Here is a 60948-nt window from a genome sequence, read left to right on the forward strand (position 1 = left end):
CACCTATAATCTCACCATCATTGACATAGTTGTACTCTCTTGGATAAGATACTTCCCTTTCTTCAATGGTTGGATTCTCAAGAGGATCATGAGTTTCCTCATCTTTCGTTTCTTCCTTTGATGATGATTCTCCAACGTCATGTCTAACGCCATTTGTATTTATAATACCTACATCATCATTCAAACAAGAATCCTTCCTCGGAAGGAGATTATCATCGAAAACAACATGTATAGACTCTTCTACAACCAAAGTTATTTTATTAAATACTCGATAAGCTTTAGAATTTAAGGAATAACCCAGAAAAATTCCTTCATCACTTTTAGCATCAAATTTGCCAAGATTGTCTTTACCGTTGTTTAAAACAAAACACTTACATACAAAAGGATGAAAATAACTAATGTTAGGCTTTTTATTTTTGAAAAGTTCATATGAAGTTTTCTTTAAAATAGGCATAATCATTACTCGATTAATAACATAACAAGCGGTATTTGTGGCTTCCGCCCAAAAATACTTTGGCAAATTGTTTTCACAAAGCATGGTTCTAGCCATTTCTTCTAAAGTTCGATTTTTCCTCTCAACAACTCCATTTTGTTGAGGGGTTCTAGTTGCTGAAAAATTATGGCTAATACCATTAGAATTACAAAACTCAGTAAATCCAAGATTTTCAAACTCAGTTCCATGATCACTCCTAACACTAGTTATAGAGTAACCTTTTTCGTTTTGGATTACTTTTGAAAATGTGATGAAATTTTCTAATGCTTCATCTTTAGTACTTAAGAATAGAACCCAAGTGTATCTAGAATAGTCATCTACAAAGACAAATGCATATTATTTTCCACCCAAGCTAGTAGTCCTAGTTGGCCCAAAAAGATATATATGGATCAATTGTAATACTCTACTAGTTGACACATCATTAATGGATTTAAAAGAAACTCGCTTTTGTTTTCCTTTAGCACAAGCATCACAAATTTTATCATTATCAAATTTTAGTTTAGGCAGCCCTCGAACCAATTCTCCTTGAACTAATCGTTGCAAAACACTCATACTAGCATGTCCTAGTCTCATATTCCATAACAAATTATCATGCTCATCCATAGCAACTAGGCACAAAATATTCATATCAATAAAATCTAAATGCATCATGTATATATCCCTATTTTATGACCAACAAGCATAATCGAAAATAGATGCAATGTCAATCAATTTTGCAATCATTTAAAATAAAGAATTGTAACTTTTATCAAATTTATTTTCAAAAGATTATGCTTTTAACCCATTCACATATAAAACATTATGCAATGTTGATTATAGAGATTAAGAGCACATGCATAAAGTTTTTGAAAATGTTATGCATTAAAAATTTATAATATTTAAACAAAAATCTATGCATAAACATTAAGAAAAATTCCAGGTCAAAATTTTGCAAAACCAAAGTTCTTAAAAAATCGATATCAATTGTTAAAGAGATATCAATTACATTTTAAAAACAATTTTGACCAAAAAATAATATGATGAACTAGAGTTTATAAAACTTTACCAAAAATTATCATGTTCATTGTCGAAACCGTCCTTCGGTTGGACCCGGAATTGGGCTTCGACTTGAAATAATTCGGGTTAGACGAATTGGAGTCGCCACCGACCATTTTAAAACGAATTTAGGTAGGTCGGATACCATCTTACCTGATCTGCGTTGTACCCGAAATATGTTGAGCTCGGGAGTCGGTTACGGTCAAGGAAGGATTAGCACCCTTGAACCGCCCTTTCGGTACCAATTAATTCACCGATTGTCTTTAATAGCGAAAATAAAAAAAATTTAAATTAGAATTTAAATACTCGATCGAATTGTTTACCTTTGACCGATTTAAAGGACCAAGGGATCGCGGAAAGGATTTAACTATCCTGTAATTACACGGTAGTCCCTGGTATATATATATCCAAACCCGCCTATTTTCGTTTCATTCTCAACATTTCCTCCTCTCTCTCTCAGATTGAGAGAAAAGAAATTCTCTCTTCACTCTCTAAGGCTCTTTCGCCGGAGCTACCGTCGGCCACCACTACTCGCCGTCCCAGCCGCTGCTCGCGGCGGCCGAGAAGAACACTCAGCAAAACACTCCCCTCACCAACCTTAACAAAAATCCGAAGCCAAAATCCCCCAAAAAACCCACTGAACGGAGTAGATCTAGGTTTGAAGTTCCGATTTTTTACCCCTTTTCTTCGTTGACCCTTGGATTTCCGATGCTTCTCCTCCGGTGCCGTTCTTCGCTCCTATTGTTGAGAGAAAGGCCTCGGCTTTTCTCGTTTTTGTTGGTATTTGGGGCGATTTTTGTATGATATACTCGTGTTGATTTTTTTTCTCAGTTTACTGTGGGTACTGTCGTATTTTGGTTCTATGTGGTTTTGATTTACTGACTGTATATCTCTGTTGATCGATGATACTTGGTTGATGGTTCTCTGTGGTTGTCTCTTTGGTGTACTGTTCTCGTAATGGTACTGTGTTTGGTTTTGTTTTTTGGCAGTATGGGTTAATGGTTCGGTTTGTTCGACCGTGGTGGTCTATTTCACTGTGTTCTCAGTTTTTGGTTGTGATGCCTCGTGGGTTCTCTCTCGGTTCTGGGTTCTCCCCTGATCCCCCCATCGCCCGTGGGTTTTTATAACCCCCACTGGCCGTTGTGAGTCCCGACGATCTCGGGATCGTGGTTGTTGTGGCCGGTCATCCCGGGATGGGTCAGTCCCGGGGATCTCGGCCGGCCGTTGGCACTGTTGACCGTTTGGCTCCCTGACTGCTTGGTGACTGAAAACTGGGAACCCTAATCTCTCGCCGGGCTAGTTCAGGCCCAAACTTGGACTGGATTCTTGAACCTGGACCCTGCACAAAAAATAAATGAGAAATAAATAAATTAAAAGTAAAAAATAAATAATAATAATATATATATAAACGTTTTCAAAAACATATAATATATAAATTTTTAAAATGTTTTTTTAAAAAAACTATATATTATATATATTTTCAAAATGGTTTTTAAAAATTATATATTATATAAATGTTTTCATAACGTTTTCAAAAGTATATATTATATATATTTTAAAACGTTTTCAAAAACTATATATTATATAATTTTCAAAAAAATATATTTTCAAAATGGTTTTTAAAAATTATATATTATATAAGTGTTTTCATAACGTTTTCAAAAGTATATATTATATATATTTTAAAAACGTTTTCAAAAACTATATAATATATAATTTTCAAAAAATATTTTAAAAACTATATAATATACATATTTTCAAAAAATGTTTTAAACTATATATTATATATGTATTTTCAAAAACAATTTGCAAACTATATAATATATATGTGTATATATGTAAAAATAAAAAATGTGGATGGAAATTAGTGTCTACAGCTGCCCCTCTTTGTCCTTTTTCGTGGAACGAAAAATAGGACAAAGATAAAAAGACACAAATTTTCGTTCAGTGGGGTTGAAGAAAAACCCCCTGTCGGATTGAGCTGCGGATGATCCCTCCGTCGTGAAGTCAAGTCAATCTTGAAGTGATATGGAATTGAATCGGAATGCGACTTCTTGTTGCCCAATTGTAGTCAACCTCGGTCTTTTCCTCAGTTTAAGGACCTTGGTTAAAAATTCGGCTGGAAAATATTTCTTTGACTTCACCATCTGTTTTGACAAGCCCTCGAGCTGAATAAAATCGAACTCGAAAAGTCTTTGTTGACAAATAGCTTTTCTCGACTTAAGCTATGTTGCTGGAAAAAGATTTTTTATCACCGAGACACAGTTAACCCAGATCTTCTTCTGGACTTGAAAATCTCGATTACAGCCGGACAGTAGTGTGATTGAGGTGTTATCGAGCTGATTAGAATCGAACTCGACAGTTTTATTGACAGATAGCCCTTCTTGCATTGAGCTATTCTGTAAGCCTGATTTGCCTCTAAGTTGAATATAATCGAACTCGAAGGTCTTTAGCAGATAGCCCTTCTCAACTTAAGCTATGCTGCAAATGATGTGCCTTGGAGCTGAGCGGATTCGAACTCGAAGGTCTTTTGGTCACAGATAACCCTTCTAGCCTTGAGTTATGTTGTAAATGATGTGCCGTTGAGCTGAGCGTAGTCGAACTCAAAGGTCTTTTGTTGGCAGACAACCCTTCTAGACTTAAGTTGTATTGCAAATGATATGCCTTGGAGCTGAGCGAAGTCGAACTCAAAGGTCTTTTGTTGGCAGATAACCCTTCTCGACTTAAGTTATGCTGCAAATGATGTGCCCTCGAAGCTGAGTGTAATCGAACTTGGGGGTCTTTTGTTGGCAGACAACCCTTCTAGACTTAAGTTGTATTGCAAATGATATGCCTTGGAGCTGAGCGAAGTCGAACTCGAAGGTCTTTTGTTGGCAGATAACCCTTCTCGACTTAAGTTATGCTGCAAATGATGTGCCCTCGAAGCTGAGTGTAATCAAACTTGGGGGTCTTTGGCAGATAGCCCTTCTCGACTTAAGCTATGCTGCAAATGATGTGCCTTGGAGCTGAGCGTAGTCGAACTCGAAGGTCTTTGGTGACAGATAACCCTTCTCGACTTAAGTTATGCTGTAAATGTTATGCCCTTGAAGCTGAGTGTAATCGAACTTAAGGGTCTTTGGCAGATAGCCCTTCTCGACTTAAGCTATTCTGCAAATGATGTGCCTTGGAGCTGAGCGTAGTCGAACCCGAAGGTCTTAGTGGCAGGTAGCCCTTCTGGCCTTGAGCTAAGCTGCAAATAGTTTGTTTAAAAATGGCTTCCCTTTACGGGTCGAAAACGGTCATGATACTTCCGGTGGTTCCCCTAAGCTGGTCTGGGAAAACCTACTGATAAATTCTGACAGCCGGATATCTTCCGTCGTGGAATTGAAATCTGGCTTGAAAGTGTTAACTGAAAACATGTTGCTCCTGGTGAGTTTGAACCGAACTAGATTCGATCTGAATTGGTTCTCGAACCCATCTGACATTGGTTCTGAGATCTGTAGTTATGTAAAGTCGGTTGAGGTGTAACTTCTTGCTGCTGAGTTACACCATCGTTCTTTAAAGGTGCTTGCAAGTCGAGTAACCTTCATCCTGAAGTCGAAGCTTGACTCTGAAAGCTGCAAAATTATGTATGCTAAAATGATGAATGTGATGCACCTAAGTATGTCTAAGATGCATGCAATCATGAATGAATTATGTGTTATTTCTTGGATGGAGTCTCGTGCTTTGACTGTCAATCTGGTCCATGGAATCGATCGTGCCCCATTTGCTTCTCGAGCTTGGGCTTTACAGACATTTCACATCTGAGATTGTTCTGTTTGAAAACGTTTTTCTCCTTTTTCTTGTTTCAGGAGAGAGAAATGATAAAAATGTTGTAAAGTATTGTTCGCAATTGAATCAAATTGTAAACGTGAGTTCAAAAAATATCAAAGGAATCAAGAGCTCTTTTAATGCTTTCAGAGTTACAAATCTTTGACAAATGTTCAAATGGATGAGTTGGCTTTAGGTTGGCCTCCTTTCTAAGGTTTTGGTAACCCAAAATGTCATTTTTTTGAAATATCAAACCATGCTTTGGCATTTCATTTGGGTGCGGACAAAATGACGCAACTAGAATGACCAATTACTAGACATTTTATTTCGGTCCTCTGAAATATTCTATTTGTTCAAGCTTTGTAGGCTCCTCTAACAAAGGCAGTGCAAAAAATATCGATCTAAAAATGAAATTCTTGAGTGCTCATGTGTAGTTGACTATAACAGGTGTTCCTTAACTCCCTTAGTCCATCATTACCGAAAAGTTCTTGCTTAGATAAATTTGGTTTAGTTTACCATTGTCTGGCTAGCTGAATCCATAAAGCCGGGGCGTTTGACCAATTGCTTTAGAGGGACAACTTAATATTATAATCACTCTTATCAAGTTAACTGAAGGGTTCACCTCATCACAGAGTCTTCAGCCTGACAAGAGCAGTGGAGCAAACACTGAATTGCCAAGTGTCCGAGCAATGTCATGGTTTGAACGTAATCTACTCATAAGGCCAGGGCTTTCAAGTTCCCTCTATAACCAATTGCCTTAGCGGAATAGCTCAGTTTTTACGGATTTAATTTCCTAAGATTGTCAAGAAGAACCTGTTATAGCCTAGGTGTTTTTGAAATTCAAGGAATCTCATCTTTAGAGTTCAATTTTCAAGCAACTGACCTAAACTGGATTCACCTACTCGACTCTTTCATTTGTAAAGATCATCATCGTCATTGAACGTCTTAAATAACAAACATAGTAATTGTCATATGCAAATGATGCCCCATGTTGTCCGCACCTTATGAAAGGAAAAGGGTATATTGGTTAATTACAAGAGCGGGGTATGGTGTTTGAGGGTATATTCTGGATAAGGTCAAAGTCATTGTTATTAAATCATGTTACTTCGTCAAAGATTCATAACTTGAATCGTTTACAGAGTTTCTTAATTCAAATGATATGCAAAGAATTACAAATTTGCAAATATGATCCATTGCTTGACATCTTTTAAAGTAACATAAATTTGATTAAAATGTTCTTACAAAAACTTTGAGAAAAAAATGGAAGAAAAAAAAGTCAAACAGAATGCCTCAAATGATGAAATGACATTCCTCACTTGGATGCCCCCAAGTTGTTGAAGTCGATCCAGTTCTGGTTACGCATCTTTTGTACGACCCTCTTAAATGCGTAACAGTTCTCAATTGTGTGCCCTGGGACTCCGCCGTGATATTCACAATACGCATTCTCGTCATACCATTTGGGGTATGGGGGCTTCATGGGTTCTACTGGATATGGTGACACCACATGGGTGTCAAGAAGTTGCTGGTAAAGCTCTTTGTAGGTCATGGGAATAGGGTCGAAATGTTCCCTTTCCCTTCTGGACTCTTGTTTAGAAGTACCTAACGGTACAGCCGCAGTTGGTTTTGGGCTGGAGATTGTAACACCTTTGCTGGAGTGTTTGATGTTGTTAACCTCTCCATCCCTCTCCCTCATAGGAGGCTTCTTACTGGTTTCCCCATCCTTAATCTTGCCTTGCTTTATGGCCGACTCAATCATTTCTCCGGCCATAACCAAGTCTGAAAAGCTTCCTGATGTGATCGCCACCAAATGCCCGAAGTATGGAGCCTTCAGAGTCTGCACGAAAAGTTTCCGGGTTTCCTTTTCATCTAACGGTGGATGAACTTGCACAGCCAAGTCCCTCCATTTTTGTGCGTACTGCCTGAAACTCTCGTTATGCTTCTTTTCCATGTTTTGTAGCATAACTCGATCTGGCCTTATGTCATTGTTATGCTTGTATTGTTCCAGAAATGACTTGGCCAGGTCCTTCCAGGTCTTGATATTTGATCGGCTTAGCTGGTTGTACCACCGAATGGCTGAGCCCGACAGACTATCCTGAAAGCAGTGGATCAGGAGTTGGTCGTTTCCTCCATATCCTGTCATCTTTCGGCAGAACATGGTGATGTGAGCGGATGGGCAACTATTCCCGTCAAACTTCTCGAACTCCGGGGACTTAAATTTCGGGGGAAGAACCAAGTCCGGGACTAGACTAAGTTCCGTTGCATCGATTTCATGGTAGTCACGGTCTCCTTTGACTATATTCATTTGGTCCTCCAATTGTTTGATTTTTCCTCCATCTTCCTCGCTTTTTCCTCTTCATCCAAATCCGGTACATGGTAATAACCCGGATTGTTCTTAGGGTTAAATACAGATGACAAGGGCTTTGATTTTGCAGCAGATGAGTCCCCTCGAAGTTCTGGTAAGATTTCAGGTGAGATAACCACTTGTGGGGTAGGTTGTATAGTTACCCCTTCCGATGAACCTGCCCCAGGCGCACTGGTCTGTTGTAGGCCAATTAACTTGGCAACGATCTGATCAACCAAGGACTCTTGGTTCTTTGTGATTGTTTCTAGAGTATTTCGACTGTTCTGGTTTATTTTGTCTTCTAGCTCCTTTTGTAGTTTCAACATATTCTCCTCGATTTGTGTAATTCTGGCTTCCATCCTCCTCTTCTTCAAACGAGTGTTATGTGGATGGGGCGTGTCCAATACTTGAGGTGGTGTATCCAGTATTTACTCCTTTTGATGAGACATGTATATATTAGTTAATGTGAATGCAAAGAAAATAACAAAATGCAAAGAAAATAAGAAATGCAAAATGTCTAAATATGTGATGCATGAAATGTCCGAGGCATTGATCCAAAAAATGTGCCTGTTATTCTGAATAACCCTTATTGGTGACAAAAGTGTTACGTCTGAAGCGACAAAAAAACTCTTTTTGATGGTACAAATCTTGTACATCTTCTGACAAGTTAATTCGTCTTTTTGAATATCCTGTCGCACCATTCCGGCTCATTTGGCTAAAATGTGCAAATAATGAGATGCTTGCTCGAAGGACTGCATCTTCGACTTTCACTTTCTACCGAGCTTGTTTCTAACGAAAGTGTCATTGGAGCCCTTTATCCGAAGTTTATCGACTTGTTTCTAGAATTTGCCAATAATGGTCTGCGGCTTAGCTGGGGTTTCGCCACTTGTTGTCGTAGTTTTCAAAAGGAGCGTCTGGGTCAATGACCTTTTCCTCATATTGCCCCTGCAACTTTACCTTCGAGTATTCTTTGACCACGGTTGGACTTCTGAGTTTTTTATCTATTTGTATTATAACCCATTTGTCCATTAATGCAGATTATTCATGTTTTAACAAACACATTTTTTTGTGGATCAACACATCGTTTTAAATGATGCAAACAATGAACACAAAATAAAAGAGAACAAAAAATGAAAGGGTTAGTGAGGTAAATCAAAATAATAAAAAAAATGAAAAATCCTACCCCATATGATATCTACCCCTCATGCTTTAATTCCTACCCGGACATGATCTCTATTCCGCATGCTGATTTCAAACAAATCCTAACCGCATATTTGTCTAGTTCGCATGCTTCGAACAGAAAATAAAGCAGGGAACAAAGCATCCTAGGGTTTGGAATGAGGTCTTGGGGTGGGCTCTAATTCCCTGTACTCTCCCGGTTTAGGTTCTAAAAACGGTACTCGAGTTCTCCTTGCCGGTGCCCCCTTGGGCTTACCAGACCCTTAGTCCTAAACCCATCACAGGCTTGTGTGGACTAAGTTAAACTCGAGAGGACACATTCCCTTATGCCCATACGGAGAATAAATTCACACGAAGACATAAGGTATATGAATCCCGAAGGCTACTTGCTAGGCATATGCGGTGAATAAATTCACACGAATGCGTCGCTTTCACCCCCACTTAAAAGGGTTCGGAGCTCGGGTTTAGAGCTTAGAGATGACAATTTTGAAAAAAATCTGAAATCATTAAAAAACATCAGTACAACTATTTATTTGAAACAAAATAATCAAAGGTAAATAATTGGAATCGAATAGATAAATTAAAATTTAAATTTACAATTTTCGCATAAAAAGACAACGGAAAATTAATTCTGGCCTGACTCACTTACCTTGTCCCCAGCGGAGTCGCCAAGCTGTCGAAACCGTCCTTCGGTTGGACCCGGAATTGGGCTTCGACTTGAAATAATTTGGGTTAGACGAATTGGAGTCGCCACCGACCATTTTAAAACGAATTTAGGTAGGTCGGATACCATCTTACCTGATCTGCGTTGTACCCGAAATATGTTGGGCTCGGGAGTCGGTTACGGTCAAGGAAGGATTAGCACCCTTGAACCGCCCTTTCGGTACCAATTAATTCACCGATTGTCTTTAATAGCGAAAATAAAAAAAATTTAAATTAGAATTTAAATACTCGATCGAATTGTTTACCTTTGACCGATTTAAAGGACCAAGGGATCGCGGAAAGGATTTAACTATCCTGTAATTACACGGTAGTCCCTGGTATATATATATCCAAACCCGCCTATTTTCGTTTCATTCTCAACATTTCCTCCTCTCTCTCTCAGATTGAGAGAAAAGAAATTCTCTCTTCACTCTCTAAGGCTCTTTCGCCGGAGCTACCGTCGGCCACCACTACTCGCCGTCCCAGCCGCTGCTCGCGGCGGCCGAGAAGAACACACTCAGCAAAACACTCCCCTCACCAACCTTAACAAAAATCCGAAGCCAAAATCCCCCAAAAAACCCACTGAACGGAGTAGATCTAGGTTTGAAGTTCCGATTTTTTACCCCTTTTCTTCGTTGACCCTTGGATTTCCGATGCTTCTCCTCCGGTGCCGTTCTTCGCTCCTATTGTTGAGAGAAAGGCCTCGGCTTTTCTCGTTTTTGTTGGTATTTGGGGCGATTTTTGTATGATATACTCGTGTTGATTTTTTTTCTCAGTTTACTGTGGGTACTGTCGTATTTTGGTTCTATGTGGTTTTGATTTACTGACTGTATATCTCTGTTGATCGATGATACTTGGTTGATGGTTCTCTGTGGTTGTCTCTTTGGTGTACTGTTCTCGTAATGGTACTGTGTTTGGTTTTGTTTTTTGGCAGTATGGGTTAATGGTTCGGTTTGTTCGACCGTGGTGGTCTATTTCACTGTGTTCTCAGTTTTTGGTTGTGATGCCTCGTGGGTTCTCTCTCGGTTCTGGGTTCTCCCCCTGATCCCCCCATCGCCCGTGGGTTTTTATAACCCCCACTGGCCGTTGTGAGTCCCGACGATCTCGGGATCGTGGTTGTTGTGGCCGGTCATCCCGGGATGGGTCAGTCCCGGGGATCTCGGCCGGCCGTTGGCACTGTTGACCGTTTGGCTCCCTGACTGCTTGGTGACTGAAAACTGGGAACCCTAATCTCTCGCCGGGCTAGTTCAGGCCCAAACTTGGACTGGATTCTTGAACCTGGACCCTGCACAAAAAATAAATGAGAAATAAATAAATTAAAAGTAAAAAATAAATAATAATAATATATATATAAACGTTTTCAAAAACATATAATATATAAATTTTTAAAATGTTTTTTTAAAAAAACTATATATTATATATATTTTCAAAATGGTTTTTAAAAATTATATATTATATAAATGTTTTCATAACGTTTTCAAAAGTATATATTATATATATTTTAAAACGTTTTCAAAAACTATATATTATATAATTTTCAAAAAAATATATTTTCAAAATGGTTTTTAAAAATTATATATTATATAAGTGTTTTCATAACGTTTTCAAAAGTATATATTATATATATTTTAAAAACGTTTTCAAAAACTATATAATATATAATTTTCAAAAAATATTTTAAAAACTATATAATATACATATTTTCAAAAAATGTTTTAAACTATATATTATATATGTATTTTCAAAAACAATTTGCAAACTATATAATATATATGTGTATATATGTAAAAATAAAAAATGTGGATGGAAATTAGTGTCTACATTCATCATACAATATTTTTTTAACATACATGAGATAAAACATAATTCAACATTTTAAAACCTCATGCATGCATAAACTAAATGAGCAACCAAATAATAAAAACATTAAGTTTAGAGGTTACCCATTCCCTTTTTATGTGTGGCTAGAGCATCTTGAAAATCATCATCTTTATCACCATTTCTCTCACACACCTACAAGAGACATTTAAGTAGATTTTGGTATCCAAATTGCTTTGGATCCTTGAACATTAGTTTCAATGCCTCGTGTTCCTTTTGGAACCCATACTTGTCTAATTTTAAATCGTTTTCCTTTCTTTAAAGGACAAGTATGTTCCTTATGACCATGATAATGACAATGTGAACATATTGTCATTATTGAACTAGATGAATTATTTAGAATGATCTCTTTTTCTCTCTTGTTAAACATTCAAGCTTATATTTCAAATTGAAATTTTCTTTTTCGATACTTTCAAATTTCATTTTTGAGATTTCTAAATCATTCTTCAAGATTTCATTTTGATTTTCAAAATGCATTTTCATTTCTAGAAGAAGTTTGTTTAATTTGAAAATTTATTTTTCAAAGTTTTCAGATTTTATTTTTGAAAGCTCTAACTCCTTTCTCAACATTTCATTTTGATTTTCCAAGTCTGTTTTAGCTTTCAAAAGAAGATCATTTTTAGCAATAAATTTAGAAATCAATTTATTGTATTTGGAGTTCATGGTCTCAAACTCCGAAAATAATTTATGATAAGCATCTTGTAACTCATTAAAAGATTTTGAATTTGATATATTTGAGTTAGTAGATACCTTTGGCTCTGTGAGAGCTAATAGAGACATCACTTTTATTGGTTCTTCTTCTTCCTTGTCTCTATAGATCTCCTCAAGCTTATCCCACATTTCCTTGGCACTTGAACAAGAAGAAACTCCTTTATATACATTAGGATCAATTGCACAACACAACATGTGCATAGCCTTTGAGTTTTGTTGAGCTTCCTTCTGTTCTTGAACACTCCACTTCTTTGCCTTCTTAGTAGGAGAGGAATATCCTTTCTTGATTATCATCCAAGCTTCCATATCAAATGCTTTGATGAATATCATCATACACCTCTTCCAATGACGATAATTTGTTCTATTGAAGTGTGGAAGCACGTCAATAGGTCTGGATTCTTCCATGGAGAATGAATCGGAAGTAGACGCAATCTTTATCGATTTAACTCTTCCCGGATCGACTCAAGAGGTGATTAAACCTTCAAATGAGTGAGACTCTGATACCAATTGTTGAGTTAATCGATTGACGGAATCGGCCAAGAGGGGGTGAATTGGCAATTAAAATTTTGGTGGAAGCTTTTGCAGAAAATTGAAAGTAGCTGCACAGCGATTTAGAGTGGTCCGACTTTCTCAACCAAAGTCTACGTCCACTACTTTAGCTATCCACACTAAGGATTTTCTAACAAATTCACTAATTTGTTCTTTCTTTTGAGGACAAAGAGTAACCTTACAACTCTCTCAAGAATTATACCCCAAATTCTTGAGCACACTCTTTTTCAAAGAGAAATACACAAATTTGCAAACTTACAAGGAAAACCTCACAAGGTAAGATGTTTGCATAATTCTAGAACAAGAAAAGAACACTAAAAAATAATTACAAATGAGCACAAATGGTGTTCTTGAAAGCAAAATGAATATTGAAAGGAAAATTGGCTTGATTTGCACAAACTTGGTGTTTGATGTTTTCTCTCTTTTTTCTCTATGATTTCTTATTGATCAAAGGCTTCAGAACTTGTTTAAATACTCCCTCAACTGATTCTAAATGTTGGGGATGATTAGTGGAGTCAATGGAGCCGTTTAAGTGTGAAAACCATTAATACAACAGCTTGGAGCGTGGGGGGAATCGGTACCCCTCATGGGGAATCGATTCCCTAAGTGTAAAATTCAAATATTTCAATCGTTAAACAGGGGGGAATCGGTATCCCCTGGGGGGGAATCGGTTCCCTCCGAGCATACTGGAATTCTCGGAGCCAAACCATTCAGGGGGAATCGGTTCCCTCTGAGCAATCTAGAATTTTTGGCTTTGAAATGGTTCGAAATATTTTGTAAAATTATTTTGAAATTATTTTAAGTTTAAAACTTAATTTTACACTTGAGTAAGGATTAAAAATGACATTTGAAAGATTTGGAGTAATATTTTGATATTCGAATAATTATATCGAATATACTTAGAAAATATTTTTGGAAAATCTTAAAATTCATTTATCTTAATTTGTTCTATCGAAATATCAAAATGTTTTCAATAATTTCTGACGCAAAAAATGACAAAAATATACATCTGTACGAGGACAGCTGTCTCTGCACGTGAAATGATGGTTGTAACAGCCTGCTATGGGAACACTGTCACCTGGAGGATAAGGTTCTCACACAAGGTGTGACTCTAGGGGTATGAGGGGTATTTTGCACCCAACAACCTCATCATTACCCCTAGATATTTTTATTATATATTACACCTCACAAGAGAGAGAGAGAGTGGAAGAAAGGAGACGCATAGAGCAGAATAATCTCATTTTTATTTTCCTTTTCCATTTCTTCTTCCTTGGGTTTTCCTCCATTGATAAAGCTCTAAGGAGTGGCGAGCTAGGTGCCGAAAGGAGCTAGCAAGCTAAAGTGGTTCGTGGTGGATGAGGAGACCTCTGGTGGCGCACGTCGAAGGCTTTTTCTCACTTCCCTTTGCTTCTATTTTATTTATTTTATTTGTGGGTTGTTGGAACGAATATTTTATGGATTTTTCTATGGATATTTCGAACCCCACCATGAACTAACTTATTTGGTGGTGGTTGGTTTTATGGTTGTTTAAACTTTATTTTAATTGTATATTTAAGCTTATCTTGGCTCTTTATTTGCTATGAATGCTTCACCATCTAAGCTTGTAAGAGGCATGGTAGTGTCCATTTCTTAGAAGAAGGTTAGGTGTTTCGAGAGAAACCTAAACTAAAATTACTTGTAGTATTCGAGAGAAACATAAGACAAGATCCTCATAAGCAATGGGTTATAGTATTTTCAATGGGCTTTGAACCGGCCTAGGAATATTATAACCTAATCCCTTAGATCTCGGGAGAGACTAGGATATGATTTCAACGACTAAAAAGGGTGTATTTATCAATAGGGTAGGCTTTGAACCATATCCACCATCATACATTTTTCATTTGCCATGACATTTGTATATATCAAGACTAACTATACTTAGATAGAATAGTGCATAAACTTTACTCAATATCCTTTCAATCTCTGTAGAGGCGATACTCACTCATCACTTTATTACTTTTGCGATTGTGTATACTTGCACATTATTTGAGTATAATTTTATAGTACTCACAATACACAATAAGTTTTTAATGTTGTTGTCGGGGATTGACAATTGATAATGTTGAGTTTAGTTGTTGCACCATTTTATTTCTTTTCTTTGTACATAGTTACTTGTTTTTGTGTTTACCTTTTTCAGGTGTTACGTTGTCGCATGACACGAAAAAGACTCAAAGATCCATTATTTCATATTGAACCTGAGGCTCATGTTGTTCAAAATCAAGTGAAGGATCCTGCAGCTCTAAATGCCACGATAATTCCAAATGCTAGGAATACTGCTCGACCACAAAATATTAGAGATCACTTAGCCCCCACCTTGGATGACTTAAAACCTGCTATTATAGCTCCCAAGATTCAGACAACCCACTTTGAGCTCAAACCGGTTATGTTCGACATGTTGGACTTGATTGGAAAGTTTGGTGGTGCTCCTCATGAGGATGCAAGGCAACATGTTCTATCATTTTTGGAGGTCTGTGACTCCTTTCGACAAAAAGGTGTGCATGAAGATGTGCTGAAATTGAAGTTATTTCCATATTCTTTGAAAGATCGTGCCAGGGCATGGCTCAATGGATTACCTTCCAGCTCGATAAGGTCTTGGGCTAAATTGTGCAAAACTTTTTTGCTACGGCATAATCCACCGAATATGAACAACTATCTTAGGAATGTCATAGCATCTTTTCACCAAGCTGATGACGTGTCAATGCATGAGTGTTGAGACCGCTACAAAAAATTACTTCGCAAATGTACCAACCATGGATTCCACGACTGGACTCAAGTCGTGATGTTCTACAATGGAGCCAATGCACCCACGAGGATGATGCTAGATGCCTGGACAAATGGCACTTTACTTGACAAATCACCTGAAGAGGCTTTTGGCATTCTTGATCGAATTGCTAACCAAGATCACCAATTTCCCTCTTCAAGGTTTGAAACTAGAATGAAGGCATCTAGTACATTCAAGTTGGAAGCTGAAGATTCAGTGTCAGCCCAACTCTCTACCATCACCAATATGTTGAAGAATTTGCAACATTCTAATGAGGTGAAAGAAGTGAAGGGTGATAGCTTGGCATGTCTGTTATGCCAAGGCAATCACCATGAATGTGAATGTCTAAACAATAAAAAATCCATCAACTATGTGGGTAGCTTCAATGGATGGAGTCAACATCACAAATTCTCATGGGAAAATCAAGGAGCTCGTAATGTCAGTCATCTCGCTCAACAGCAGTATATGGATGAGCCCACAGCCTTTCAAATGAATATGACATGGCATACTTTTAGGAAGGGTACACCATCTTCACTTAATACAAGTTCTCTAAAGGCCACTATGCAAGCCTTTATGGCAACTACAAAGACTCTATTACAAGATCACGACAAATCTATTATGAGTCAAGAAGAATTATTACAAAGTCAAGGGGCATGGTTGCAAAGTCATAATTTGTCTTTGAGAGCTTTGGAAATGCAAGTGGATCAAATTGCCACGCCATTACAAGAATACCAACCAGACAGATTGCCTAGTGATATTGAAGTCACTAAGGCTAAAGACAGTGAGCAATTTAGTACATTCACCTTAGGGAGTGGCACCCAGATCTACAAAGATGCTAAATTTGGGGGAGAAACACTCGAAGAACCTAACTATGAGATTGTGCATGAAGAATCTCATTTGCAAGAGGACGCACATTTGCTGCAGAACAAAGTTGAAGGTTCAGTGAGTAACCACAATGGTGGCATACAAAATAATTCCACAACAAAATAATAACCCCCACCAAAAGGAGTTGATGAACAAAGTGAAACTGTAGAATTTTGCCACGGCAATTTTTCAGGCACTGGTGAGTACTTGAAGCTCGATGAAGAAGAAAAATATGAACTTAAGGATATTTTAAAAGAGAATGGTCAGTCTAGCTTACTCATAGCTAGACCAGGTATGAAATCTGAACCTTTGGATTTTATTGAATTTACTCATCCTAAACCCCAATTAGCTGCCCATTTTTCTAGGCTAGAAATTGTGAAAGAACTACATATTAAAATGGAGAAAAAAATTCCCCGATGAGAAATTATTATTTTCCACGACATTGTAAATTTTCTTGTTAATGGTGTTTTGCTTCTGTACTTGAATAGCCAGGGCAAGAACAGATTGATGCAGGATGATGACCCCTACTTTTTGAACGACTTTATTTCCCAAGCAATTAAAAGATGCCACGATAACGGGGAGAGAAAAGAGAGGACTACTGCAAAGGTCCTACAAATTGGGTTCTATCGCCTTACATTAAAAGTGGCACTGTTATATGTGTGGAGCATTTTGGTCTATACTGGTGCTCCAATCGAACGCGACAAAAATGCCATGACAATTCACGATGTTTTGGAGTTTGTATCCCTTGAACCCTTTTTAATTTATGTTTTAGAAGTTTTATTTTGTTGTGAATGTTTGTTTGTTTATTTTTCTTTGTTTTATTTCTTTATTTTTAATTTTAATATTACTTCTTTTTAGAACGAAGGGTGTTTTGGAGGATGAATATGATGAAATCTCATGAGGGAACTTCACAGGCTGCTGCAAACCAATATGCCACGGTAAAGATAGATGCAATCTAGGCTCTAACAAGACTTAATCGTGATACTTGTTCATAACGAGATGCTCTTACATTTGACTTATAATCTTTCAGTCATCATGGATGTGATTTTTCCAGCATCTGAGGATGCCACGACATTTCCAAATATCACTCAACAAGACAGTACACCCAAGCCAAATGATGCTAACCCAGTCAACATGGACTAAATGACGTCTGAAACCATCTGTTGGGCGTATGAAGACCTCAACATTTAAGAACACTGAAGGCCCTAGTACACCACCTGCTGAACCCAATTCTGATCCTGACAAAAGCACCACATCACTGAGGAAGTGCACCATATGCAATACTACTAGCACTGCCAGCGCGACTCCACCACCATCTTAAGAAGACAAGGTACCTTGCATTGCATCACATAGCATGTAGTCTAGTTTTCACTTAGTTTTTATTCAGCATTGAAGAGAATGCTTCGCTCAAGTTTGGGGGAGGTAGTGTTCTTTGTAGAATATGTGCATGATAATATTAGCATAATGTTATGCCATGGCATCAGTAAATGATAGGACAGTTAGATGAAATGTTTTAATGGTACCCGATGATGATGAACTTGTTAGGCTGGAAATTGAATGCAAATGAATGTTGAGAATGATAGAACTAACTCTAGGGCTTGATGCTTTGTGAATTATTCTTACACGATTTGTATGTTCTATATACTTAAGGAACTTAGGAAATTTTTATGAAAGAACACTGGTTAGCCTTGCCATTAAAATATGATATTATGCTTAAATGATAAATCACTGTTTAAGAACTCCCTTATGTCTGAATTTTGTTTAATCATGAATAAATTCTTCGGCATAGCTGTAGAGGGACACTCCTCTTTGCCATGGCATTGCCTGGAACTCTCTTTTAATAAATGGCAGCCATGCGCATACGAGTGAATGAAAGTAGTTATGGGATGACTCTACCTGACTAGCTTGGGGGTGGAAGGTATGCTCCCTTTCACCTAGAGTGTGGGATGATAGGTGTGATGAGCTGACTCCCTTCGTAGCAGCGTAAAAAAAAGTGAAAAAAAATGTGTAGTAAGTGAAAAGGGAATATAAATGTGCTTAATGAATGAGTAAATGTCGTGGCAAAACTAGGGAACTCAATTAGAAATTGTCTAAATTCGTTAAGTATAGATTAGATACAATCAAGCACACACAACACCATAAAGAATCTTGACCTAGGGAAAAGTACTTGAATTCTTGATATGTCTAGCAAGTTGAAGCCAATTTTTCTGAGGGTTGAAATTCAATTTTTGTCTTGTTGTCCTATTGATGAAAAATGCCATGACATTTTGATTGTGTTAATTGTTATCCATTGCTTGAGTACAAGCAATAGCTTAAGTTTGGGGGTGTGATAACTCCGTAAAAATACTACTTTTAAGGCATTTTTGACTTAAGTTATTGTTTGTTTAAGGGTACATATAGGTCATTTTAGATGTATGTAGCTGCATATAATTGCATTTGTGGTGGTTATGTTATTTTATTTTATTAAGGTGATATATGGGGAGGAAGGTGTGGTTTTTAGTGATGTGCAGAAAAATAACAAGTAAAATAGGAGAGCTGGGAAGTAATGCAGCGTCATCACACGCAGATTGAAATGCCTTGGCATTTATGGTGCAGAAAACAACAAAAAGATACAGTTGTACGAGGACAGCTGGCTCTGCACATGAAATGATAGTTGTAACAGCCTGCTATAGGACCACTGCCACCTAGAGGATAAGGTTCACACACAAGGTGTGACTCTAGGGGTATGAGGGGTATTTTTCACCCAACAATCTCATCATTACCCCTATATATTTTTATTATATATTACACCTCACAAGAGAGAGAGGGTGTGGAAAAAAAGAGACGCATAGAGCAGAAAAATCTCATTTTTATTTTCATTTTCCCTTTCTTCTTCCTTGGGTTTTCCTCCATTGATAAAGCTCCAAGGAGTGGTGAGCTAGGTGCCGAAAGGAGCTAGCGAGCTAAGGTGGTTCGTGGTGGCCGAGGAGATCTCTGGTAGCGCGCGTCGAAGGCTTTTTCTCACTTCCCTTTGCTACTATTTTATTTATTTTATTTATGGGTTGTTGGAACGAATATTTTATGGATTTTTCTATGGATATTTCGAACCCCACCATGAACTAACTTATTTGGTGGTGGTTGGTTTTATGGTTGTTTAAACTTTATTTTAATGGTATATTTAAGTTTATCTTGGCTCTTTATTTTCTTTACTTATGAATGCTTCACCATCTAAGCTTGTAAGAGGCATGTGCGTGTCCATTTCTTAGATGAAGGTTAGGTGTTCGAGAGAAACCTAAACTAAAAATACTTGTAGTATTCGAGAGAAACACAAGACAAGATCCTCATAAGCAATGGGTTATAGTATTTTCAAGGGGCTTTGAACCGGCCTATAAATATTATAACCTAATCCCTTAGATCTCGGGAGAGACTAGGATAGGATTTCAACGACTAAAAAGGGTGTATTTATCAATAGGGTAGGTTGGCCAACATCGTTGAGTGAGAGCAGATGTCTTGGCATCCTATTTTGTTAGGTTCATTTGAGAACACTTTAGGAAAGCCCTGTCGAGTAAGTGAAGTCCAGAAAACTTAAATATGCCTGAGAAATAAATTTAGCATCCTCAAATCAATCTCTACCATTCATTCCATTGAAAGCTTGTCACGTGAGGATTATCTTCTTTTCATTTTATTTGTTGTTTATTTATTGTTTATTTACCATTTTTCATTGCCTTGACATTTTAGCATACTCAACATTAAACATCTGTTCTTGTCACTGCATTTCCATTTACTATACCATCAGACTATTCATCCATATCCAGCATCATACATTTTTCATTTGCCATGACATTTATATATATCAAGACTAACTATACTTAGATAGAATAGTGCATAAACTTCACTCAATATCCTTCCAATCCCTGTTGAGACGATACTCACTCATCACTTTATTACTTTTGCAATTGTGTATACTTGCACATTATTTGCGTATAATTTTATAGTACTCACAACACGCAACAAAATGCAATGTAAAAAAGTAAAATGTTTAAAAGTTTAGTGGTAAAATCGATATACTTTCAAAATACAATGTCTAAAAAGATGTTTTAGACACCAAAACAATCACACCAAAATAATGACGTTTTGATGTGGCAGATCATGTCAATAACGGTTAATTATGTCATTATTTTCTTATCAATTGAATAATGAAATGACACAATTGAATATAAAATTATAATTATAATTAAAAAATAAAAAAAATTAATAGTATAAATAAATCAACAGATAAAATTAAGTGATATCTAGTTAGTCTTTAAATTAAAAATTAAAATTATATAAGCTCTCTTGAAATAATAAATAAATACCATTAAACATAAAATAATAATAAATAAAGTTTTTTTTTGTTTTGTTTTTGTGACAATTTAAATAGAGTTAACATAAACGAATGGAAAAAGCTATATTGAAACACTCGATCATTCCATTTCCAACTCATAGAGAGAGGGGGAGTAGGATCGAGTCAACATCGCCTTCTCAGTCTGTGTGACGAAAAGGTAATTTCTCATCGCATCACAGACATCTGGGTTTCATTTTGGTTTAAAATAATGTTCTTTTTTGTAGAAGGAAATTAAATTAAAATTTCATAGAATGTAATGATCGATTCCTTTTTATCTTTTAATGATTATGCTTTCTTGTTGAAGTTGAAATATGATAAATGTTTTTCGCGGTATGGGTTTCCTTTTCCTGGTTCAATAGATTCATTATTGCTGGGAAACGTATTGGACTTGGACTACTTTTTTGTTGATTCTAATTCTATGTACAAAGAAATCATTTTTATTCATAGTTTTGAATTGCTGATTATAGGACTACTTCATTCTTCAAACAGACTTGAATTTGTTTTACTTTATACGCTGTACAAGCTGCACTGTGAAGGTAGTTTTAAACCAACTTAATGGGCAATTTGACTTACCAAAAACTAGTTTTCCTTTTCAATACAAAGGTGTAAGCAACTTGGTATAGGTGTAATTTGTGAAGGATATTTTAGTACTCGAACTATGGCATGCTGTAGATTTTTATATGCTTCTGATAATCAACGGATACTAGTAAAGCATTGTAAATGAAGAAGCTTCTGATCATGTTGAAGAACCGATTTGTTAGTTGAAAGAGTACTAACCCTCTATTCTTAGAACCCATATCATAATGGTTAGAAAATGGGTTGTTTTTTTCTTTATCCCTTAGGATACTGGTGAATGAGTATATTTCAAGGTGGATTATAAATAAATAAGTGTAGGGTAAGAGAATATACATAAAATTCATCCAAATATTTTGACTCTTTAGCTCTTATTATTCCATCCAATAAGGATTTAAATCCTGAGGGGATCTTCTTTTGATGACCATACATTCTAAACTGACCAGTATACATATAGCAGTGAGCAGAAGAGAAGAGAATAGTAATGGAGGAGTGTTACAGTTGGAGGAGAGGAACGAGGAGATGAACGGGGAAGAGAGGAAGAAATTGGGGAAACAATTGGGGGAAACAGCGATCTAGGGTTAGGGATTGAGGCTCGAGAGGGAATTGAAAAAGGGAATTTAGGGATTGGAAGAGGAGAAAAAGAATTGAAGTGTTTACCTGATGAAGAGAAGTTACCTGATAAGGGTGCTGGCAGAAGTGGGTCGGCCCAAGTCTTCATACGGGAAAAGTGAAGCAGCCCAGCTTGGTGGCCCAACAACCTGCAAGGAGAGAAGAATATTAGTCTGTTATAGGTTGTTAATAGTACAGACAGCTGTCTCATTATTAAATGACAATTGGAGCCCTGTAACTAAATAAAATGCTGTAGAATCAATCTGAATGGGATGTTATGAATGAACTAGCTATTCCTCTCTTAATTCTTTCTAAAATTCTCTCTATTTCTCTTATTTATTCCTCTATTTCTCTTCTAATCGACTTAAACCATAACAAATTGGTTTCAGAGCCTCGGTTTCTGGCAAGTTGGTGGTATGCCCAAGAAAAATCAGAATATGGCAGAAGAATTAGTTGGGTTGCAGAAGCAGATGGAAGAACTGACAGCACTGGTGAAACAAGGACGAGATGAGTCTAATCCACCTAAATGGTGGGAGACTCAGGAAGAGAGGATTTCTACACTGGAGTCTAGATTGGCTACAAATCATGGATATGTGGAGGAAATCTTGAAGATTTTGACTGGCAGAAAAGAGGACCAAAATCAGTTTGAGGATCAGGTACATACCCTTGATTCATCCAATATGAGTAACAAACAACCTGTTAAGGTGACAGTAATCAATGATAAGACTCGGTTTACTTATAAACCGGATGAGCCTGGTATTCTTAAGTCTAAACCAAATGTCTTGCCTGCTCATATAGCTAGCTGCAAAAATGATAACCAAACGGGGGAGAACAGTGCTGCTAGAACTCAGTTAGTGGCTTTAGAAGTGGATAAAAGAGGTACAGGAGGGTCTTCTAGTATGTCAGGGATTATGTTGCATAGACCAAAAATTGAGCTACCATTTTTTGATGGAAGTAATTCCAGAGGTTGGTTACAAAAATGTTAAAAATATTTTTCATTATGTAGTATTGCTGATGAACAGAAGGTGGAAGTAGCTACAATGTACCTGACAGGTAAAGCAGAGATTTGGTTTGATGGGTATATTATGCAAAAACATCATGTGACTTGGCATGAGTTTGAGGCTGATTTATGTCATAGGTTTTGTGATAAAGCCTTTGTTGATATAATGGAGGAATTTACAAAACTGGTCCAGAAAGGGTCTGTAGAAGAATATCAGGATAGATTTGAAGAACCACAACCTCACATGCTTCTGCAGAATCCTACTTTAGGTGAAGAATTTTTTGTCTCTTTGTTTATTAGTGGACTAAGGGATGACATTAAACACAGAGTTAAAGCTCTAGACCCTAAAACATTGTCTGAGGCAAGCAGGCAAGCTAAATTATATGAGCTCTCTGTGGACTTTGAGAGTAAGAGGTTCAGACCTTTTGTAAAAAATCCAGCTCATTCAATTCCTCTACCTGGTTCTAAGCCTAATCAGCTAACACTGCCACTGAAGAATACATCCACTACAACACAAAAACAGAACCTGATAGACTACAGGAGACAGAACAATTTATGCTTTAAGTGTGGTGAAAAGTTTGTTCCAGGCCATCAGTGTAAAGCAAAACAGTTGAATATGATGATTGAAGATGAAAGTGTCTTACCTTCAGAAATTTTATCTAATGATCCAGAACAGCAGAATTTACAGGAGGAAGAGAATCTAGAAATATCTATGAATGCCATTACTGGATGTATTGGTCATAATACATTGAGGATTCAGGGAACAATTCAGGGAAGACCATTGAATATACTAATTGACAGTGGGAGTACCCACAGTTTTTTAACACCTCAATGGGCTGAGGCTGGCATACAGATAAATACTCTTCCTCTAGCTATTACAGTAGCTAATGGGCAGCAACTCTACAGTTCAGCAAGGTGTAATGAAGTGGAATGGAGGATGCAAGGGCACTCTTTTATATATGATTTCAGACTACTTCAATTGGGGGCAGTGATATGGTGTTAGGGGTGGATTGGATGAGATTATTTAGTCCAATATTGATGGACTTTAATAAAATGACTATGAGCTTTGTGCATAAGGGGAAGCAAATCACTATACAAGGTCAACAACAGTCAAATTTCTTACAGCAGATTTCAGGAGCTACCCTATTGAAGATGACAGTTTCTGATTCTCCTCTTTTGGGGCATGTAGTGTTATTCAATATGTGTGAAGATTCCAAGACTACTCCTACAGCTATCCAGTCTCTTCTGGACCAATATCAAGCTATTTTTGCTGAACCTACAGGACTGCCTCCTACAAGAAATCATGACCATGCAATTCCTCTTAAACCTGAAGCTACCCCAATCAACTTAAGACCCTACAGATTTCCCTATATTCAGAAAGCTGAGATAGAGAAGCAGATTGCTAATATGCTTTCCTCCTCTGTGATTCAACCAAGCAAAAGTCCTTTTGCTTCTCCATGTCTTTTAATTAAGAAAAATGATGGTACCTGGAGGTTTTGTGTTGATTACAGGAAACTAAACAGTATGACAGTGAAGGACAAATTTCCTATTCCTATTGTGGAAGATCTACTGGATGAATTATGTGGAGCAGTCTATTTTTCTAAAATCGACTTAAGGTCTGGTTATTGGCAGATCAGAATTAAGCCTGCGGATATCTATAAGACAGCTTTCAGAACTCATCAAGGCCATTACGAGTTCAAGGTAATGCCCTTTGGGCTTACTAATGCCCCTGCTACATTTCAAGCATTAATGAATGAATTATTTAGTTCATTCTTAAGAAAATTTGTCTTGGTATTTTTTGATGATATTCTAGTCTATAGTACTTCTATGGCTGATCATATCATTCATTTACAATTGGTTCTGGAAGTTTTGAAAACTAATCAATTGTTTGCCAAGATGTCTAAATGCTTCTTTGGACAGACTCAAGTTGAGTACTTGGGACATATTATTTCAGCTTCTGGGGTTTCTACTGATCCTACTAAAGTAGCAGCTATGAAGAATTGGCCTGTGCCATAATCTTTAAAATCTTTGAGAGGTTTTTTGGGATTGACTGGTTATTACAGAAGGTTTATTAAGAATTATGGTACCATCAGTAAACCTTTGACTCAAATGCTTAAGAAAGACAATTTTCACTGGAGTACTGAGGCTCTAACTGCTTTTGAAAATCTGAAGTATGCTATGTGTGTTGCCCCTGTGCTAGCATTACCAGATTTTGGGAAGAGTTTTTATTTAGAAACAGATGCCAGTTCGGGAGGAATTGGGGCTGTCTTATCTCAGGATGGTAGACCTATTGCCTACCTTAGTAAAGCTCTTAGCCCTAGACATACTGCCTTATCTATATATGAGAGAGAATATCTTGCTATTCTAATGGCAGTATCTAAATGGAGGCATTATTTAGAAAGCAATCCTTTTATCATCAAAACTGACCATGAACCTTTAAAATATTTGCTAGAGCAGAAATTAACTACTGCCATCCAGAAGAAAGGGCTGACTAAATTATTGGGGCTCGACTATTCTATTCAGTATAGGAAGGGTAAGTCAAATGTGGTTGCTGATGCCCTTTCTAGACAGTGGGAAGATCAAGGTCAGTATATGGCTATGGGTACTACCCTAATCATTCCTAGTTGGGTGCAAGAAGTGGAAGACAGCTATAAAGGGGATAAAATGGCAACTGACTGGTTATCTATATTACCAGTAAGTCCTACTGCTAACCTTTGTTGGACATACTCTAAGGGTATTCTTAGATTCAAGGGCAAAGTATATATTGGAGGTACTGGAACATTAAGATTACAAATTCTTCAACTCTTACATGATTCACCTCATGGGGGACATTCTGGAACACAGGCTACTTATCAAAGGATTAAGGCTAATTTTTATTGGCCTAAGTTAAAGGCTATGGTGGCAAATTATATTAGAGGATGTACAGTTTGTCAACAGACTAAAGTAGAACATATTCCTAAACCAGGGCTCCTGCAACCATTGCCTATTCCTCAACAGGCTTGGGAGATTATTACTATGGACTTCATAGAAGGCTTGCCTACATCCCAGAAGAAAAATTGCATTTTGGTGATAGTTGATAAATTTACTAAGTACAGCCACTTCCTAGCCTTATCACATCCTTATACAGCTACTGATATAGCCAGATTGTATTTGGATACTGTTTATAAACTTCATGGCCAGCCTAAAATGGCCATTTCTGACAGAGACAAGACATTTACCAGTCTCTTTTGGAGAGAACTGATGAGGCAACTGGGCACTAAAACTCTATTTAGTACTGCATACCATCCAGAGACTGATGGTCAGACAGAAAGGGTGAATCAGTGTGTGGAACAATATTTGAGGGGTTTATGTTTTTTTCAGCCGAAGCAGTGGGCTAAATGGCTGCCACATGCAGAGTGGTGGTATAATACTACCTACCACACTGCCCTTAAGCTTACACCATTTGAGGCATTGTATGGCTACAAGCCTCCTACTATGGTTTGGCAAGCAGAAACTAATGTGCAGTCTGTTAGTGACTTAATGAGAAGTAGAGAAGATATCAGACAGTTAGTGAAGCTACAACTTGAGCATGCAAGTAATAGAATGAAACAACAAACAGATAAAAAAAGAACAGAAAGAGTATTTGCAGTTGGAGATTCGGTTTACCTGAAATTGCAACCCTACCATCAGACTTCATTGGCCCTGCGCAAGAATTTAAAGTTAGCAGCTAAGTTCTACGGCCCTTATAAAGTTATTGAGAAGATTGGTGAAGTTGCGTATAAGTTAGACTTACCAGACTCTTCTAGATTACATCCTGTCTTTCACGTGAGCCTCCTGAAGAAGCACGTCGGGGATTCAATTGTCTCTTCAAGGAACCCCCCTGCCATGGACGATGACGGACAGATTAAAATCGAGCCATATAAGATTATGGGAAGAAGAATCATAAATAGACAAAACAAACCTGTAACGCAGTGGCTAGTGCGCTGGAAGAACCTTGATGAAACCAGTGATACATGGGAAGATTATACGGTTCTTCGAGGCCAATTTCCTGAATTTGATCCTTGGGGACAAGGATCCTTTCCAGCGGCGGGTATTGTTACAGTTGGAGGAGAGGAACGAGGAGATGAACGGGGAAGAGAGGAAGAAATTGGGGAAACAATTGGGGGAAACAGCGATTTAGGGTTAGGGATTGAGGCTCGAGAGGGAATTGAAAAAGGGAATTTAGGGATTGGAAGAGGAGAAAAAGAATTGAAGCGTTTACCTGATGAAGAGAAGTTACCTGATAAGGGTGCTGGCAGAAGTGGGTCGGCCCAAGTCTTCATACGGGAAAAGTGAAGCATCCCAGCTTGGTGGCCCAACAACCTGCAAGGAGAGAAGAATATTAGTCTGTTATAGGTTGTTAATAGTACAGACAACTGGCTCATTATTAAATGACAATTGGAGCCCTGTAACTAAATAAAATGTTGTAGAATCAATCTGAATGGGATGTTATGAATGAACTAGCTATTCCTCTCTTAATTCTTTCTAAATTTCTCTCTATTTCTCTTATCTATTCCTCTATTTCTCTTCTAATCGACTTAAACCATAACAAGGAGATAAAGGTGGATGAGAAGGAAGTGCTGGCATGCTGCGGTAGCACCCAATTCGCTAAGCAAATGGCTATGGCATCTCCATTTCCTTCACTGGATCATGCAATCTCTATAGCCAAGGATATCTGGTTCAACAAGGTCGCTTCTTTTTTGTCCTTTTTGGTTTAAATATATATCATCGTTAATCTATTATTCTTATTCAGTTTTTGCTAAACAATAATCATAATAACTATATTAATTTGATTGGTGAAGGTTGATATTATTGGTTGTTTGGAAGCATTTGCAGCTCATCCTCAGATTGGAGAATCCCCTTCTTCTCACACCACCAGTGCTCAGTTCGTGTTTATTCCTTTTTTCCTTTTTGGTCAAAGCTTTTAGCTTAGGATTTTACTTCTATATTGATCTTATCATTCTATATCCTATTTTCTTGTGCTATGAATCTTCATCACCTGCTAACCCAAGTTAATCTTACATTTTTTTATTCCTATAAATCTCTTATCTTGTACTTTTAGCTTTGAATTCCTTGGTTCCAAACGACAGTAACAATAATGAGAAAAAAATGGAAAACACCCTCTTTCAATTCTATCAAATTTAATTGCTTAGAGTTTAGACTTAAACTTTTGCCTATGATGTATCCATTACATCATTAATGTCACTTTTGTTACAGAAGTAATAACATAAGGAAAAAGCTTATTATTGCATGAGTTTTGAAGTAGTTTGTCTAATATAAAGAAGAATTTGTATAATTCTAAACTTGAAGTTAGAAAGATGAGTAAAACTAATACCTATTCAAAATAAGCAATATATATTCCTTATCTTTGTTCAAATTAAGCCATGTGAATGACTAAAATTACCTAGGGAAGGTAATTTATTGCCAACTCATATACTAAAACATGAGGAACAATTAACACTCCAACCAAAAGTAGCGTAAATTGCATATTCCTTTCTCATTTGAATTTAACTTTTGTATTTTTTTTACATCTCATCTCATGTATTTTCTGCTTTTTCTTAATGACATGTTTTGATGGTTTGATGGAAATCAGTTGACAGAAAAATGTGAATCAAAACAAATGAAACAAAATACAAGCATTGCGGATATAATTTTCCTTTCTTTTGACCAAACATTTTAGATTTTCTTTGTAATTGGGTTTTCAATCTGCCTTGTAGTGTTTCCTTTCCCTACTTTTGACAACATCATGTCCCATCCCAACGTATATTTAGTATGGTATGAACAGTAAAATAAAACAAGTTCCGGTCTCGTTTTCAAACCCTTCAACACTTGCTAGAAAGAAAGTGGAATAGTTTAGAATTCTTTTAATTGTAATCCCCTGCCCAATTACATGTATTCTTTGAAATTTTCCTCTTTTAAAAGTATGGATTTTTTTTAGTTTTTATTATTAGTTGAAATTATTCCTTTTTTCTAATACAGGTGGAGTAAGGGAGAACAATCAACTGCTTTAGCAACTGCCACTGATGCTGGGGGTTGGACTTGTTCTTCACTTGAACAATTAGAATATGTTTAGGCTCTGAAAACTTGGCTCTTAAGAAACAGGATTGCCAAGCTGCCATACTGCACCCTTCCACAGTGCACAGTTAACCATGTAGCATTAACAATTATATACTTAGTTATGCCTTTTACAAATGAATGATGACCTTGGCCTTACAGGAACTATCTGATTGGAATGCTCGGTATAGGCAAAAATTTGGACATGTATTTCTGATATGTTCTGCTGGGAGGAGTGCTGCTGAGATACTTGGTGAATTGAAGGTAAACTGGTAAAGCTTGCACTAATATTGCTTTTGCAGTTGCTGTAATCTAAGACTTGTGCTTTCTTCAAATGACTCCTTTACAAAGGAGTTTGGGATTAAAAAAATTGATTGTTTGCTTGGAAATTGCAACCTTTTGATTGAGTAATTGTCCTAAAGTAGTTCATTACTTGCAAAGCAGTTGTTAAGTGCATGAATTTTATGCTAATGGTGAAATATTTCTGGCCCCTCTAACCTGGCCTTATGCTTATAGTTTTTCTTGTAATAAAACAATGAATTACCTGAGCATATCACTTGACTGAGAACATGTCCTTGTACAATCTCTTATCTTTTAAAGTTATTATATCTAATTTCTGTAGGCCACCGTATGCCTATCTTTGTCTTTTTAAATATGCGTTAGCCGGCCAATCGAGTATTCTGAAGCCTTTCAGAAGTTGACATGAATTATTCTAAAATTTGCTCTTGCAGAATCGGTACTCAAACAGGCCCATACTTGAGCTTGAGATAGCATCTCAGGAGCAAATGAAAGTAACAGAATTGCGCCTTAGAAAGCTTTTCTCGACTAAAATGAAAGCTGATTCAGCAAGAAGCCGGTATTCATCAGTAGTAGCAAGTAAAGCTGAAAGTAATTTTCGCTTTCCTTTCTGCCTCCTTTTTAACAGTTTTTCTTCAAAAACATCACTTTCCCTTTGATTGTTCATACAAAGATTCTCAACACTTGCATTATGTTTTGGGGTATATGAGCGGGAATATACATTAAGAGACATAAGCTCTATTCCTACCAATGCCGATGCAATGTTCTTGCATTATATGAACTAGAAGATAAGGAGATTCATCCAACCTTGTTAAATCAAATGAGAGATGATGACTATTCGAAGTAAGTCAATCTGCACGATAGTTAGCACCTCTGTAAATATGTTGAAGAACACGATTCCATCCTTACTCTAATTGTTGACAATGAAGAATAATAATAATCATTACGGATCCTTGTCTTTCAACTGTTTAAGAACCTTTTTAACAACCATTGTTGAGTCAGACTACCAAAAGCATCTGACAACCATATTCTTAGGCAAAATGAAAGCTTACTCATTGCAACGTTTCTCACGGCTAGCGTAGTTTATTCTATTGACTGATGACCTTACTAGATGAAATGATATAGAAGTACCTCAAGTTCTGACCATCCATTCCTACCAATGCATGGTAACACATGTCTTATTACAAGATGAATGGTTAATCTGTTGGGGAAAACAATTCTAAAACAGAAGGGATACTTACAATTTTGTTTAAAAAATTGGGTATATATTATTTTTGTTATTGTTTTTTATCATCATTTTTTTCCATGCATGCTTTGCAGTTGTTTGGATTTAGGTCAGTATTCATACATTGTTTTCTTCTGTTTTTTAAAACTAGAAGAACGTGTGGGCATAATTGGACAGCATTTAACTGCTACTTCAGAAGGCTTTCCTGCAAAAGCACCTCAAGTCCAAGCTCGAACTCGACCACCGATTACTACTCATGTATTAGATGTTTCTAAGGGCTGTCCAGCAGCTGGTATTGAAGTACGTCTGGAAATGTGGGAGGGCAGTCAACCTCATCCATCATTTGGTGAGACTGATATGGGAAGATGGGTACTCGAAGGATCTTCAACTACAGACAGAGATGGTCGGAGTGGTCAGTTAATGAGCATTGTAGACGCTCTTGTCCCCGGTGTATACCGAATAAATTTTAACACTGGTAAGTACAACCCTGGAGGCTTTTTCCCTTACGTCTCGATTGTGTTTGAAATCAAAGAGACTCAGACATTGGAGCACTTTCACGTCCCTCTGCTGCTTTCACCATTCTCATTCTCAACTTACCGAGGGAGCTAGTTGGACCATATGTTCTGTATGATGCCAAAATCGAGATGTCTCCATTTTATTCAAACAAAAAAGTGAGGAATAAGATTGTAGCTGAAAGAACATTGTTATCCTTGTGTATTCTTGGTTGTTGATGTTTAAGGTTTGATCTTAACCAGACTGTTAGTTTTATCATTCAAAGAGGTATGTTTCAGGAACATCATTCCTGTCCATGTCATTGCTATTAAAGTATGCCTGAAACACATGTTTTCATAGTATAACATATAGTTGTATTCGAGGTTCGAGTTATTTGTTGAATTTAGTAGGTTTGATGCGATTCAAATCGAACTTGACACAATGTGGTTTTTAATTCGAGACGACTCGATCTGTTTGTAAACCCTTTTAATACATAAAGAATAAAAAGGAAAGGAATTTAGTAGGTTGTTTATGTACTTGAAAGTATTATTTCGTCTATTGTCATATTACCTACAAGTGATACTGTTACAAGACAAATGTACATAAAATATTAATAAATGTAAAAAATATTTAAATTGTTAAAACATATATATATATATATATATATTAAAAAATGTAAAAAGAATTATAAAAAGTGATAAAAAAAACTCGTATAAGTCATAACTCATAAGAATGATTGCAAAGAATCAGCATATTAAGTCCCGTATTCCTTTAGTTTAGAAAGTTTTGTATGCATACAATGTGGTGAAATCATGCCCCTTTATTTTAGGAGAAAATCTTTTTATAAATCATTACATGGATTTTTAAAAAATAAATAATTTATATTGGGATTAAGAAGATGATAAATATTTAAAAATGAAAGAATAAAACATGTGTAAGAGTGTATAAAAAATCATTATTTTATGGAATCGTATCTTCTTAGCATGTAGCTTTAAAGATGTTTGTCCAGGTGGATTAATTAAAAGAAGCTTAGTGACGTGGAGAATAAAAATAATAATTCAATTAATTAATTATTATCAATTATTGAATAAATTAAGTGGCATAAAACGACAAGGTTAATAATAATAATAACATGCTCAAACTACACGAATGACCAATTAATTATGGGTGGTTCCAATTTGATCTTTGATCTATTAATTTGTTTTTCAATCAAGTCACTTAATTATCTAAATAGTATCAATTAAGCCATATGTTGTTGAAATTTAACGGAGAAACTGACATGAAAGTTAGAATAGGCATAATTATGCATTTGGTCCCCGTTACCTATACATCTTATTAGAGGATAATATTTATTGAATTAAATTAAAAATAAGATCAAATTGATAAAATATTTAAGTAATGAGGACCCAATGTGTATTATGTCTATTATTCTAACTGGAACGTAACCGCTCCTTTAAATGTTAACTATAGATGACTTATTTAATATCATTTAAATAGTTAAATAATTTTAATTGAAAAATTAATAGATCGGTGGTTAAATTAAATCTACCCCTTAATTAAAGGGTCATTGATATAGTTTAGCCCAATCATAATTGAGAGTCAACGGAGCATGTGGCGTTAAGATAATGATGAATGTGGTAGAAACGAGACATTGCGACAAACCAATTCAGTTCCAACTTTTTTTTTCTTTTCAACCATAGCATTATACACTCAGATCAGGCAGTGTAATCTATTGACAACTCACTTCATTATTTTTATAATACATATATATAAGATCGATCAAAGATATAATTTCACACTCCCTAAAATTTTAATATGAAGTTTACGACTTCAATATAAAATTTTGTATTTATCTCTCTATATAGTTTTAAAGACAGAGTTAGATAATATGTAGAATAAATCGAGATAGAATTATAAAATTTTAGGCATTAAAAATAAAAGGTTATTCTAAAATGATTATTTTTGAAAAGGGTAAAAACATCATTCTCATTTAGTAAAAGGGTTAAAGACTTAAATTATATTATTCGTATTTATGGGGACTAAAGAATAATTTAACCATTTAATAAGGGGTCAAGACCCCTACGTGTCATACTGTCTTTGTTGGTTTTAATGTGAATACAGAGATTATTATCATGTTATATCTAAACAAATTTATTATAGTATATCTAAACTAAATTCATACATGATAGGATTTGAAGACGAATATAGACTGTAATCGAATTCCTTAATTAGATAAGAATAAATATAAAATTTAACTAAAAGTTTAATTTAAGGTTTATCGTTTAATTTGAATACGGGAAGTTACTATCATGTTATATCTGAATAATTTATCGTTTGAAGCTTATAGTTTGCATGCAATTTTTTTAAAAAAAAAGCAAACTAGATTCAAATAATTAAAGTATTTTGATTTATTTTACATTATTAACTGGAAATAAGGTAAACTCATGTTTAAGCCTCGTATATTTCTAATTTAATTGCATTGGTGAAATTTGTTTAGTGGCCAAAATAGAACCGGGCTTATACTTTAATGACTGAATGGATAATTTACCCATAGTTTTACTAATTTATTTTAATTATTTCTTCAATTAAATTGAACAGTTGTATCTGCTCAATGGTCCATAGGTGCGAGGAGCGCTCGCTGCTCACATGGGGTGAAGTAATTAGGACATATAAATGTAATCGTCCAAAGGTTGAGCCCCATTTTGCAGAATATTTATATGTAGGCTTAATTATCTATTTGAACCCTCAACTTAACATTTACTCTTGTATTAGTACCTAAACTTCCATTTTATCACACCTTTCGTCCTATGTTTGTAATGTCGTCAATATACGATGGACTGACACTCTAAGATCGTACTATGTCATCGTTTGATTATTTTGTTATTAAAAATATAAAAATTTTAAACTCATCAAATAATTTTAATAATAAAATAAATGGTATTCTTCTTAGAGGATTCCGCCAGAGAGAGTTACATCCCAAAATTTTTTGAATTCTTTTACATAAATTTAATATAAAATATTTTAAAAAATAACATTAATATATTTTTAAAAGAATATTGACACCTTTAAACATAAGTTAACACTTATTATTTATTTTCATCCACTTAAAAAAAATTCTTCATACAATCTCTAAATTTGACACCCCAAAATAATTTTTTAGCTTCGCCCTTGCTTAGAGGTCTTAGGTTTGAGTAGTAGCATCTGTAGGATGTATGTGTTATCGACTAATTGAAATTTTTTGAACAAATGTATCTTGTAATCACCTTAAACTACTAAAAAATAAAGTTTTATAAAATCTAAAAATAAAAAAATATAAATGTAGATAATAATTTTATAAAATCAACGATTTCAATAAAAAAATATGAGCTATTTTTATTTTATTTAAAAAAAGGAAAATATGAGAGAAAACATGTCTGATACTTTTTTTAAAAATATTAAAAATAAAAATATGTGAAAATTTTAAAACAATAAAAAGTTGTTTTCATTAAACATATTTTGTAAAATTGAATATATAATTAAACCGTATATGATGGTAAATTTAGGAAGTAAAATGGTAAAACATCAAAAGGGGACTATGTATTATATTTCTTCATCTATCTCTCTCATGTCTCAATCTTCATTTATTGTGAAGGCCAACTTTGTCTGATGCAAACATTGCTCCTTTTATTAGCTCACACATGAACCTCGTCTCTCGTTGAGGATTCATGTCTTTTCCCTCCAACATCAACATCTCAAACCCCAAAATACTAAAAACATTAAGATGGTAATTTAATCTAGATCTGATAAATTTTAATCCGACTTAATTTTTTAAGATTGATTTTCTTAATTTGAGTTCGGATTGAGTTTTATGAAAAATAAGACTAGATTCAGACTTAGGATAAAAAATACCTTACTCAACCAAAGACAATAGTACATTTTTCTTCTCTATATTTAGATGTAATTAATATAATATCATTATCTTTATATTTTTTAATTAGATAATTATTTTATCAAGTGAAAATAAAATTTTTATAATCATATTAAATTTTACGGTTGGCTGGAATTTTTTTAAACTCAATTTGAGTCTAGTGTCATGTAAAAAAATATAATACCTAGATCAACCAAAATTCTACCAAACATTGATTCATTGTCATCCTAAAAATACTATGATAACCAAAATTATATCAAATTTTAAAGTAAATTTTGAGTTGAATTTGTTTATGTTAAATTAAAATGTATCATATCAAATTTTATTGTGAAAATATAAATATTATTAATTTGATGTTTAGACGTGTACTATTTTAATTTAATTTTTGGAATTCAATAAATTATGGATAATTTAAAATTGTATCCAAAAAATTATATATAATTTTAGTTGTATGATATTTAACGAATTTTTAAAACAAATTTACTCAAATTTAATGTAGTCTGGCTTACCTAATTTGAAGGGTTAACTGTTGGGAAATAAACCAAGTACAAGTAATTTTTCTATAACCAGATTAGTGAGAATGCAAAATAAAAGCGGAACAATAATACCCGAAATTGATAACGGAGTTCAGCCAATTGTACTTACGTCTCCGGACTGCTGCAGATCTTTTACTAAGAGAGAAAATTTACAGGTGTTTACAAAACACTCACTACTCACAATAAAACTCTCTAGTATTGGGAGAAAGAAATGATTTTTGGGATAGTTTTGAAGCTAAATGAGCTAGGGTATTTATAGTTGAAACTTAAGGACTTAATCTTGTAAATACCCTAAAACCTAGGGATTAATTGTGATTATCCCATTATCATTTTTCAACAAACATCTACCAAACTTTGAAAAACTATTTTTCAAAGAAACATTTACCAAACTTTGAAAACCATTTTCAAAGAAACATTTACCAAACTTTGAAAACCATTTTTTCAAAGTTGGTTACCAAACTTGAAAACCATTTTAATACTTTCAACAATCTCCCACTTGAAGACTGATTTTAATCTGTCTTCACACCTCGATCAATGCAACAGCTTTTCTAGTCTTGTTACTCTAGCATGCCAACTGAAGTTGAACACAACTTCAGTTTGTCTGTAGTCACCGTCTTTGTCAACATATCTACCGGATTTTGAGCTCCACTGATCTTTTCAAGTTTCAAAATCTCATCTTCCAGAAGAGATCGGATAAAATGATATCGCAATTGTATGTGCTTTGTCCTGGAATGAAAAGACGGATTCTTTGCTAGATGTATAGCACTTTGACTGTCGCAATACAAGACATTGTTTTCTTGTTTCTTGCCTAACTCTTCCAAGAAACTTTGGAGCCAAACCATCTCCTTGCTAGCTTCCGTAACAGCGACATATTCTGCTTCAGTTGTGGAGAGAGCAACTATCTTCTGTAGTTGAGAAACCCAACTCACTGCGGTTCCTCCTAGTGTATAGACATACCCTGTAGTGCTCCTTCTGATGTCAACATTTCCGGCTAAGTCAGTATCTACATAGCCTGTCAGTATCGTATCTCCACATTTGAAATAAAGTGCTTTGTTTGTGGTACCCCGCAGATATCTGAGGATCCATTTGACTGCTTCCCAGTGTACCTTGCCCGGATTATTCATGTACCTGCTAACAGCTCCCACTGCTTGAGCAATATCTGGTCTGGTACAAACCATGGCATACATCAGACTTCCAATCGTTGAGGCGTACGGCACCTTCACCATGTGTGCACGTTCTTCCTCCGTCTTTGGTGACTGTTCTTTGGAGAGTCTGAAATGAACACCTAAAGGTGTACTTACTGGTTTAGCATCTTGTATATTGAACCTGGAGAGTACTTTGTTGATGTACTCAACCTGTGATAATATCAAAGTCCCTGACTTTGTGTCTCTCTTGATCCTCATCCCAAGAATCTGCTTTGCAGCGCCCAGATCCTTCATAGCAAACTGCTTTGACAATTTTTGCTTCAAGTTTATAATCTCTTGCATGTCATAGCCTGCAACGAGCATGTCATCAACGTACAACAATAAAATAATGAAGCTATTGTCGAACCTCTTGATGTAGCAACAATGATCTGCTTGGCATCTAGTAAAACCACTGCTACTCATGAAACTATCGAACTTCTTGTACCACTGTCTAGGAGCTTGTTTTAAACCATACAAGCTCTTATTCAACCTGCATACCAGGTTTTTCTTGTCTGCCTCTATGAAGCCTTCTGGCTGCCTCATATAGATTTCTTCCTCCAAATCACCATGAAGGAAAGCTGTCTTTACATCTAACTGCTCAATATGTAAATTCTCTGCAGCTACAATTTTCAACACCAGTCTGATTGTAGACAGTTTCACGACTGGAGAGAAAATTTCATTATAGTCAATACCTTCTTTTTGCTGAAAACCTTTGACAACCAATCTCGCTTTGTAGCGTTTGCTCCTATCGTGCTCTTCTTTGATCCTGTAAATCCACTTGTTGTGAAGCGCTTTCTTCCCTGGTGGTAATTCAGCTAATTCCCACGTCTGATTTGACAAAAGCGAGTCCATCTCATCTTTCATGGAAGACTCCCACTTGACTGAATCCTCCACTTGCATTGCTTCATCATAGCACTCTGGTTCACCATTGTCAGTCAGCAACAAGTAGTGCAAAGAATGAGAATACCGTTGGGTTGGTTTAGGAATTCTGGAGGAGCGTCTTAGTTCTGGTGTGCCTGGTTCTTCTTAAACTACTTCAGGACTGATCTGAACATCATTTCCAGAAATCTCCTCAAACTCAACAAATTCCTTTGTTTCAGCTTTGGTATTGGAGCTGCTTGATTCTACAGTTGACCTGTCTTTGTACATCACATTCTCATTGAAAATGACATCTCTGCTTCTAATGATCTTCCGATTTTCATAGTCCCAAAACCGATAACCGAACTCATCACCGCCGTATCCAACAAAGGCACATTTGTTGGACTTAGCATCAAGTTTACTTCTTTCAGCAAAGTCTATGTGTACATAAGAAATACAACCAAACACTCTTAAGTGTGAAAGGTTTATTTATTTCTTGCTCCAAACTTCCTCTGGTATTCTGCCATCCAAAGGAACTGAGGGCCCACGGTTGATCAGGTAAGCTACAGTGTTAATAGCTTCAGCCCATAGAAATTTGGGCAATCCGGCATGTATCCTCATGCTTCTGGCACGTTCATTCAGAGTTCCGTTCATGCGCTCTGCTACGCCATTCTGCTGCGGTGTCATGGGATCTGTTGTCTCCATCTTGATCCCATTGTTTGCGCAAAAATCTCTGAATCTCCTATTTCTGTACTCTCCTTCATTGTCAGACCTCAACCGCTTGAGTTTCAGACCATTCTCATTTTCCACCATGGCCTTCCATTTTCTGAAGGTATCAAAGACTTCTGATTTTTTCTTCAGAAAATAAACCCACACCTTCCTTGTAGAATCATCGATGAAGGTGACATAATATAATGAGCCTGCAAGAGATGGAACTGGAGATGGTCCCCATACATCAGTATGAACTAACTCTAACTTTTCAGCCTTGGGTGTCTTACCAATCTTTGCAAAGCTGACTTTCTTTTGTTTGCCAAAGATGCAATCCTCGCATAGTCCGATATCTACATTCTTTAGATCCGACAGCTTCCCCTTTGACAAAAGTGTCTTCATCCCTTTCTCGCTCATATGGCCAAGCCTTTGGTGCCATAGGTTTGATTTTCCATCAGCATCTGCTACTGCAATGATATTCTCTAAATTTGAGGTTACATAGAGAGTATCAGTCTTCTTACCACGAGCAATGACGAGTGCTCCTTTGGTAATCTTCCATTCACAACCTGAAAAGGTTGTACTGTATCCTTCTTCATCAAGTTGTCCTACAGAAATCAAATTTCTTTTGAGACCAGGAATATGTCTCACTCCTGTCAGCTTCCAGGTGGTCTGGTTTGGCAGCTTTAGTCGGATGTCTCCTTTTCCGACGATCTTCAAGGTTTCATCATCAGCAAGATGAACCTTCCCAAAATCACCACTGACATAGTTCTCCATGATTTCTTGGCATGGCGTGGAGTGGAAATATGCCCCTGAATCCAAAATCCATGATTCAATCGGACTGTTGACGCTTAAAATCATGGCATCACCTGTCTCCTCCGTCATGTTGGCAGATTCCTGTGCGCCGGTATTTTTCTTCGATGCTCGGCAATCTCTTTTGAAGTGGCCCTTCTTGCCACAATTATAACAGGTAAAATCTTTATTTCCTGTTCTTGATTTTCCCCTTCTGGATTTCGATCTGCCACGATTTGAATTTCTTTCTGAAGTTCTCCCTCTGGACTCCGTGTGCAAGGCTGAGGAGGTTGATGCTTCATCTGATTCTCTCCGTCGAATTTCTTCGCTCAGTACCAGATCCCGAACATCGTCGAATTTAATTTGCTGTTTCCCGACGAACTGCTGACTACTGTAACAATAGCATTCCAACTGTCTAGTAAAGATGATAAGAGAATTAAAGCTCGAACTTCATCATCAAATTCAATTTCTACTAAACTCAACTGGGTTATGATTGTGTTGAGTTTATTTAGGTGTTGTGCCACCGATGCCCCTTCCGTCATCCGCAAATTGAATAATCGCCTCATCAAATGACCTTTGTTTGAGGCCGATGGCTTCTCATACATACTGGAGAGAGCCGTCATAAGACCCGCCGTGGTCTTTTCCTTTGCTATGTTGAAAGCAACATTGCGGGATAACGTCAGTCGGATAACTCCGAGGGCTTGTCTATCGAGAAGAGCCCAGTCTTCATTCTTCATGCCCTCTGGTTGTTTTCCTGAGAGGGGTTGATATAGATTTTTCTGGTTTCGTTTGGATCGTTTCTAACAATTTTTGCGAACCGCCGTGTATTAGAACACCTCCGTCGACAAACTCGTATCGCCGACCGAATTTCACTATTCACGAAATTCACTATTCATATGAATAGTAACCTGAATAGTAACCTCGCAAAAAATTGACAAAATTCACAACCCAAAAGCTCTGATTACCAGTTGTTGGGAAATAAACCAAGTACAAGTAATTTCACTATAACCAGATTAGTGAGAATGCAAAATAAAAGCGGAACAATAATACCCGAAATTGATAACGGAGTTCAGCCAATTGTGCTTACGTCTCCGGACTGCTGCATATCTTTTACTAAGAGAGAAAATTTACAGGTGTTTACAAAACACTCACTACTCACAAGAAAACTCTCTAGTATTGGGAGAAAGAAATGATTTTTGGGATAGTTTTGAAGCTAAATGAGCTAGGGTATTTATAGTTGAAACTTAAGGACTTAATCTTGTAAATACCCTAAAACCTAGGGATTAATTGTGATTATCCCATTATCATTTTTTCAACAAACATCTACCAAACTTTGAAAAACTATTTTTCAAAGAAACATTTACCAAACTTTGAAAACCATTTTTTCAAAGTTGGTTACCAAACTTGAAAACCATTTTAATACTTTCAACATTAACATGTTATTAATGAATTTTATCAATTAATTATATTTATTTTATTAAAAACATGCCATTAGTTTTATTTAATAATTAAAGGTTGTTTGTACCAATAAATTGTCCTTTTCTACCAGTGGAAGACAAAGTAGGTTAATCCCTTTTTATAGTACGAGATGTGCCCCTTGGTTACAACACAAAGGAAGCAACTTTAAGTGTTATATAATATAGATTGGGATACATAACAGATAGAAAAGAAAATAGGAGAATTGTTCGAGATCAAAATCAGATTCTAATATTAATCAGGATTAAAATATATTTTGATAATTATAAAATTAAATGTTTATAAATTGAGGGCTTAGTCATATTTAATTTGTGTAACAATTTTTAAGTATGTTTTACACATGTACGATTCAAATTTAAGGATTTATATAATCTTTAAATTAAATTAATTCAAAATTCAAAATTTTCATGTTCCTTTAAATAAAGTATTATTAGTTTAATTGACATCGTATAATTCTATGTATGGTCAATAAAAAATAAAAACAACACTCATTTATTATTAAATTTATGAAAAGATTCAAACAAAAAAACTATCTGATATATAGACTATAATAAAATACAAAATTATAATTAAAACATTTTATATTTAAGCCTATCATTACATAGAGAATCAATTGTTGTAATAAAGTTTACTGCCATATTTAGTAATAAAATGTTTTGTACGTAGGATTGAGTTCCAAATTTTATGTTAGGGGATTAAACTAAATTATTAATAAAAAATAAATAGAAATTTAAAATATTTAGGATGAATATCCTCCATCGTCCTCCTTTTAGTCCATACATATAGAATCCTCAAAGCACAAATATATAAAATTTTATTATACAATGTAAAATTCTTTTTGTTTTACATAGATTTAAAGTCGTCGGATGAGTGAAAATAGATGTCTGAGATTAACAGTAGGAAATGTGAAGATATTCACTTGAAAAAAATAAAGAAGTCAATTTCAGCTATATATTTTCATTCATCCAATAGTCTTAAATATGTATAAAACAAAAGAGTTTTACATTATGTAAGTTAATCCTAACCCACAGGAATTGACGCATGATTTTATGTTAAGGGACAAACTTAAACTTATAAAATTTGGAGGGTGAACTTGAACTTATAAAATTTTAGAGAGTGAAAATATATTTTTAATATAAATATATAAAAAATCTAAAATATATGATAATTTTGAATTTTTATGAGTCAACCGGTCCCATCTGTCCCTACCTAGGTTCATCCGTGTGTGTATATATATATATACATATATGTGGGGGTTAAGATCCACTTACATTGTGTTAAACTATTTTAGTTTTATATTTAAAAATTATATTGAGAAAAATCAAAAGTTGATATATATATATAATGTTTCTTTTTATGAATTCACAATATTAATTATCTTTTGACTAAGTTTAGTATCACTAATTATTAATTGATCACCATCTTTTTTAAGATTCGTTATTCAAAATTTAAACTCATGATTAATAACGTTTATACATTAGATTCACATTGTAATCTGTCTAAAAAACTAGTGTGTGCGCGTGAATATATACGCTTGGAATTCCAAATCATAGCAGTTTTGTATTTTCATCTCCGGAAGTAAAAATAACAGTTTCTATTCCAAGCTGCTGCCATGACCGATTCATCCGAGTCCACCGAGTCAATGCTTGCTCAGCTCCCCATGGAAAACTTTTGGGACATTCCATTGTATCAATGGCAAGGTTTACGGTACAGATCTTATCACCTCCAAGCAACAATGGACCTCCGTTCACATTTCTCCGCCCGACACGACGATATCATCTTAGCATCCCCAATGAAAACCGGAACCACATGGCTCAAAGCCCTTTGTTTCTCCATCCTCAACGCCGCCGCTTCAGGTGGAGACAACAGAGAAACGTTAGCCAAGACAGACGAAGACCACCGTGACCCGCTCGTCGAAAACCACCCCGCCGTCTACGTTCAAACCTTGGAGGTCCAAGTTTACACTTCGAACCCGTTGCCGAACATTTCATCCATGAAATCTCCGAGGCTGTTTCACACTCACTTTCCCTACACAGCATTACCGGACTCCGTCAAAACCACCGGCTGCAAGCTTGTTTACATCGCGAGAAATCCTAAGGACACGCTCGTTTCGATGTGGCATTTCTTCAACAACCTGAGAACGCCACAACAGGGTCCGTACCCGTTCGAGAAAGCATTCGAGATGTTCATCAATGGCGTTTCCCACTTCGGGCCGTTCTTCGACCACGTTTTACAGTACTGGAACCAGAGCTTGAAAGCCCCCAACAAGGTGCTGTTTTTGAAGTACGAAGACCTTAAGGGAAACCCTATTAAAGAGGTGAAGAAACTGGCTTCGTTCATGGGAAAACCGTTTGGTGATGATAAAAAGGTGGAAGATGAGATATGGCAGTGCAGCTTGGAGAGGTTGAAGAACTTGGAAGTGAACAAAAATGGGGTGGACCCTTGGGCGGGGATGCACAACAGTGCGTATTTTAGGACTGGGATCGTTGGGGACTGGAAGAACATGATGAGCGATGAGATGAGTCAGCGTTTGGATCGAATCACTGAGTCCAAATTCAAAGGCTCTGGCCTTTGCTTTGAAATTTGAGCTCTCATCTTCTGCTTTTTTGGTTTGATTCTGCAAATGAATGTTTCTTTTTTTAATATTAGTCATGAATGTTTCTATATGCACCATTATCCTACTTTCCATTTTAATAATAAAAAAACATTAAAATGAATTAATTAGTTTTAATTTTAATATTTTATAATTTATTATTTTAAGATAAAAAAATCTCTAACATTCAATTACATAACCACTTTAACGTTTTTTTCATTTGAGGACAAAAAAATTCTTATTTTAGAATGTTGATAGTTTGTTAACTAATATAAATTAAATGACATTAGTGGTTAAGAGATAGTTGTTATCTCATGTCTCGAATTGGAGCATGACGTATGTATAGGTTTTTAAGTATTCATTATCAAATAACTTAAAGTCTTATAAACAATACTACATTAGAATTATACCAGATTAATAAAAATTAATTTATTGACTAACATTTTTTAGACACATAAATAATTTTATTCCAGATAAAATGTTGGAGGAAAAAAAAACTCCCAAAATAAGAGAGTCCTAATTTATTTATACTGGGATATACTTTTAGACACATGAATGTTTTTAAATCTATTATTAATTATATTTTTTTATTCTATCACTTTCTGAGAATGAAAGAGAGTCCTAATTTATTTATACTAGGATATACTTTCACTTTGATTCGAAAAAGAGTTTTTAATGTTGTGTTTATAGTAATATGTGATATGGGTCAATATTTTAATAATCATACTGAAAATTGAATTAATCTGATTTTTAATCTCAAGTCAGTTAATTTAGTTTATATATTTTAATATTCTTTTAATAATGATAGTTCAATCATTAATACCGTTGATATATTTCGTTAAATCGATTAGTTATATATTCCACAAGTTAAACATCTAAGGTGACGTTTGGTTCGCTGGAATGTTTATGAGGGAATTGGAATCTGTGAAAGAATTGGAATCTGACAGGAATTAGAATCTTAATCTGAAATCTGTTTGATTGAAAGGAAATTGAATTGGAATCCAATTCTATATTCTGTTTGGTTCGCAGACATGTCAAATGAATTTGATTTCAGTAATGTAAAATGACAAAATTGCCCTTTTTATTTTTTTTTGCTTAATTTTAGTTTGTTTTATAACTTACATGTAGCAATATATTATAAAAATTTTAAAAATATTAAATTTTCATTTTATTGATTAATTATTCATTTCAATAAATTATAAAAATCATGCTAATAAACATCATAAGTTAAATTCATCCCAATCAAATTATGTTAATAAATTACCAAAAGATAGAGCAATATTTCGATACATCTCAATCGAAGTATGTCAATTAGTTACAAAAAAATATACCAAAAACTTACAAGTCCAAAAAACCAATCAGCGTCCTTACAAACAACCTAATTGATTTCACAACCCTTCCAAAATGTATTTCACCTAGGCGTCTCTATCGCCTTCTTCCAATTGCAAGAAATGTGTTGGATTCGGGAGTCGATTATAATTAAGGAAGAGTTAATACCCTTGAACTGCCAATTAAAAGGTAAAAATAACGATCTCAATCACTTATCCCTGATAGATTCGGAAGTGTACCCTTAAAAGAGTCGAGAAGCATGTTAGAAAAAAAGACAATGAAGATAAATAAACTAGAGAAAAATAAAATAAATGAAAAAAGAAAAATAAGATAAAGAAAAGACATAAAAATAAAATAAAGATAAAAAACTAAATAAAATAAAGAACATAAAAAATAAAAAAATGAAGAAAAATAAATAAAATAATCAAAATAAAGATAACGAGCAAAATAAAATAAAAATAAGAATAAAATAAAGGAAAAACATAATAAATAAATAAATAACAAGAGGAAAATACAAATGAAAATAAATATAAAAATAAAACTAATATAAAAAATAAAATAAGAAAAGAATAAAAAGAATAAAAATAAAATAAGCAAAATAAAAAATAAATATATGAAAAATAATGATAAGGGTAGTATGATCAAATTTCACATTCTCTCAAAAGGATTTTAATTCCGTCATGTTATGGATAAAATTTACTTTTCCCCACTTAATGGAAAGTTGAAGTCATTTAGGATTCTAATTCCTTTTGAAAATTTGAACCAAACATGAAAAAATGTTAGAATTTGATTCTAATTCCTCCTAATTCGAGATTCCTGCGAACCAAATGTTACCTAAGAAAATTCAAACTAGATACTTTTTTACATTGTTTATCATTTAAAATATAACCACAATAATTTTGAAAGTAATAATTTTTTAGTTTTAATAAAAATTCAGAAGAAAGAAGTAATATTATATAATGAAACTTAATTGAAATGGCAACGAGGTTAGGTGGGACGGTTTTCGACTATCCCATTCCATTCCGATATATTTGACGTGAAAATTTATGCAACATATGAAATAATTTAAAATATATAAATAATTAAAGACAACAATAGATGTAACGAAAAATTATATGTAAAACAAAATAAGAAGAATCCACTAAGGTGACGTTTGGTTCGTTGAAATGTTTATGAGGGAATTTGAATCTGAGAAGAAATTGGAATCCAATTCTATATTCTGTTTGGTTGACAGGAAATAGAATTGGAATCTAATTCCATATTCTGTTTGGTTCGCATACATGTCAGATGAATTTGATTTCAATAATGTAAAATGACAGAATTGTTCTTCTTCTTTTTTTACTTTATTTTAGTTTATTTTACAACTTGTATGTAGTAATATATTATAAAAATTAAAAAATATTAAATTTTTATTTTATTGATTGATTATTCATTTTAATAAATTATAAAAATCATGCTAATAAACATCATAAGTTAAAATCATCGCAATCAAAATATGTTAATAAGTTACCAATAGATAGAGTAATATTTCGATACATTCCAATCGAAGTATGTTAATTAGTTATAAAAAATATACCAAAAACTATTTTTATTCAATATATGAATTAGAAACCCGACCCGATACGACATAAAATAATAAAAAAATTATTTTTATTTAATAAAAACATTAACTTAATTGAAAAATTATATATATAGGGGTATTATTGTAATTATTCCTAAATATATAAGGTAAAATTATATATTTTTTTGGGTTGGTCTAGTTTTTTTTCACCATAAACCTGACCTGACCTGAATATCACACTTAAAAAAACCCGACTTGACTCGACCCGAATATCACACTTAAAAAATCCGATCCGACCCGAACAAAATAAAGTTTCACCCGACCCAACCCGATATATGAATTAGAAATCCGACCTGACCCGAAATAATAAAAAATTATTTTTATTCAATAAAAACAGTGACTTAATTAATATATATATATATATATATATATATAAAGGGGTATTATTGTAATTATTCCTAAATATATAAGGTAAAATTATATATATTTTCGGGTCGGGTATTTTTCACCCTAAACCCAAACTCGACCCGACCCGACCAAAATAAAATTTCACCCAACCCGACCCAAATATATGAATTAGAAACCCTACCCAAAATAATAAAAAAAAAATTTATTCAATATATGAATAAGTTACTAAAAGATTGATGAGGGTAGTATAGTCAAATGTCAATTCCCTCCAATAAGAGAATTGAATTCCATCAATTCTTGGATGAAATTCACTTTCCCTCATTTGATGGAAAATTGAAGCCATGAGAAATTACAATTCTCTTAAAAAATTTGAATCAAACATAAAAAAATAATAGAATTAAATTTCAATTTCCTCTAATTCCAATAGATTTTATCGAACCAAACACCATTTGTATTTTTTTTGGGTAACGGATCATTTACCTTAAAATGTTGATGGTCCCGACTTACAGGCCTCACCAGAAAGGACAGTGTCATTAATGTTCTGACCCAACATGAAACTCTGCCCTGTCTTCTTGTCATAATTGCAATAATGCAATTCTTTTTTGTTTCCCCCCTTGGGTTAGGTTGACAAAATTAATTAAATAATGTGTTGATAAAAATGATACTGTCTCTATCATTATGTTGGAACCAATTTGTACCAGATTCATGGGATAGTTTAACATTCATCCGTGGGAACTAGGGGTGTGCCAATTCCCGAAATATTCGGGTCAGTGATTTTTTAGTTCGTGTCTTGACCCGAATATTACGGGTATCCGAATATTTGATTTTTTGTAAATTATTAAATAAAAAATACATAAATTTAAATATTCGAAATTTCGAATTATATAATCTAACATCAAAACAAAAAATTTAAAAATTTAAAATATAAAATCTAATAATGCTCTTCTTGAATAAAAATATTAATATAATATTTAAATTGTAAAAGCTTAGAAGTGCCCACTGGGCATAAATTATTTGCAATTTATCAAAGTGATTAATGCTCTTCTTGTACAGATTAACCAGAAATCTACCAATTACGGTCCCATTTAGTTAGTAACAACAGTTGTATCAAAGTATAATAACTCGAAACCGTTCTTTTGCAGGAATCTGTTCGAAGTGCTGTAATAACACTGTTGAGTGAATTGTTACATGACTGAGTGGCTGGAGTTGGTCGGAGCGTGGAAGGTTTCTACGGAAGTTGAGGTCGGAGTTTGGCGATTAACTTGTAACGTGGCCGTTTTGAGATATGGAGTGTGACTGCTTGTTAGGGATTTAGATTGTTTGAGGTCTGGAGCGTGCAACAAACTAAATCATTTAGTTAATATATTAAAAAAACTTAACCGGGTATTCGGGTAATCGGGTACCCGGAAAAATCAATTTTTGTGACCCGGGTCCAACCCAGATAGTGTCGGGTCGGATACCCGACCCGGCCGAATTTTTTTTTTTATAGAAAATTACCCTGTTTGTTTATTCGGTCAACGGGTCGACATGTCGGGTCAACCGGGTCGGGTAATTTTGCACACCCCTAGTGGTAACCATATATTTTAGAGACCCAAATATATTCTTTAAATCTTGAAAAATTACAACTTATAATATTTATTGGGTGGGTTCAAAGGGCTCTCATCACTTTCACAGCCGATACGAATGTCAAAACCATAACCCCTTATTAGGATAAGGTATCGTTGACTTTCCCTTATTTCAATTTTGCATCTTTAAAGACTCGTGCACTAATTGAGATTCCAAATTAACAAGGGTTGTAACGAGTTGGATGGGTCGATCATATGGTGTTTATGGACACGACATAACAAATTCATCTTCGATAATTGAGAGTGTATTACAGGCAGCCTACGGCTACAGATGGAGGCATCCCATGCAATTAACCTAGGGAAACTATCTACAGCGAATCTGGGTATGCGGGGTGCAAACCAAGTGAATGGTACACGTTGAACTCGGATGGAACCCGGAAACTAGATTCAGATGTGACTTCATGTGGAGGAGTTTTGCAGAACAACAATGGAGGGTGGATCAAAGATTTCTCTGAGGCTCTTGGAAGATGCTACAGTAAACTTGGCAGCACAAGGGTTTTGATTGAATTAGGACCTCAAAATCCAGAAGCAGCTCCACCGTCTCTAATTGTTGCAACCATCATTGGATTAGTCGAGCCAATCATGGTGGCCATTGTCTGACTTTCATAGCCAATTATATCTCACGGACAGCTTACAAGTTGTATTCTCTCAGCGTGTAATTACCTAATATTTCCTCAGTTTACATGCTACGACACAAGACCACATGCCTATGTAAATCTGGCTGGAATTTCAGTAGCTGCTTGTTGCAAAGTGGAGAGGAATCGTGTTCGGTACCACCGGTCAACATTAGTTCAGGATGTTTTATATTCAAATTACTTTTGGTTTGAGTTGTTTTTAGTTTGATAGGGGTCTAATTAAAATTTAAGTACATTTTAATTCATTCGATCTATGTAAAGTTTCAAATTAATTATTATATTTAAATTTATATTAGATCTCAAATCTAATAAATCAATTTAAGTAATCAGGTTCAAATTAAATTTATCAAGTCTACACATAATTTGATTGCTTATTTATTAAATATTTGATTGAGTTTAGCGTTATTAATTAAGTGATATCAATTTAATTAAATATATAAAAATTCAAATATAAAATATATGTTGTTTATATAAAAATATTAATTTATATATATAATAATCATTAAAATAATTTTTTTTTTAAAAATAGTTAAATTGAATGTTATTATATAACTTTTTTAGTAAATCTTATTAATTTAGAAAAAATCAACAGCGACCGACTGAGAATATCAACGGCCCATGTTGGTCCTCCATTGGATTGACAACTGTCGAGGATTCTAGATCCTTCCATAACCTCAATTCCAATAACAAAAACACCTTTGTTTTTGATTGGGTAAACTACACCAATAACCACTTATGTTTAGGTAAGTTTTTTACTAAAGTTTCAAAAGTAATAAATTGATCATTATTATTATCGATTTGTAACAAAATGATCACTTCACCGTATGTCCATTGAATTGACTACGGACAATGTTAACAAAAATGTTAATATTTATTTTTATCCCTAAACTGTTGCTAAAACATCAAATAAGTTTTTTAACAATGATTTTTATTCAATTTACCTCAAGAATTTTTTATTTTTTATTTTTTTCTAAACACTCGGTCATCTCTATTATATTCAAACCACCTTCCTTACAAAATAAAAATCACATAAAAACAAACGTTTGTCGTAATAGTTAATGGACTTTAAACTCACATGTATCCATATTTCTCGTCGTTACCTTTTCATTTTTATATTTCCCTTTTCAAAAACAAACTTACTGAAAGCACTAGTATAACTGTGAAGATATTTGTATGATCAATTTATCTTTTCTTGTTTATTAGGTCCATGTCTTTACAAAAGTTGATGATTTCAACACTTTTCTTGATTTTTTTCAAGATGTTGCAAGAAAATTCATAACAAATGTATTTAGACTAAGTACTTAATAGTATAATATTTCGGTACAAATAATTTCATACTTTCTTTTCATATCTTATGGTGCATATAATGTTTATTTATATAGATATCATTGATGAAAACTTTACAAAACTATTTTTGATCTAGTTTGGGCTTGAGGAATCAAAGAACACTTGAGCTTTAGTTTCTTTTAAATGATAATGTAACTTCTTTGCTGTTTTGTCATTGTTGTTTCTTTTTTTTTGTTTAAAATTGTATTTTCTTTCGAAATTTGCACATATGTTTTTCAATATCTTTTTCAAAATCTACCTGTGTAACATCCTCAATACCGAGTTAGTGATTAAATTGTAAAATTTAAGAAGTTTGTGACTTAAGTAGAATAATTGAATAGTTTAAGGACTTATATGAGAAATGTTGTAAAGGATCAAATAAAGAAGGAGGAATTGAAGGACAAAATGATAATTGGTAAGAAATAATTAAATTGTTATGGTTGTATATATAACCCACGTGGAATGAAGAGGGGAGTACACAAAAGTTTTCAGAGTTCTCTTCTTCTTCATCTTCTTTCATACTTGAGAACTAAGCCAAAGGTGAGATTTCTTGTTAGTTAATTTCTTGATGAATTTAAGGTTGGTTTATGATCATTAGATGATAACTAAACTTAAAGAAAGCTTAAGTTATCTTAAAATCAAAAGATGATGGAGTTAGGAGAGATTGAAGATTAGGATTTCTTGGATGAAATTTTGGAATAGAGTTCATAGATAGAATTAGAAGTTAAATTTGACTTGTCATAAATATAATTAAGACGTATGAAGTGTTAGAATTGGAATTGGAACATGTTGCAAAGTTGGTGTAATTCTTGAATTACATATGGAGGATAGGATTTTGAGGTTAAAGAGGTGATTAATGAGTAGAAATGAGTTTGAGTATGAGTAGGTGAGTTAGGAATATGTGAAGGTATATAATATGAAGTGTTTGAGCCGGAATGAAGTGATTTTCGTGCTTAAAATGTGATTTTCTGGGTTAGGGGTATCGGTACACATTCAACAGGTACCGATACCTCAAGAGTAAAATTCAGGAAGATATTCGAAGAGTATCGATACCTTAAGGAGTGTATCGATACCCCCTTGAAACAAAAAAATTCGAATGTAATTTGGGTATCGATATCTAGGCAGTGTACCGATACCCAGTTGAGGGATGTATCGATACCTTGTAGAGGGTTATGATACCTACTTTAGATAAGAAATGAAATTTGCCTTTCCTTTAGTCTAAGAAAAAAAAGATTAGAGTATGTCCATTAGAATACTGATATGGATCCATGTATGATTATGTAGATATTGAACATAACCCTTTTCCGAAACAATCGAAGAATTAGAAACGGTCGAGAGAGAGAAAGTGCTAGAATCAAGCAAAGCTAAGGTGAGTGCATACCCTATATAGAATCGTATGGAGATAAGACTTACGATAAGTCTATCTCTTATAGTTGAATTTATGATTTTATATTCATGTATATGCATATATATATATATATATATATATATATATATATATATATATATATATATATATACTGTTATAATGATTTCATGCATAATTCATCCATGCTTTAATATGATATTATATGAATGAATGCCATTATAAGAGAATCAATCCAGGTATGTGAAATAATGGAAGTGATCATATGTGTGCATGTGAAGTGAATTATGTGTTTATATGAAAAATGATAAAAGAGATATGAAAATGAGAAATGTTTCATATTTAAGCCCATGTTATTTAATATGAGAGATGTAGGTATAATTGACATGCCAAGAGTCGAGGGATTATCAGTGGTCCTTCGGGACATAGTGGTCCTTCGGGACAAATATTCAGTGCCCCTAGTGGGAATTTATTCGAGCTGTGGTGACAACATTCGTGCACAACCTCAATGTACTCACGTACCTTCTGTTCTCAATAATGTACATGGACATTTAAAGATAAATTGAATGAAAATTATTATAAGAAGTTAAAGTTTATATGTGCATATCATAATTCTATATGTCATAGTTTATTTAATACATCTACATTGCATGGTCATTATGGATTGATAATAGTGCATGTTCATGAATCTATTGTTATATGTTCATTTCATGCATCACTAAGTCTGTGACTTAGCGAGTAAGTGATTTACATGTAGATGCCAAGAAACAAGAAGATCCGAAATAAGAGTGGCAAAGACAGCATAACTACTAGAAGATCAGATCAGAAGTAATTGACAAAGTATGTGTTTTGTTGTATTTAGTGTGTTGGCATGTAAACAATTTGTTAATTACAAATGCTTTGATCGATTTTTTATTGTTCTTGTCAAACTTTTGTATGTTAACAACTTTTATTGTAATGGAAGTTCAAAATTTCCTTGATTTTCTTTAAGAGTCAAAGTTTGAAAAGTCAATGTGACACCTCGGACTCGTATCCGGGTTGGATATGGGTTGGGGGTGTTACAACCTGTGTGTTTAGGATTTGTTTTAGTGTGGTTTTTGTTTTGCAAGGAAGGTGATTTAAATACAGTGTAGGTGGTGGGATGTTTGGAAAAAATAGAAATTAGAAAGATTTTAGGGGTGAATTAGATATAAAACCATTGTTCAAAGATCTGTTTGATGTTTCAGCAATAATTTAAGGGTAAAAATAAATATTAACCTTTTTGTTAACATTACCACATCATTAATTTAACGAATATGGCGGTGGAGACTATTTTATTACAAATCGATAATATTAGTGATCGATTTGTTATTTTTGAAACTTTAGTGAAGAAAATGAAAACTTAAACACTTAGTGACCGTTGGTGTAGTTTACCTTTTTTTGCTTCTCATCAAAGCATTTGTACTTTAGATCTCAACCGTCCATTTTCTTCCTATAACTCCAATTTCTCGCCACTCATTCCTCCTCCATCTGTCACTAGCCGCCTCTCGTCAACGCTTCTTGTGTATTTGCATCTTTGGTGATTGGAACGTTTTCTTTTTATCCTAAAACCGGCTTATGTGCAGCTGGTGGAAGCAGCAGAGGCCGAAGACAAAGAAGGGGAGAGGATGTAGTCCATCCCCTCGAAGTATCTTTGGAGGATCTTTACAATGGGACATCGAAAAAGCTTTCTCTTTCACGGAATGCAATTGGCTCAAAATGCAAGAGGTTAATGTTTGAATCAAGATGATGTTTGTGGTATTGCTAGTGGTTAGGCTAATTCGATGTTGGTCTATGTAAACGGAAATTGTTTTACGTTAAAATTTGCAGTAAAGGGTCTAAATCAGGTGCATCAATGACATGTTCGGGTTGCCAAGGCTCTGGAATGAAAGTCTCGATTCGGCAGATTGGTCCTGGGATGATACAACAAATGCAGCATCCTTGCAATGATTGTAAGGGCACTGGTGAGACCATTAATGACAAGGATCGTTGCCCACAATGCAAAGGTGATAAGGTTGTGCAAGATATAAAGTCTTGGAGGTCGTTGTTGAAAAGGGTATGCAGAATGGACAGAAGATTACTTTCCCGGGAGAAGCTGATGAAGCTGTAAGGCTAATTTATATATTAAATAAGAATGCAATTTCTTAATGTATAATGTATCCGCTGCTTTCTAACTAACGTGGTTGATTGTGCCATTTTTTCTCTTTTGCAGCCTGACACAATAACTGGGGACATTGTATTTATCCTACAGCAGAAAGAGCATCCAAGATTCAAAAGAAAGGCTGAAAGGGTGAAGACTTATTTCTTGAGCATACATTGACACTTACCGAGGCCCTTTGTGGCTTTCAGTTCATAATGACTCATTTAGATGGGAGGCAGCTCCTATTCAAAACCCAACCTGGGGAAGTTGTTAAGCCTGGTGAGGAATTTTCTTTTCCTTTAATTATAAATATCTTTACAGTTTTTTAATTTAACAGTTGTGTCATTAGCCGTCTGTTGACTTTTTCAATATCCGTTAGTTGATATTGATCTTTAGAAAGCCTGTCCTGGCCTTATCTAATATCAGCGTTGATTTCCCTTTGTTTGACATAGATCGATACAAAGCAATAAATGATGAAGGAATGCCGATTTATCAGAGGCCGTTTGTGAGAGGTAAACTGTACGTTCACTTCACCGTTGATTTCCCAGACTCCTTGACCCCGGACCAATGCAAGGCACTAGAGGCTGTACTGCCGCCCAGGACCTCAGTCCAGCTGACTGACATGGAGCTGGATGAGTGCGAGGAAACAACTTTGCACAATGTTAACATGGAGGAAGAGAAGCGTCGAAAACAGGCACAACAAGCTCAAGAGGCCTACGAGGAAGACGAAGACATGCATGGCGGTGCCCAGAGGGTGCAATGCGCTCAGCAATGATAAAACCGAACATCCTAGACAGATGGGGGGGGGTTTTCGGCGAATGAAATGACCGACCAGCCTGAAGTGAGAATTAAGATACATTCTCGACATTGTTGTGGTTTCTTATTCCATTTTTAGTTCAAGTTTTTGGTAGTTGAAGTGGTGTTCTAGGCTTTGAAAGCTGATGGTACTTTTTAAGAATGCAAAGATTTAGGTTTGGATCTTGACTTAAATGTTGTGGTGATGCAACCTTTTATTTCCTTTAAGATGGTTTTTTTTTTCTATTTAAACTTAGAAAATTCTACAGGATTGTTTTCCCATGTACACGGCAGTTTCACAAATGCAGATATTTTAAGAGATTTCAACATGTGTCAGCATTAAATTTTAATGATATGGTATTACATTTGGTACTTAATTTGATTTTTAAAGGCATTTGCTTGTGTTCATAATTTATTAAAAATTGAAAATAAAAATACACATACGGAAAATAAGGTTCAAACTTGAAAGTGACATGTCCCAAGTGACAAGAGTAGCATCAAGATTGTCCTCGGATAGGAGCTTCTAAGCATTTTTTTCCTCTCTTAAACAAAGAGTAAGATGAAGGATTTATGTGAAAATGCCACCAATTTCAAAGAATTGTTATTTGAACCGTCGTCATGTCCAAGAGAAACAAAGGCAAAAGTTATTAAAAGAAACAAAGAAGAGATGAACATCATTGCCTATGCTTAATGCTCACTCCATCCAATTTAACCACAAACATTTCTCAGAAACAAAGGAGACTCAGCCATTTGAGAGAGCAAATCAGGTACCTTAAACGAGTCTTATAGATAGGAAACTACATCAGAGATCTCAACAATTTACACTTCTAACTAGGTGGAGGAACCAGGACAGGTACTGACCTTCTTCAGTAGTCCCTTAATCTCGTTCTCGAGCTTTGCCTTCATCTCTGGAGGCAGGTTATCCCCAGATTTATTGAGCACTGATGTCATCATCTCAAGATTCTGCCTCATAAAATCAATATTAGGAGGTGTTTCCCCAAGGAGAGGCACCGGCACTGGACTAGTAAGATTTGCAGGCAAACGGAATCCCTCCGTGCGTTTATTAGTTAGAATAGAGTCATTCTGGAGGTGGCATTTCTTAAGCGATGCGCCGAAAGAATTGCTCTCCTCTAGACTCTGCAATGCTTTTGCAGCATCTTCACTTTGCATGAAAACAACCCGGGCACTACTAGAATCTTTAAATATCTGAAGCTCTGATTCCTTCAAGGGCCCGAACCTGGAAAATGTTGCATCCAAAACTTCTTTTGAAGGCATGGAGGCACCAGGGGTGAACGTCAAGAGAAGAGTGGTTGCAGGGGCTTTTCCACTTGCCCCTGCTCCATTGTAATTTAAAATCATATTCGGAGTGCCCAAAATAACCTCCCCTTTCTTCCTCCTCTTCCTCTTCCGCGCAGGGTTTTCTGTAGGCAGAACACTGTTTACGTCCTGCAAATCTTTTGTCGATGTATTGGGTTCTGTACCAGTTCCATTTAGATCAGGTATGTTTGAAGTGGGCGTAGGGCTCAGAGGGCCATATTGCGCTTTTGGCTTCCTTCCTCTCTTCTTCTTACCTGGCTTACTTTCAGATGCAAATGAAACCATGTTTGGTCCTGTTTGAGGCACAGTGCTTCCACCAGAATCAGGCAGACCAAAATTTAGCCCCTCTCTGTTACTTTGTTCAGCAATTGTTTTCACGGAATGTGGGCCAATTGCCTGAAAATCTAACAAAACCGATCCGGAGCTTGCATTATTTTTGTTTGCAATAAATGAGCTTGGAGTTATACTACCATTTCCATTCAAATCTGGTATGTTAGTAGCTTCTTTAGTATCTTGATGGGTTTGTTTCCCGTTAGGTGCTTCAGAGGCCGTTACTTCAGATGCTTTCACTGATAAGTTACATGGCACGAAATTAATATTCCCGTCTAATGTGCCTGAAAGAGATTTAATGTTTGATGCTGCTGAGGTTGTAGGCTTCTTTTTCTTTTGCCTTTTATTCACGGGAGGAGTGAGGGGTGAGGAAGTAGGCTTTATTTGAAGTGGATCGTTCCCCGACAAGGAAGGATCTGTAACAGTAGCCTCTTTCTGAGTAGCCATATTCTTGCATTGCATCTCATAGATGGATTCATCATGATATGCTGAAATTCTGAATCTAGAGAAGAACCACTCAATCAGATCAAAGGTTTTATTTTCGGTTGAAAACAGGAAATCAACAGCTAGAAAATGTAGCTCAGAAAGCAGTTCAGCAGAAGAAATACTGCTGAGCTCCGGATAAGCAGTTACACTATTTCCTCTTATGAATTTCCTATACCATGTTTTCTGGAACTTCTTTGCACTTCTTTTGTCACAGGAAGAAAACCCGATAAATTCATTAACCCCCTCATGAAGAACTTTCAAAGCTACAGGATCTTTTGTTTCACCTGAAACATAGGGATACGACAAGTACTTGCTCTTGCTCTTCCTTCGTTCTGTCAACTCATAGCCCGATTCATTTCTTAATTCACTGTTATCATCGAAATTTTTTACAGAAACTTTTCTCTTTCTCTTCCTCGAAGTCAAAGCCTGTTTGTTTGAGAAAACACCTTTTGCGGCAATGATGACTCCACAGCTCTCTGGAAAAGCCCCACTTTTCTCATCTGAAATCTTGGCCAAAACCCCATTATGACTGAGTATCATCTCATCCTTCATTACATCAGATTGTTTCAACAAGAATTCATACGGTATGCTGGTTTTTTCAGCGTTCTCTGCATCGTATGTCGTTTCCCATAGTTGATGCAAGGGAAACTGGAAATGTCCTTTGGAACAGAAAAATGCTGACAAATAGCTCTGTAGGACAACAAACTCAAGCATATCAGGCACTGTAACAATCTGTGCAAGATTTTTGAGTTGACAAAGAAACTTCACAGGCTCAAACCGATGGGCAGAAAACTCCGCCAATTGACTGGTTTTGCACTCTGCCATGGAAGCTCCTTCCTTAGTAGCGGAGTTACTATTTAAGAACTTATTTTCATTCGGAACACAAGAACATGTGAGCTCTAGTTTCAGGCGCTTCCCGAAATCATCCATAGCCTTCTCGACTGCACCAAGAAAGCTTCTAGCTTTGTTCTTTCTAATCATCTGATCAAAGTTCACAAGGAAAGGCTTCAACTGAGAAGGGCAACACCAAGCAACATGGCTAATACCAAAGTACCCAACCAGCAAGCAGTTTTTCTCGTCACCAATCAAAGCATACTCCGGGGCATCTGAAGGTTCTAAGATCTTTCCAGGCCACCAACTCAGACTTTTTGTTCTAACCCAAACAATATCAGCTACATAAAACTTATGCTCTGGTCCAACAATTACCAACTCCCCCTCGTTTCTGGATTCCTTCAACTCATCCTCAATTGCAGTTAACCCAGTGCTGTTTACTTCATTTACAGTTCCCGAAAAATCCACATAAAGCGATATGTTGTCTCCGGAAACTTGTACCTTATTAACCAAATCAACTCCATTAATCCCCAAACAATCCTCTTCCTTCGTCCCCTCATCCGTAACAGGTTCGACAACCGCATTGTCCCCACCTTCACAATCTACTCCAACCCCAATTCGATCGTCTCCATCATCCAGTAAACAACCTCCTGCAGCGTCAATAACAATTGCACCATTCTCTTCTACATCCATGGCTAAGCTATTTCCTACAACAGCATTACCATTTTCTTGAAGCTGAACATCAAAAATGGAGTCTGACACATTACTACTTTAGATCAAAGTGGGCAAATCAGGAGCTTCATAACCCTCCCCTAAGAGTTCCAAATCTGGGTTTTTTGATTCTAACCTTTCTGGGGGTTTAGCGTTCTGCATTATCACTATTCTCTAAGCATCTGATAAAGAGAAAGAATTCAAAAGCCTTTCATTCAAATAAAAATGATTAACACATATTAGCCTAAAAAACCCAGAATTTAAAAAAGATATTATCTTTACCTGAGAGAAAGAACAAGTGAAAGAAAAAACATCTGGGCATTCACAGTGAGAACTGAGTTGACGACGAGTCAAAATGATTCATACAGCCGAGTTGAAAAAGAAGGTTTTTGGGTAAGTGGTAACTGGTAAAGGGAGATTTACTAATAAATAAATGAGAGAGGGAAAGAAGATTATGAGATTCTGAAAATTAGGCAAATTTTTACTTTATCGAATAGATGAAAAGAGAGAAAAAGATGGGTGAAGTACACTAGAAGTCACTAAATTATTCTGAAATGATCAATTTGGTCAATGAATTTAAAAGAATTATAAAAGGATCGTTATATTTATGGCTTAATACAAAAATAAATGTATAAACTATATCTCGAAATATAATTCGGTGCCTAAAGAATTTTCACTAAAAATAGGTGTTTACTGTTTTTTCCATTATACTTTTAGGTATCTACAAACTATTATTATATTTTTAAATTTTTAATAATAAAAATATTTTTATTAAAAAAAACCCCTCTCCCTTTTTCCATGTTCTCCTCTCCTGCAAACAGCCAAAGGCCGACTACCAGTCTACCACGATCAACCAAACGGTAAACAATTGACTGTTGTATCTTATCAAACGACAATTATCACAACTGAAGGGATTTTATGGAATTCGAATCCTAAAATGAAATATTTCATTATACTGTTTTTAGGTGTTCGATCGGTTATGAAAGTATGTGAGTTTTAGTCGTAGGTGGTTAGCCAGTCACACGTCGACAGATGTTCGACCGAATGACAACGTTGGTGGCTGCTTGCGGTGGCAAAGGGATTAAAATAAGTTCTAAAAATTTTAGGGTTTTTTTTAAATTAAAAAAAAGTTTTAATTTTGATAAAAATATATTTTTATTTTAAATAACAATCCTTAAAATTACCAAAAAGTAAAGATTTTTAATGACGATTAACATCTAGAGACTTAAAAATGTAACACTAGAAACATTAGACACTTATTTTTAACGAAAAATTCTTTAGACACCAAATCGTATTTGAGGTATAATTTAGACATCTATTTTTGTATCAAGCGTATATTTATCAAATGCTTAATTATAAAATAACTGCTCAAGTTATATTACTTTTTTTTAAATAAGTGCCAAAACTTTTTTTATTCATCTAGGTATCTAACTTTACAAGCGTTATCATTTTAAGTGCTCAAACCATAACGACCGTTACCCACTCAGTTTGAAGCTTTTAAATTTTCATATAATTTAATATTTTTTTTTATTTTTTATTGATAATATATTTTGTCCACTTAAATTTTATAAATTCGTCCCGTATCATAAAAAAGATAACATGGTTGAAGAGTGGTTTAATGGCATAAACATGGACGTTTAATGCGAACATGAAGAGATTCATGTCATGGCTGCTGCTTGATACAATAAACTACACTTTCTCTTGAATTCACATTTAGAGAGAGCAGGTCCCAAAATGTAAGAGCTAACAAGAGAACAAAACATGGAACCTCTAACACAAAAGAGTCTACTGATAAAAAAGTAAACTACATATAAACCACTGCAATTTACAGTTCTAACTAGGACATGATCTGACCTTTTTCAGGAGTGCTTTAACCTCACTCTCTAGTTTCGCCTTCGTCTCGTGAGAAAGATTATCCCCTGATTTCTCTAGCATTTGTGTCATCGTCTCGAGATTCCGCCTTATAAAGTCAATAGGGGGTGCATCAGCAAGGTGAGGCACTGGACTGGTAAGACTTGCAGGCAACCGGAATCCCTCCATGCGTTGAGTAGTTAGATTAGTGTCATTCTGAAGGTGATATTTGGTAAGAGTTGCACCGAAAGGATTGCTCTCCTCCAAACTCTGCAATGCTTTTGCAGCATCTTCACTTCGCATAAATATAACCCGGGCACTACTAGAATCTTTAAATATCTGAAGCTCTGATTCCTTAAAGGGCCCAAACGTGCAAAATGTTGCAACCAGGGTTTCTTTTGAAGGCATGAAAGAACCAGGGGTGAATGTCAAGTTAAGAGAGGTAGCAAGATATTTTCCACTTGCCCCTGCTCTATTATAGTTTACAATTATATTTCGCATGCTTAAACTAGCCTCTCCGTTCTTCCTCCTCCTCCCCCTCTTCCGCACGGATTTCACTTCAAGTGAAGCATTGTTTGCCTCCTGGTTTGGATGGCCGGATAGCACTTTTGACTTTCGTCCTCTCTTCTTCTGACCTGCCTTAAATTCAGATGCAAATGAAACCATGTTTGGTCTCGTTAGGGGCATGATGATTCCACTAGGATCAGGTAACCCCTCTCTGTTACTTTGCTCCGAATGGCTCACTTGTAAATCTTCAGCCAATGGGAAGGATATAGCACCTTTCCCATTTAAATCAGTTAGGTTACCAGCCACTCTGGTCTGCTGATCAGCAAAGTTCAGTATTCACACCCGACATGCTAGAAAGAGATATAGCGTTAAATGTACCAGAACTCGGAAGCTTCTTTTTCTTTCGCATTTTATACCCAGTAAGGCATGAGGAAGTAGGCTTCAATGCAGTAGCTGGCAAGGAAAGATTGGTAGCTGTAGCCTCTTTCTGGTTAGCCATATTATTGCAGTGCATTTCATAAATGGATTCATCATGATATGCTGAAATTCTAAATCTGGAAAAGAACCATTCCATTACATCAAAGTTACTTTCGGTTGTGAACAGGTGATCAATAGCTACCAAATGTAGTTTAGAAAGCAGTACAGAAGAGGATGTATAGTCGATCTCTGGATAATCGGTAACATCA

General features: G+C 35.3%; 3 protein-coding genes and 1 pseudogene across 7 annotated transcripts; 3 read left to right on the forward strand and 1 right to left on the reverse strand.

Moving 5' to 3' along the window:
• The first annotated feature begins 21728 nt into the window (after positions 1–21728).
• LOC120119501 (uric acid degradation bifunctional protein TTL-like) lies at positions 21729–31107 on the forward strand. 3 transcript variants are annotated; one of them, XM_039139313.1, is made up of 7 exons: positions 21729–21767; positions 27461–27595; positions 27710–27792; positions 28887–28938; positions 29118–29225; positions 29693–29849; positions 30635–31107. In XM_039139313.1, exons 1-7 carry the CDS (start codon positions 21762–21764, stop codon positions 31090–31092), a joined length of 999 nt encoding a protein of 332 aa, XP_038995244.1. In that variant the 5' UTR covers positions 21729–21761; the 3' UTR covers positions 31093–31107. The 3 variants fall into 3 exon arrangements, with proteins under 3 accessions (XP_038995244.1, XP_038995246.1, XP_038995247.1); XM_039139315.1 differs by having other exon boundaries at positions 30638–31107; XM_039139316.1 differs by lacking the exon at positions 29118–29225 and having other exon boundaries at positions 29687–29849.
• A 10884-nt stretch (positions 31108–41991) lies between these two features.
• Positions 41992–43103, forward strand: LOC120119504 (cytosolic sulfotransferase 5-like). Its single transcript, XM_039139319.1, has one exon. It carries the CDS (start codon positions 42046–42048, stop codon positions 43018–43020), a length of 975 nt encoding a protein of 324 aa, XP_038995250.1. The 5' UTR covers positions 41992–42045; the 3' UTR covers positions 43021–43103.
• Positions 43104–47542: 4439 nt separating this feature from the next.
• Positions 47543–58364, reverse strand: LOC120119502 (serine/threonine-protein kinase ATM-like). Of its 3 annotated transcripts, none has more exons than XR_005515836.1 (3): positions 58187–58364; positions 54841–58078; positions 47543–47552 (listed from the first exon to the last, which is right to left on the reverse strand). XR_005515836.1 is itself a non-coding variant. In XM_039139317.1 (2 exons), exon 2 carries the CDS (start codon positions 57884–57886, stop codon positions 55061–55063), a length of 2826 nt encoding a protein of 941 aa, XP_038995248.1. In that variant the 5' UTR covers positions 57887–58086; positions 58187–58364; the 3' UTR covers positions 54797–55060. The 3 variants fall into 3 exon arrangements, 1 of the variants encoding a protein (XP_038995248.1); XR_005515835.1 differs by having other exon boundaries at positions 54841–58086; XM_039139317.1 differs by lacking the exon at positions 47543–47552 and having other exon boundaries at positions 54797–58086.
• LOC120119982 lies at positions 48221–54241 on the forward strand (annotated as a pseudogene).
• Positions 58365–60948: the final 2584 nt, after the last annotated feature.

This window comes from Hibiscus syriacus, unplaced genomic scaffold, assembly GCF_006381635.1.
Source record: "Hibiscus syriacus cultivar Baekdansim isolate YM2019G1 unplaced genomic scaffold, ASM638163v2 tig00110332_pilon, whole genome shotgun sequence".
Taxonomy (NCBI): Eukaryota; Viridiplantae; Streptophyta; class Magnoliopsida; order Malvales; family Malvaceae; genus Hibiscus; species Hibiscus syriacus.

Excerpts from the sequence above, each read along its gene's own strand:
- LOC120119501 (XM_039139313.1), top strand. Across the intron at positions 27,793-28,886 it reads TCTCACACCACCAGTGCTCA|GTGGAGTAAGGGAGAACAAT; the intron begins GTTCGTGTTTAT and ends TTTCTAATACAG. Across the intron at positions 29,850-30,634 it reads AGTAGCAAGTAAAGCTGAAA|AAGAACGTGTGGGCATAATT; the intron begins GTAATTTTCGCT and ends TTTTAAAACTAG.
- LOC120119504 (XM_039139319.1), top strand. The coding sequence starts at position 42,046 with ATGACCGATTCATCCGAGTCCACCGAGTCAATGCTTGCTCAGCTCCCC.
- LOC120119502 (XM_039139317.1), bottom strand. The coding sequence starts at position 57,886 with ATGGATGTAGAAGAGAATGGTGCAATTGTTATTGACGCTGCAGGAGGT.